General features: G+C 37.8%; 2 protein-coding genes across 2 annotated transcripts; one reads left to right on the top strand and one right to left on the bottom strand.

Moving 5' to 3' along the window:
• Window positions 1-31,023: 31,023 nt before the first annotated feature.
• Window positions 31,024-31,817, top strand: LOC109219574 (F-box/kelch-repeat protein At3g06240-like). The gene is made up of 2 exons (XM_019384038.1): window positions 31,024-31,091; window positions 31,265-31,817. The coding sequence occupies exons 1-2, from the start codon at window positions 31,024-31,026 to the stop codon at window positions 31,815-31,817; spliced, it is 621 nt and encodes a 206-aa protein (XP_019239583.1).
• Window positions 31,818-40,214: 8,397 nt separating this feature from the next.
• Window positions 40,215-47,670, bottom strand: LOC109219575 (potassium transporter 6-like). Its single transcript, XM_019384039.1, has 8 exons — window positions 47,273-47,670; window positions 46,691-47,183; window positions 45,946-45,999; window positions 43,450-43,710; window positions 43,305-43,357; window positions 42,294-42,420; window positions 41,949-42,203; window positions 40,215-41,423 (listed from the first exon to the last, which is right to left on the bottom strand). The coding sequence occupies exons 1-8, from the start codon at window positions 47,309-47,311 to the stop codon at window positions 40,363-40,365; spliced, it is 2,343 nt and encodes a 780-aa protein (XP_019239584.1). The 5' UTR covers window positions 47,312-47,670; the 3' UTR covers window positions 40,215-40,362.
• Window positions 47,671-50,660: the final 2,990 nt, after the last annotated feature.

Below are 50,660 nucleotides of genomic sequence, written 5' to 3'. Positions count from 1 at the left end.
TAGTTCATTGAATCTGGACTCATCATAAGTAGTCGCTGGATGAGCCTCCAGATCGCCTTTGTCCTTTTGGGAGCCATTGACCTGCAAATATCAAACCGAACCATCAAAAAATAAGCCCTAATAGTGCCAATTCAGATGGTTACCAGACTTCACCACCCGATACACCAAATACTTCCCTTAATTCATTCATAACACCTCCACAAAGCTCCCATAATTTTCTTACCACTTCCGATTAATACACCCACATTATCCTTTTCAATGTATACATAGATAAAACACACCATATAGCAACTAACCATACCACATCAACTCACATCTTCAACCATCAATTAAAACACCCCAAACTAGGTTGGGCTTAACACACCCCAAAATACAACACATTACCAAAATCGGCCAACACATGACCCAATACCATACTACCCCCAAAATCTATTACGGCTCCAAGCCACCAAAACAAATTTCACAATTATTATAATGGAGACCCAATCAATTTGGCACAAAAACCTCTAAAACAGTCAAATACAACAATGCAAACAATAAAGAAGCAAAAAATTCAAATTTACACTAATCCTAACTAGGTTTGTTGAACTAATAACTTAAAAATACACTACTAGAAGAATAAGAAATAGAAGAGAGAGAGAATAACTTACTTGAGTTGAAGAGAGGGAGAAGTGGAGGCTGTGTTAAGGAGTGGGGAGGAGGGTGGGGGTGAAGGAGAAGGAGTAGAGTAGCAGAATTGTGTAATGAGTTAAGAGAAGAAAGAAGAATGGAAGATGGTGGCGATAATATGGAGTTATCTTTGTGGAATAGAAGGGGAGTTGGTGATTTTATTTAGTAAAGGTTTTAAAAAAAAATAAAAAATTTAATACTGTTACGCTGTCTGGCATGCCGGTTCGCCGCGTAGACCCGAGCAGTATGGGTTCGAGAGGCATTGACCGCGGTCTTCACTGCGTCGAGGCCTCTCTTGATTCTAACCCATTCTTTTTTTTTTTTTTTTTTTTCGACTAGACTAAAAAGGTTACAATTACAACAATAGTCATTGGTTGCTCCCATGTAGCAATCTCTCTCTTTGAACTGGCGGAGGACGACTTCAACGCCAAGGCTACAAAGACCTTTCTCCATGAGATCCCGATTGATCGGGTAGCCCTCCGAGCCGAAAAGGTGGAGATGTATGAAGAAATACGGAGGCGGGAAATGGAATTCCTATTTAACGACCCTGCACCAGTTAACAAGATGCTGGTTCGAGAATTTTACGCCAACTGCCCATTGCACTTGGGTAGGGAGGTGATTGTTCGGGGTACGGTGGTCAATGCTACAGTTCCAACAATTCGCCAGGTGTTGCGGCTGCCTCCGTTCACCAGTGACGTCGACTATTACCATGACAGACCAGGGGTGACATGGGAGGTCATGACGGATGTACTTTGCACAGGGGGGCAACCCATTTGGATATGTGACCAAATAACCCTCAACTCCAACTCTTTCACCCACTTGGCCAAGTATTGGTTGACTGTTATCTGCAGCAGGTTCCTGCCATCCAGCAATACAACGGACGTGAACTTCAATCGGGCACTGTTGACTTGGTGCTTTGTGACAAGAAAGGATTTTGATGCGGCCCGGATAATTGGTGATGAAATGGTCATACGGGGACCGCTGCTGACAAAGGGATTCTATTTCCCTTCCTTAGTAACCACACTGTGCTTGATGAGAAACACCCCCACCAATCCTGCCAATGGAGATTTGCCACCCAAAGCAGCATTCAAAGCTTCTAGCATCAGAGTGGGCCGGGGAATAAGGACCACAATTGAGATAGATGACGAGGATAATGATCCGGTCCCTCTTGCTCCATCCAGGAGGTCCGCTGACAGTGCCGGACCATCTAGATACACTCATTCTGGGACTGGCATATCCAGATTACAGTCCACCAGGCCTATGCTGCGGTCCATGGAAGAAGAGGTTGCAGATCTCCGCACCTCAGTGGATGGATCACACACAAGGATGGATGCTATGTCCCAGAGGCAATCCAGGACTGAGAGCTGATTCATGGCCTGGTTCCGTGCATTACGGAGAGCCTGCCATGTCGACCCCAGCGCTGTCTCCGACTCTGACTAAGTCTCAGGGAAGTCTTCTAACCCTTCTGCTCTTTACTTTATTTATATGACATGGGGACATGCCATGATTTTAAGTGTGGGGTGGGAGACTTGCTGTGTTTGTATGTTGTATTATGTATTGCTGTAATGTAGTGTAGCGTTAGTGTTAGGTCAAAGTCGGAACTAATTAAAAAAAAAAAACCCCAAAAACAAAGTTAGAGGACTCTTCCTGATGACGGACTATGTGGACAGTACTCTTGAGGGAAGTAGTCCATGTAGAAATTTTTTTTTTATTTTATTTTCTTCTTTTAGGTAGTGTAGTACCTCCCCCTTGGTTTTTCTTTTGACCACGGTTCTTTTCCAAGGATTTTTCTTGAACCGGGTTAGGTAGATTTTTTTCTTTTTGTAGTTTTAGGATTAGATGGGTGAAGGTCAGAATGTAACCCCAAATGTGCACACTTGCAAAAAGAACTTGAGAGTGTGACGTCTAAGCTTGTTTGTGGACTCATAATATATGCCTTAATTTTGCACATCTTGTCTTGCTTGAACACTCGTATGATTATGTTGATGAACTGATTCGGAATGAGTTACATGCTAAGTGTGTGTGAGTTGTTACTTGCATCCTATGCTTGCATATGATACCTAGAACTTGCCCTGTGTGTTTGCAAAGCGAAATAGAAGTCGTTTGGTTTTAGAGATGATTGATGCATTTCTTTGTGCAACCCTCTATACTTGAGAATCCACCTGTACATATTACCATAGTTAACCCCTTTGAGCCTGAAGCCTGTTCTTTGATAACCCTATAATGATCTAAATCGCTGTGTTTGAATAAGCTTAATTGTTTGAACCTTTACCTCCTAGAAGCACTTGAATCACTAAAGAATATACAAAAGTCAAAGTGTGGGGTGGGAGAGAGTTAGTGAAAAAAGGGAATCAAGAATGAAGGTTTTGATTGGTGAACTGGCAGTGTACAATAAATCTCTGGAAAAAAAAAAGAGAAGAAGCCAGTTGTACCTAAAGAAAAGTGGGGGTCACAAGTGAAACAAAATGTGGAATAATGATTGGGTTGAACATAAAGGCGAAATAAAAGGAAGTGTGTATTAAAAGTGCTTAGGGAGGTTAGTCACTTTATCCAAATATATCCTACCCGTCCCTTAGCCTACATTACAACCTATAAAGACCTCTTGATCTTTGACTGAATGGCTCGATTAGTAGAGCATTACACTAGGGGCAAGCTTATGGTGTGTCTGTGTGGAATGTGAATGCTCTTTGCAGAGAGTGAGTGAATTCTTTCTATATATGGTTCCTTGTTATTGAATTTTATGTGTGTGGAACTTCTCTCAGATTTTGTTTATGTGAGGGCATGTAACTCAGGATGAAAAAGTGAGTCTTCACTTCTGTTAGAGTAATTAGAGTGAGCACAAGTGTGTCTTGGCATGAGAGTCTGCATTTGATATGATTGTGCACTGCTTAGGTCGATCATTGATAATAGCAGGTGTGACATAAATTGGGGCAATGCATTGAAACAGTTAGGCCTAGAAGTGTGGTTTAGTTTGCTCGAGGACGAGCAAAGGTTTAAGTGTGGGGTGTTGATAATAGGTGAATTTGGCTATAATCACACCTTAAATTATCGCATTCTTGTGTAGTTTTAATGATAAAAGTGATAACAAAATGCTCTTATTAGTGCTTTTCATGATTTGTAGGTGATATATGTATAAGGAAGGCTAAGGAGAAGTTTTGGAGTCAAAATTGGAGAAAAGAGGCCAAATGTGTAAATTCCCAATGAAGCTACGCCCTGCCAGCCCTTAGGATTCAGAAAAATGGTTTGGTCGCGGTTCTACCGCGACCGCGGCAGAACCGCGGTGGAAGGCAGCTTCAGAACTTTAGAGATTCAGAGAGGGTGATTGGCCGCGGTTCTACCGCGACCGCGGAAGAACCGCGATGGAGGCGCAGAAAAGTTTAGGGGTCAAAGTGTCAAATACGGGATTTTTAGACCTAAACCCTATTTAAAACATTAGACTTCACCCAAGAGAGGCATGTATTGATTTTTAGGGTTTCTAAGCAAGAAAAACCATTGTGAGAGAATACTCCAAACATCTTTCTTCTTTACTTTTGATTTTTATGATGAATTCTATCTTAGTTTATTTTCCCATAGCCATGAGTAGCTAAATTCCTTGTCTAAAGTTTTGATGGAACCTATTGGGTGATGAACTTCTTGTTTATGTGAATACAAATTGCTAGTTTAATCTCTATTTGTTCAACTTCGTGTTTGTTGTAGTTAATTGACAGGATCCTCAATTAGCTATGCCTATTTACTGTGCATAACTTGGAAAAGAGTGCATATTTAGGGTATTGATGAACAACACCACTCCTAGATTATTAGAGGAATCTATAATTGCGGGTTTAAAGGCGGGATTAGGAATAACGAAGCCTTGGGTGTAATCTAAAGTGAATCGTGCTAAATAAAGTAAGCTAGTGTATCTCGGGAGAGTGCAATAGTAAATTACTGTGATTACTCGGGAGAGATTTACGGTAAGATTAGCGTTCATGATTGATAGAGATGTGTTGGTAAATTTGTATGAGCATAATCAGAAGGGATTCCATCAATAGGGGAAATCATTGCCTTAGCTTTTTATCATAATTGTTTACAACCTTATTAGTTTAGTTTACAGCTATTTAGTTACTTGCAAGCGTAGTTGTTAAAGAACATTCAACTGAGATTTGAATATTTGGGAAGCTGGTTCTAAAGAATTAGTGGGTCTGACGATAGTGGTTGATAGGTTAACTCTTTGTGGATTCGACCCTGGGCGTAATACTCGGGTTATATTTGCAACGTCCGCAGAGTCCTTTTTATAAGGCATAGTTGGGCGTGATCACTTCTACTCTCACTGTGCTTTAAATCAGTTTCTTCACTCTATTTGCTTCGAATGTGCTATTATATCTGTTTGTTTTCTCATGAGTCTCTGAAAGAGATCTCTGAGCCCGTTTCAATTACTTGGCTCCTCGTCTCTGTATCTGATTCGACTTAGAAACCCTAAAATTTGGGGGTTTTGATGAGGTTTATTTTGTGTTTGAACTAGGGTTCTACTTTGGAACCCTTGACTCTCAGACTCATTTTGAGTCTATAAACTGAATTTGAGCCTCTTTGTTTGTGACTCTGAACTTTTCTATACTAGATTCTTTCGAATTAGTATGACAGTTCTTATGTCTGTATGCTTTATATATGAGGAATTCTCCCTTCAAAAAAGGTTTTGCCAACTTATGATTGATTCCGAATTCTTTTTAGTAAGTTTTGATTGATTGTTATTGATTTTCCTTAAGTAAAACCTATTTCCTCTCTTTTCCTGACTTGGTTCATTCAAACAAAGCCTGCAATTTTGATTTTACTGGCTGTTTGATTGTTCCCTTTCCTTATTTTCACAAACCATGTTACTATCAAATTCTTTCCTTAAATAGACCCCTGTGTATTTGCCCTTATTGTACTAATTTGGAAAATTTTTGAGCAAACTCTTTCCTTATTTAATTTTGCCCGTTTGAAATCAGAATCCCTTAATTAAAGGGAATCCTTTTGTAATTGATTGCAAAAACTATTCTCTTACCTTTTCTTACTTGCTTGCTGCACTATAAAAGGGGACGACCCTTCTGCACTTTGACAACTTCCAAGGGAATACTCTTTAAGACAACTGTGAGTCCAATACTCTAACATACATACATACTTTCAATTTCAGTACTCTTACACTTCACCCAATACTCTACTCTCTTCTGAGACCTGCTGATTGTTTGCTTTCAATTTGGTTTTCAAGGCTACTGTTTTACTTTCTTGTTTCCCTAAAAGTGGTATGTTCTAATTTAAAGTTTTAGCCTCATCCCAACGTGTTTACTTTGCAGTTTCCACATCCCTGTCTATTTTACTACTTATGTTTAATGTTAATTAGCAAGTCAATTCCCTTGCATATGTTTGTACTATGAATCCCTACACCCCTGACTACTTTGCTGTCTGTGCTTAGTGTTAAATATGTGTGTTGTTCTCTTTGCATCTGTTTTCTGCTGTGAATTCCCATACCCCTATTCCCCTCTATGTGCTTGAGTTAAGGTTCAGGCATGGCAGCATCCAAATTGTTGTTCATGTCTGTGCTTGATCCTTTAAAGGATCCTAACTCCCAAACAATGTGGCTAACAGGTTGGTTGGGGTGTGCCAGCACTCCTAATTGCTGGGTATTGCCACCAGCCTGTCTTGGCTTTCCCCTAAACCCCTTTCTGCACTTACACTCATTCTTAGTTTCTAAGTCCCTCCTATGAGCCTTGCTTTGGGGACCTTAAGTTCCCTCTGAACTTGGACATTTGAGGGCTGGCCCTTCCACACTGCACTATAATTCAGTTCTGTAATGAATTTGGGTGTAAGCACTACTCGGAGTTCATGAGGCTCTTGGGAACTCTGACACACCCAGAAAATGAGAAACGCTTTGGAAATTGGATCTTTGGAGTTGGTTTATTTCATATTTCAGACCTGGAGTCTGAATCAGGCTCTCCTTGGTTGTACTCTAATTTCTGATGTAATTTTATTCTTCTTGATTCGTTCTGGTTTGTAATAATTTTGTAATAACTTATGGGGGTTTTAGTGAAAAGGGAAGGGTCACTCATGTATGCATAAGGGTAGATATCATGCTCTTAGGTATTTACTTCTGCAATCGTATCCTGCTTTCATTTCTGCATTCTCGAAATTCTGCCTATAGGTTTTCTGCACTACTGCATTTTAGAAATCATGTCTATAAGTCCTGTCTTTCATACATAGATATCATATCAATNGAATATAGAACACATCTGGTGCATTCTCTGTGTTGAACCTGAATCTGTCCATAAAATCAGACGCCATTCTTACCCAGCTTGACCACTTCTTCGGATCCTGGCTAATGTACCAAGATAAAGCATCTCCCTTCAGGCTCCTCATGAAAAGCTTCATGCGGATTTTCTCGTCTCTTCCTACTCCGACCAGCTTGTCACAGTATGTTCTCAAGTGGACCCTTGGATCCCCTGTACCATCAAACATCTCGAACTTGGGAGGTTTGTACCCCTCGGGAAATTCGACATCGGGCTGTATGCAAAGATCTTCGTAGTTTAGCCCCTTAATTCCCTTACTACCTTCAACGCCTAGAATTCTGCTAGTTAACTTTTTAAGCTCTTCGGCCAAATTTCTGACGAGCAAGTCCTTTTTATCGGACTCGGGTGTGCTTGAGATGGGCTGGGTGGAGTGTGGCACAGTCTCCACGTAGATGGGGGTATTATGTTGGGTGTGACAGTGGTCATTTGTGGAGTTCTGGAGTTCTGGGATGAGCAGTGGGGTGTTATTTGAGGTATGGCAAGTATTGCAGTGGTGGTGAGGAATGGGATGATTTTGTTGCTTTGGGATGTTTCGCGAAGGTACAGGATTCTGAGTTTTTGGGAAAGTAACCTCTGGAGTGGTGAGGGAAAATGACAGATTTTCCAGATTCCGAACTTGATCCAGTTCTTCCTGAAACTTCAACAGCTTTTGTTCTGTTGGGATGCATTTTCCTTGGGGACCAGAGTACCATAAGTGACCTCTACCCGTTCAGCTGAGTTGTTCGAATCTTCCATTTTTCCTTTGTTTATGTGTCTGACAGGACTGGGAGGAGGAGTAGGTGGAGGGCCCCTGGATCTCGTAAAATATGATGATGTTGCCAGAGTTCACGAACTAACCTTTAGGGAGTGGAATAAACAAAAAGTAAAATAGAAGGTAACAAGTCAGTGAGGATCATTAGAGAAATGTTGCAATATTTAAACACGTAGTGCTAAAATATAAAGCGCGTCCTAATTTTAGGGACCTCGTTGTGCCCGAGGTAGGCCTTAGTGACAAGTTAATTTGGAGAACCTAGAATGCTAAATGCCTCATTTCATTGATAAAAGGTAGACGAATCCCAAAACGACACTAAATAACAAGAAAATAAAAATCACTAATGGCCATTGGCCTTATTACATTTTATGAAGCGGAAATGGAAATTCCTATCTATTTGGTCGCAGAGAGACCTTCCCCAGACTCGGCATCATTGGCTCCATGGAACAGCTTCCCTAGCTCGCGCAGTCCTAGTAGCAAGTAAGCTCTGGCCAGATGTCCTCCTTCATTTCCTTCAGCAGTCCGGTAGTCTTCGACCCTTTTCAGAAACTTCTTTTCCAACTCTACTATGCCTCGCTCCAAATAGACCAATCGTTTGTCGGCGCTGACAGCCATATTCTTCCACTCTTCAATTAGTTTTTGATTGGCTTCTTGTATTTCGCGATGCTCACTTTCACATTCCCGAATCCTCTTGCGTAGTTGGTTGTACTTGACCTGTGCTTCAGCCTTTTCATCGATGATCCTGTGACCTCGAACAAACCCGGGTTAACCCAGACCATTGTGATTGTCCTCCAGCCAGCCTGAATAGTGTAGGGTACAACCAGCATGGTATCTGTCTGGTTCGATGGTGTCCCTTCCCAAGACGATCTTGCAGTGCCACATATGCTGAGCTTGGCACTTGTAAGGACTATTATCAGCCTGGAAGTCAGCCCGGAAATGACTCATCTTGTCGACCCTTGGTATAACCTGCTTCCTACCAGCCTATCTCATAACTCGGAGAGGGACATAAGGGTAGGTTCCCCTCAAACCGATCAGTATCAGAAATGGCGCATCTCTGGATCGAATGATGAATTCTTCAGTAGGGAACCACTCGAACATCCATTATACCCGTTCCTCGGTCAAATTATCAAAGAGTTCGACCCATTCTCTAGCATTATCTGGTTGGGCGAACATGTTGGGCATGTAATTCATTCGCTTTGGGTGATGAAAGGCGATATGATCGTCCCAGTCCCTTCGATGGATTTCCTGTCGGTACTCACCCTTTTGGAGATGTTCCATGAGCCAAAGTTGAAGTAGAAGATTACAACCCTCGAAATGTTTGGCTCCCTGTTGACACCTTTCTAGGGCTCGGTATATCTCTGCAATGATCATTGGCACAAGACTGAATGGTTGTCCGTCAATTCCTTCCATTAGAGTTTTGGTGACCATAGCTAGCCTGGTATGGATTCTTGTTTTCTTCATTGGAAAACTATCATCCCCAAGAAACAAAACATGAAGACAAAGACCCTTCGGTGAATATGCCCCAATGATGCAAGGGCGAACTCGTCAGGATAAGTACGGTAAGATTTGTTGTGACCGTACCTCTCGTACAAGTAGTCAAAGGGAATGTACGACTCTTTCAAACACGTCAAGTCTGGATTCTTCTTTAGACCCATCTTTTTGAGAAAACCTCTACCCTTGCGGTTTTCCGGCATCAACAAACCCGGAGTTTCCCACGGTATACCAGCGATTCCTCCTATTTCCTCGAGCAGGGGTATCATCTCAATGTCTCCGAAGCGGAACACAGACCTATCACAATCCCAGAATAGGGTAGCAGCTTCTATGATTTTGTTGTTGGGTTGAATTTCCAAGAGAGAAGGTAGGTTTCCCAGTATTTCCGGACAAGAGTCTAATCGCTGGAATGAAGATCCTTCCACCAGCTTAGCAGTTTGGGGTGGATATTGGTGACCATGCCGAATCTGGGGACTTCGTATCTCATATTTCTGCAAGCCAAAAAGGTTAGGCTCTTACCCCCACCAGACTCGACTATCTAATATCAACAATTGGCATAAAAGCATTTTAGTTCTCCAAATAAATGCACAAAGCATGGTAGTGTCCGTTTGGGTTTTGGGGAAACCCAATGGACTTTGGTCAAGGCTATCTTAAAGAGTCATTATGCGGACAACATAACTGACTCGGCTAGGTTTGACCATGATGCATGCACAATTAAACAGAGTAAGGTTTCTATGGGGTATTAGACTGGTACCCTTGAGCGGACAACTCAAGAGGGAAAGGCGCAGAACCGTCGACTACACCGTTGATCGACTGGTTTTACCGCAAATATGCCTTTGCCGGATTTAGGGGGTGATAATATCGGAAGGGCGCAACCACTCATTATAAGCGTTGCTATGGTATTTTGTTTGGTACGAGTGGAATATGATGTTGAAAACATGCAGTTGCAGTAATTAAAACAAGTTGTCACGTATTTGCACGTTCATAAAATAATAATTACAAAAATTTAAAACAGTAATAAAGGAATGCAGTAAAGGAAGGTAGTAAAAGAAATAAGAGAAAGAAACAAAAGACAAGTTAGTTTTGTAATAGAAGAAGGAATTAAATGCATAAAGGGATTAAACAAATAAAGGCATATAAGAAATGTAAAGTCACAGTAATAGCTTGAAATGGTAAAAGCCTAAAGAAATCCCTAGCAGAGTCGCCATGCTGTCGCGCCCCCTTTTTCTCGCGAAATCGGGTTTATGACATTTAGGAGGACAACTCGTTCCCTTTTGGGGAATTGGGTTTAATGGAATTGAAGAGTCACCACCTAATGATTTAAGTGCATTAGGACACTTTAGAAGAGCTTGATTTTGGATAACCAGAGATAGGGTAAGGGCTTGAAATTATTCCAAGGGGAAGGTGTTAGGCACCCTTCAGAATTCACTAGTATGGTTCCCGGCCAAGCTATTGTTGTGACTTAAGTACAAATAACACATAGGCAAGTAGGATTTCAAATAGGAGGGTATTTTTTCATATAAAGATTAGAAATAAACAATGTTGGAAAGCATTAAAGAGAGTTGATTTAGAAGAAATGTTTAAAGGATTTAAAAGAAACAAAGAAACAAAAGGAAGGGGGGTCCTAGGTTTATTAATAATATGGATCACCCCACACAACATCCGGTAATCACTCTTACGCGTGATGTTATCGCGTGGTCATCATATCCATATCTACCCTTTCCCACCCATTTAAGGTACTAAAGCACGGAATGGTCTCGTTTACTTATTGCATGCTATTACCCGCCCCAGTCCTATCAGTCCCGGAGGTACTTGGGACTACTAATCCTAAAGGGAGGAGATGTTGGGCTTATTTTGTGGTTTCAAAAGGTAAAAATACTAAGGCGACAAACAAAACATATATAGCAAGTTTGGCATATAAACAAATAAAAGGCTCAGACAGACCTCCTTTAAACCAACAAAAGCACATAGTTTAGCATGTCTTGCAAGTACTGTTTAAGGTCTAATTAAACTTAAAAGGTTTGAGGCAGACTGATTTATTACATAGTTCAGATAAGAAGCCCGAAGCAGGCCTACCTGTTGGTTGTAGCTAGTAAAACCTGACTCAGTTTACAAGTTATCCTATGGCTTGCCTAAGTGATAGACGAAAACCTATGGTCATGATATCTACAGATTTCAGAAACAAGAATATGAACTGACTACATACTGATTTAAGAAAAGTTGCCAGTTAAAAGCGAGTTTTAGAAGTGCACAAGTTCTGCCATTGGTAATACATTATTACTGCTAGATTTAGACTTATAAACGAGTGAGGTGATTCAGATTCGGTTAAAGCTCCTATAGGCATGCTTTCTATGCGTTTGTTCACTTTAGAACACATTTTATAAACATAGTAGACATGCAGGAACCCTATAGGCATGACATCTAAATGCTGGGTTTTATATGAACATGACATCTGATTGCGTTTGGTTATTAAGACCTATAAACACGTTTGCCAAGTGAGAAGTGGATATGTGGTACTTGTGTGTGATAATAGAATCGGAACCCCTTATAATTTGTATGATTCATTGCTTGAAAGCTTACTTGTTTTAAATGAAGAAATTTCCTAGATCTATTAATTGGATGAAAGGATTTTTAGTATTATTCTTGTTTGAGTTTGTTGTTATCTACATACATTGTGAATTAAAATATAGAACTTTATATTATTATATTTTCTGGCCCTAGTAAGTGTCGGAGTCGACTCCTCGTCACTACTTCTTTGAGGTTAGACAAGATACTTCCTGGGTATAAATTTTTATGTACTCACGCTACACTTCTGTACTTGAATGTACATGATTTGAGGCAGGTGCATCTGGCAATCAGTCCGGCGCGTAGATTTGGACTCCCCAGCTTGAGAATTCCCAGTGAGCTGCCCTTCTGAGCCTCAGAAAGGACCTATAGGCATATTCTCTACATGCATATGCATCCTATAGACATGGTATGTATACATGAGAGTGCAGAAATCCTATAGACATGTTATCTACGTATGATAATGCTGAAATTAGAAAATCTTATAGGCATGTTATCTACATGAAAGAATGCAGGATTCTTATAGGCATGGTATCTATGTGAAAGAATGCAGAAATTCCTATAGACGTGGTATCTATGTGAAAGAATGCGGAAATTCCTGTAGACATGGTATCTATATGAGAATGCTGAAATTAGAGATCCTATAGGCAGGTTATCTACATATGGAAGTGCAGAAAATCAGCAACTCCTATAGGCAGGTTATCTACCCTTTGCATACATGGTTACCCTTCCCTTGTTCACTAGCCAACCCCGAAAGTTTTATTAAAAAGTTATTACAACCTAGAAAAGTAAAATAAAGAAAAATACATCATATATTAAAAATTACAACCAAGGAGAGCCTGATTCAGACTTCCTGTCTGAAGTATGAAGTAAACGAACTCCAAAGATCATATTTCAAAGCCTTTCTCTCATTTGGGGTGTGTCAGAGTTTCCTAAAAGTCTCACATGGATTTCGGGCAGTACTTACACCCCAAATATATTACCAGACTAGGACATAGTGTAGTGTGGAAGGGCCAGCCGTCAAGTGTCCAAGTTCAGAGGGAACTCAAGGTCCTAAGGCAAGGCTCACAAGAGGGGGGCAGAACTTAGGAACTAAGAGAGAGTGCAAGTGCAGAAGTGGAATTCTGAAAGGGGAAAAGGAAGAGGGGAGCAATTCACATTAACACACATAGGGGATAGGGAATGGGGGAATTTGCAAGAGCAAAAGAAAAACAGGCTGATGGGCACACCCACCAATGGGATATGCTGGCACACCCTCCAGCCTGTTTATTTAGAGGTAAAGACCCCATTGGGTCGAACTTAATTCATGGACAACAATTCATGTTGCCATGCCATATGCCACAACTCTCAAACACATAGGGGCAATAGGGTAGGGGAGCAAGGATTCATAACAGAAACAGACAGAAAGATATGAGCATACTTAATTTAAACAGAAACAGTAAAGTAGACATGGATAAAAGCTGTAAATGAACACATTATGGTGATGCTGAAACTTAAATTAGGACATACCCGTTTCAAAGAAATAAATAGAGAAAATGTAGTAGTCTTGTAAAAGCCACAGTGCAGACAAGAAAGAGAGTAAGAGTTCAGAAGAGATTGTGAATTGTGGAGTGGAGGATTGTTCAATCGTGTGCTGTGTGTTAAAGAGTCGTGTATTTATAGTGTAAGAATCATGAGGAAATAAGGTAAGAAAATAGTTGAAGAACTAATTGTCAATCAATTACACAAGACTCCCTTTAATTAAGGGATTCAGATTCGAACGGGTAAAAACCAATTAAGGAAAGAAATTGAATAAATACTTTGTTCACAACATGCAATTAAGGGCACATACATAAAAAGGTTATTTAAGGACAAGGTTTTGAAGTACACGGTTTGTGCAAATAAGGTAAGAAGATCAATTAACCACCAGTAAATCAAATGGTCCGAGATTTTGTATGAATGAACCAAGTTAGAAAAAGTGAAGAAGGGTTTTACTTAGGTCGAGTAACAGAGAAAATCAGTAAACAATGGAAAGAAATCAATCAGCCTATATTCAGAAGGAAGCTTGAACTAATTGCAAATTCGAAAACCATTTAGAGGGAAATTCATCATATATAAAGAGCATGTGAGCATGAAAGAAGACTGGCATGTTACTGTAAAATCTATAGAGAAATCCAGTGTAGAAGTAAAAAGGTCAAAATCACATGAAAACAAGGAAGCCCCAAACTCAATTCAGAGTCTTGAAGTTGGTCTGAAAGAATTAGGGGTTTTGAAATAAAACCCTAGTTCAATCAAATCCCACAATCAAACTTGGCGGAATCCCCAAATTCTAGGGTTTCCACCTTGAATTAAGTACAGAGATGAGAAGGCAAGTAGTCGAAACAGGCTCAGAGGTTTCAGAACTGAAACCTATTGCATGTTCCTTTCAGCAGCAGAAACTCATAAGAAAACATGATAACAAAGTAACATGCAAACACGGTAGAAGCATTCAAGAAAAAATAAAGGAAAAATACTGATAGGAATAGTAGAAGAAGCGTGCTTAAAGAGGTTTTCCGGAAGAACTTTAAACAGGGCTCAGTAGAAGGAAAATAGTAAAACACTTAAGAACACAGTAGAAAAAATATAGTAGGCGAGACAAAACAGAACATGGTAGAAAAGCATACACGAACATAGTATAGAAAACATAGTAGAAGAACATACGAGAACATGGTAAAAGAAAAAGCACAAGAGCACAGTAAAAGCATACGAGATCATAATATAGGAAAGCACAGTAAGAGAAGCATATAAGAACATGATACGAGAACACAGTAGAGACAAATACACTCGAATGACAAAGAAAAATCATAAAAACACTTAAACACTTTTCAGAAAACCCTAAATCGGAAAAGAAAGGTTTTGATTGTGATTTTGAAAGAAGAGTTAGGGAAATCGTTTGAAAACTCAGGGAAAGCATAGATGCACCACAGATCTAAAGAAATCGGAGAAAACCTCGAAAGGTTAGGGTTTCAGAAGAACCCTAGAAATGAGAAAAGCTTTGAAAGGTCACCGATCTGCATCGGAGAGGTCAGAACCAGGCTCAAACAACCATGGTATGCCGGAGCAAGGCCAGATATAACCCTGAGACCTCGAATCGACGGTGGTCTGGGTTCAACCCTTCATAGTCAGGCCTCGAATCTTCAGGTATCAGGCACGTAAGAGCACCAGGAGGTAGGTGTAGGAACCTCGTAGTCTTGGAGGCCATAGATTCCGGTGGATTTCAGGGCAGAGGTGGCTAGGGTTAGAGAAGGTTCGAGAGTGTTTGAGAGAGGGGAGGGTTTCAGGGGCGGATAATTGAAAATGATTTAGGGTTGGGGGGTTTGGTAAATTAAAAGGAAAGAATGCATGGGTTAAAAGAAGATGTCCGAGCGGGTTATTTGAGTGGGTCAGGGGTGGGTAATTTATGAATTTGGCCGGGTAACTTGGGATTGGGATTGGGTTTAATTGGGGGTTGTTTCAGGCTAAAATTGAAATGGTTAGGGCTAGTATTTAAATAGCCATTTTTTCCTTTTTATTTTATAAAAATAGCAAAATCAATTCTGGAAACAAATTAAAGGTACAAAATTAATTAATAATGTATAAATATTAAATAAAAGTACTGGAATCCATTTTGTAATTATAAACGCAGTTAACTCTTAAAATAGGCTAATATTGCAATTATATGCAATTTAGCTTTAAAATACTAAATAAATTTGTAAAAAATGCTCAAAAATTACCTTAGCTATATTTTGGTATAAATATGAGAATACAATAAGTTAATCAAAAATGATAATTTGGGGAATAATTATTGGTTTTTTACTGGTAAAATAGGGCAATAAAATTGGTTTAAAAATCTTCAAAAATTAAAGAAAAAATAGAGAAATTCTTGGACATACTTATATATGCATACCTATGCTATTTGAAAGGTATTTTGTATATGAAAAATATACAGGGAAAAATTGGGTATCAACATATGGTCCTGATGAGCACAGCAGAACCTAAGGCTGCTCCATTGCCAAGCAAATATGGGACACACTGCAAGTAGCCCATGAAAGAACAACTCAAGTGCAAAGATCAAGAGGAACTTTGTTGTTTTCACAATATGAGAATTTTGCCATGAAGGATGGAGAAAACATTCAAAATATATACACAAGGTTCACTACCTTGACAAATGAATTAAAGTCTCTTGGAAGGACTATCTCTGAAGAAGAAAGGGTTGAAAAGATTCTAACTAGGGTCTTACCAGTCACTTGGGAAAGCACGATCACTGTCATTTAGGAGTCAAAGAACATTACTACACTTCCTTTAGATGAGTTGATTGAAAATCTCAAAGCTTATGAACTTAGGAGGCAAACCATAATGATGGATGTACCTAAGAAGGAAAGGAGTCTGGAACTTAGAATCACTGAAGGTTCTGATTTAGAAGAGGATAAAATGGAAATGATCACCAAAGACTTCAAGAAGTACCTAAGGAGAGGAAAGGTTCTTCAAGAAGTGGAAGCTACAGCAAGGCCAAAGCTCCAGAAAAGCAGGCGACTGATGGGTGCTATAAATGTAGAAATCCTGATCACATGATCAAGAACTATCCTTTGTGGGAGATTGAATAGAAAAAGGAAAGAGCTGAACGAAGGAATAAGAAGAAGGAACATGTTAATCCCAAGAAAAACAGTAATAAAGGATCAACCGAAGCAATGGTTGCTACTTGGGAAGATAGCTTACATGAGGGTTCTGATGATGATAATGATGATGATGAACGAGCTCTAGTGGCTATTGGAGAATCTGATGAAGAACTTAAGGTAAGTGTCCTTCAATTAAATGACAAGATCAAATTTCTTTCTAAAGAAAGATTATCTGAATTACTGCTCGAGTTAATTGAGCAGTCTGAAGATGTAAATACTGAAAAGGAACAAGTACCAAAGGAGTTTGTCATTTTGAAAGCAAAGTGCAAAAATCTGGAACTGGAACTTAGAACTTGTGAAACTGAAACTGAAAATACTGCTTCCAATAACCAGGTTCATGCACTTGATACAACTATTTTAGAACTTAGTATGAAAATTTAAAATTAAAGTTAGGAACAAGTAAAGAAATAGCTAGTGTCATACAGCTCACACTAGAAGAAGATTTAGGAAAGGTAAAAGATGAGTTATATAAAAGGGATGAATAGGTAAGAGCTTTGAAAGAGGATTTGACTAAGGTTAAGAATGAGCTAGATAGAACATGTAAATATAACATGTCCTCTGATGCACTTTCATGGCTACAAGAATACCATAGTAGCAACACAAGGGGACTTGACATTGGGAATTCTGCACCTAAATGGGATCCCAAAAGCAAGTACGTCACACTTCCTGAGAATATGATTTGCACTCACTGTGGTAACACTGAACACTATAAGAGTGAATGTGTAGCAAAAGAAAAAGCAAGTTTAAGGGACAAAAATTTTGTTCTAGGGAAGAATAGGCTGCCAAATTGGGCAAAGAAGAATCTGATTTATCCTTTTGCCTATAGAATAGGACTCAAACTAGGTTGAGTTCCTAATACTAACCCCCCATTTGCTTTCCAAGTGAAGGAGATCAGCCAAATATGGTACATGGATAGTGGTTACTCAAAGCACATGACAAGGAACAAGAACCAGTTCCTTTCACTTGCGGCCTTTAAAGGAGGTAATCTCTCCATTGGAAGAAAAGAAAGGTGGGACCATTGGAGTTGGAAAGGTAGGTAAATTTGATTGTTGATGATTACTCTATATTTACTTGGACACTTTTTTTAACATCTAAAGATGAAGCATTTGACATGTTCACTTCATGTGTTAGAAAAACTCAAAACAACTAGGTAATCAACTTGCATCAATTAGGTTTGATCATGGTATTGAGTTTGAGAATAATAAGTTTTATAAATTTTGTTATGAGCATGGCATAGATCATAATTTTTCTACTCCCATAACTCCACAAATGGAGTAGTTGAAAGAAAGAATAAGACTTTGGAGGAAATGGCTAGGACCATGTTACTTTCTAGTAAGTTGCCTCATAGCTTCTGGGCAGAAGCTGTGAGCACCGCATGCTATATCATAAATAGGTGTATGACTAGACCTCTTGTTGAGAAAACTCCCTATGAGTTACCTAAAGGAAGAAAGTCAAATATATCCCATCTTAGGGCATTTGGATGCACGTGCTTTGTTAACAATAATTGATAAGACTCCCCAAAAAAGTTTGATCCTAGAAGTGATGAGAGAGTATTTTTGGGATATTCTTCACATAGAAAATCATATAAGATATACAATAAAAGAACTATGTGTGTAGAAGAAAGTGTACATATTATTTTTGATAAAACTAACATTCTTTCTGAGAGGCGGGAACAAGATGATGAAGAGATTGGGCTGATAGGAAATTCAAATGATAAAACCACAGACCAGCCTAAAGTTGCATCACAAGAAGGAACAGGTGATGGACCAGGTCCTTCGCCCAGGGCAACCTGACAAGGGGGAATGGACCGGAGAGGAATTGATCCTCAAACCTCGAAGGAACCTATCTATGAACGTTTTCCTCAACAATAAAACAATGAAGGAGCATCTAAAGAAATTGACACTCCTATAGCAACAACCACAACATTGGATTTGGATGAACCTGGTTCATCTGTCGATCAAAAAATGACTCTGTGCTAGGTTCCAAGCAAATTCAAAGGAGTCTCACTTGAAGGCAGTCAAGAGAATCGTGAGATACTTAAAAGGCACAACTGATCTTCGCCTATGGTATCCAAAAGGTAGTAATTTTGATTTAGTGGGATATAATGATGTTGATTATGTAGGTTTTCTTGTGGATAAAAAAAAGTACTTCAGGTATGGCATATTTTCTTGGCTCATGTCTTGTATCTTAGGCAACTAAAAAGTAAAATACTATGGCTTTATCTATTGCTGAAGTTGAGTATATGGCTATTGCCTCATGTAGTGCTCAATTATTATGGAATAAACAACAATTAATGAACTTTGGAACTGATATAGATTGTATCGCTATCTTTTAGGACAATAATAATGCAATCAGCATGATCAAAAACTCGGTTCATCACAAAAAAACTAAGCACATAGATGTTAGGCATTATTTTCTAAGGGATAATTTATAGAAGGGTTTGATCACTATGGAATTTTTTGCTACTGATAAGCAAATTGATGACATCTTCAAAAAAAACTTTGAGTAGGGATCACTTTGAAAGGAACATGTTAGAACTAGGGATGATTAAGATCATCTAAAAGAAATCGATTCTAACTCATTGATTGGTTGGGTAATTTGTGAACTTTGAAAATAATTAGATTAGATATTGCTCAGTACCATACTTTTGTTAGTATACTCTTGTTCCATGTACTGATATTTAGCACTGATGTCTAATGATATTACTCTTAATTTTTTTGGAAAATTCAGTCTTACACAAGAGAACTTTCAGTGAAGAACCTGGTTCATCGAGTTTATAAGGTATGTATTCTACACTCTGCATAAGTTGAAATAAATGCATATGAATCATGATCTGACAAGAGTCCCACTTTATCCCAAACTCTTTTTGGACCAATCAGCTACAAACGAACCAGTTTCACCACTAAACCCATGCGCCATAATTGCCGAAATTTTTGGGGAAGAGTCCAACGACTTTTCAAACTGACACTCCAAAGGTGAAAAGATTTCTAACCTTCAAAAGTTGCCATTATACACTCAAACTCTTCTCTCTTTAGATTGATTCGACTTTCCCCGCTTCTTCTATCCAAAACGTTAAAAGATCAAAACACCAAAAACCCTAAATCTCTCTCAAATTCTTTCAACCTTACACACTGATCAAATGGAAAATACAACTGAAAACCCTAAGAATTCTGAGAATCCTGCTTCACCATTCAAAGAACCTTCACCCACAACTTCAACCCCTCAAACCCCCAAGAAAACACATGTCAATATGATTGCACGCAAAACAGTAGCAAGTAAAGAACATGCCAAGAAATTGAATGAGATGCTACAAGCCATTCAAGCAGAAGAACCTCAAAAATCTGATGATTCCTTCAATTCTGCGACTGGGGGGAAGAACGTGTTTATCTTAAACTGAACATGTAATTTCTGGATTAAAAACTTTAGTTTTTGCTTCTGAAATTGCAAAAAATATTAAAACTAGGTTTGTGTTGGTTGGTTCGACTGTTGGTGTAAAAACTGTTGGCACTGACAAAATTGATGGTAAACATTGAAAAGAAAAAGAAAAGGAGAGTGAGGGTATTGAATTTGCTGTGAGGGGAAAGGAAGAAGAAATATTGCTGGATCTACTTCACCCACTCATGTTGGTTTGAATAATGAAACATGGGCAATGGTATTATGGAGTGAAGAGAGTGATGATGAGGAAGAAATTGTTGAAGTAGCAGGTAGTGGTTCTGGGGACACTACTCCAGCAGAGGGGCTGGTTAGGTTGAGGAAAAGGTTCCAAGAACTTGTTCCTTCTAGAACGGAACACCTTCATCATCTGCTACAGAAAGTGTTTGATAGTTACAACCCAAAGAAGAAGAAAAGTGAAATAGTAAAAATCCCTAAAAAGGCAATGGGTGGCAAGAAAAGAAAGGCTGCCTCTTTAAAGTTTTCTGAGTTATAACAGCTAAAGTTGGTTATAGTACAAATGTTTACTGAGTTGTGTAGCTTGGCAAACCATCCCACAAGATGAAGAACTACAAAGAGACAGAAGAAGCAGAGTAAGGCCAACTTGAAAAAGGCCTTAGCTGAGAGTGCCAAAAAGGTTGTTGTCAAGGGAAAGAAGAAAATTGGAGAAACAATGAGGCAACTCAGATTGAAGAGATGGACGTGGTCCTTCATGATGAGGATGAGACAGCGGAACTAGAGGTTGTCACTCCCAATTCTATGAAAAGAAATACTTCTAAGAAGAAGTCTCCAGAAATGTCTGTTGAGGCAGAAGACTCTGTTTTGTCCAAAAGAACTAGGTATGCTATAAAATCAAAGAAAGTTTAAGTAGTGGAGGAAGAAAGTGAATAAAAGGAGACTGATGAAGAAAAAGATAGGCTAGTGAAATTCCAAAAAAGAACTATTTTGAAGGGTATGCTTCTTCGAGATATGGAGGAAGAAGGAATGGTATTGCTGCTGGAAAAATTGGAGTTACAAGGATGGAAGGACATGGTCTTCAGTTTGAAGGAAGGTTGGCCAGGGCTAAAATTGTGAGATTTATGATGGAAGGCTCAACAGTGAAGTGAAATGAGTGAAAATCAGCTTTAGCGATAAAGAGCTTGGGAAGATTCTAGGTATACCTGCTGAGCGGTATAATAATTATACCAAGCTAAAATGGCCTAGTCTAGAAAATCTTCCTACTTTATTGGCCATCACAAGGAAGTTTGCTGATAAGGACTTAGAGCAAGAACCAGGGTTGTATACAAGAGTGAGATGAACCCTACTCACAAAGTGCTTTTTGAATTTGTGAATAAAGTAATTCTTCCCAAGTAGGAAAGAAAATTGCAACCTTCATGGACATAGTCCTTATGGAGTCTTGGCAGGGTTCATAATCCAACTCCTTCATAGGGTTGTTTGTCGCACCAAGACTCATTTCATTCCCTATGACTTTATCCTAACTACTGTGCTTGACTACTTTAAGGTTCCCCTCAAGAAATGAGATGTTTGTACTAGTAAAGACTATTTCGGGGCTGGAACTTTGACTAATTGTGACTACCAATTCCAAACTGCACCCAAAGAACTTGGTTCATCTAAGAGGGTACATAAGAACAGCAAGATTAGAGCATTGGAGCAGGAGAGTGGGGCTAAGGATGCTAAAATTGAAAGGATGAAGAAACGGTTGGCTGAAGTAGAAGTTCGGAGAGAGTCTCTCAAGTCTGAGCTTGCAAAGGAGAAAGAGAACAATGAGGATATTCTTCAAGACATGTTGAAGCTGCTTCAAGCTAAGAACCAAGAACCTTGTCCTTCCCAGTCCTATACCCTTCCTATCCCAGTTTGTAACCAGTGACCCTAGTGAGATTTCTCTGTTTTTCTCCTCATGGTTCTATGTTTTTATTTCTTCTTATGCTTTGTGGTAGGATCTTATCAACCAATGAAATTAATTGCTTCTGCTCTAATTGTTTGTTGATATTTCTTAGATGGCTACTATGCTTAGATTGAAAAAGAGAAAATTATTTCCATGATTGAATTTGAAGTAGCCCCAATGGCCATGAGTAATATCTGTTAAAATCTGGTTACTTGACTTAATTATGCAACTTTTCGATGATGCCAAAAGAGGGAAGATAAGATGTGTTTTTTCTTTGGATTGTGATGTTTATAACCTAATGAACCAGGTCCTTGATGATTTGTGACTTTAAATGGAAAGTGTTCAGACATTGTATTGATGTTGAGCAGAGTTGAAACAGGTTCCATACTTTTGAAAAGCACAGAGTTTGTCATCATCAAAAAGGGAGAATTTGTTAACTTGAGGGGTTTTGATTTTGATGATTGATAAAGGAACACATGCATAAACCAGGTCCATATACACTGTATACAGGATATGATCAGAATCAAGCAAAAGGCATGCACGTGCAAGGGATAAGTATAAGTGGTGACGCACACACACTAAAGTTAAGCAAGAATTGAGAGCAAAGTAGTAATGCACTTTGTTAGCAATTCTTGTGAGTTTCAAGAGTGAAAACCTAAAGCTACATAAATCAAATTGAAGAACCAGTTTCATGTGTTTGTCTTTAATTCTAGTTCAATTGTAGCAGGAGATTCTGAGTTGTACCTTTCACCTTTTCTTTAGAAGCATTTGTACTAGGTACTTTAGTTTTATCATTCAAGTTAGAGTTAACTTGAAGTAGTCGTAACAGCCTGTGGCGTGTTGCTACAAGGGTTAGAGTTAATCCTAGGTTTGCAAGAGTTTGTAAACATTGTTGTTTGACTCAGAATTGTACTGAAGTATTGGGGAAAATCCTACCGGGAAGTAGGCCGTGGTTTTTTACCTTGTGTTCTTTACTTTCTACATTAGTTATTCCTCAATTGTAGTTTAAGGAACACATAGAAGAACCGGGTCATTCTATAATCCAGTGCATGCGAAAATTGGACACCACACAAATCACCCTCCTCTTGTGTGGTATTGAAGTACAAAACATCAAAGGATACACTCACAACTTTTCAAATCCTAGATCAACTCAACAAACTAGAGTAGTTGAACGCGAAAATCAAACCCTGCAAGGCATGGCCAGAACAATGATACTAGAACACTCCTTACCAAATCACTTTTGGGCAGAGGCAATCAGCACAACATGTCATATCCTTAAAAGATGCTCATTGGGCATATTCTGAAGAAAACTCCATATGAACTAAGGAAGGGCAAAACGCCAAACATTGGCTACGTACATCCCTTTGGAAGTAAATGCTTCGTTTATAACAATGGTAAGGACAATATTGGTAAGTTCGATCCAAAAAGGGACGAATGTATATTTTTTTGGATATTTAAATAATAGTAGGTCATCTAGCGTTTATAATAAATGTACTTTGTGTGTAAAAGAATCAGTTCATGTTATCTTTGATGAATAACCCTATGGCTGAGAAAGGAGTCATTGCAGGTGACGAAGATATTAACCAAGACCTACCAAAGATCAGTAAATCTCATGAACCAAAGGAATCAACTAATAGCTGCAATGAATCTTCAAAGTCGACTAATGAACATGTGAGTAAACATGCTGAAACTTAAAATGAGTCGACTACTCAGCAAGCTAAAACAATACCAAATGAATGGAGAAGTGAACCTAAGTATCCACAGAATTTTATCATAGGAAATCCAAACGATGGAATGAAAATCAGGGGAACTCTCAAGAAAAAGTCTAACATTGCTCTCATATCTCAACTAGAATAAGAAAGTTGATAAAGCCTTTAAGGACTCTATCTGGGTACAAGCTATGGAAGAACAACTTGATCAGTTTGATAAAAATCAATAACAACATCAACAACATCCCAGAAAAATCCCACAAGTGGGGTCTGGGGAGAGTAGTTTGTACGCAGACCTTACCCCTACTCCGGAGGAATAGGGAGGCTGTTTCTGATAGACGCTCGGCTCAAGAAGACGAAAAGAGACAGTAGGTCAGTAACAATAACAGAAGCCAGAAAGATAATACCAGTAACGTAAGAACCAGAAAATAGAAACAAAAGCAGTAACAATAATAGCAACAATGGCACGATACTACGAACACGAGGAACTGGTATGGACGTAACATGAACCACTAGCAGTATAAGACAAAGAATAGCCTCACCCCATGTACGAAGTAGAAAAATACTACCTCCTAACCTTCAACCCAAATGCTCGACCTCCACACTTTTCTATCAAAGGCCATGTCCTCGGAAATCTGAAGTAGCGCAGTGTCCTGCTTGATCACCTCTCCATAATACTTCTTAGGTCATCCTATACCTTTTCTCACACCCGTCAAAGCCGGCCACTCACACCTCCTTACTGAGGCATTCAGGCTTCTTCTCCATACGTGCCGAACCACCTAAGTCTCGCTTCCTGCATCTTGTCTTCCATGGGAGCCATGCCGACCTTCACCCGAATATCTTCATTCCTAATATTTTCCAGCCTAGTGTGCCCGCACATCCATCTCAACATCCTCATTTCTGCTACTTTCATCTTATGGATATGATAATTCTTGACTGGCCAACACTCTTCCTCATACAACATTATCGGTCTAACCGTCGCTCTATTAAAATTACCTTTAAGTTTCGGCGGCACCTTCTTGTCACACAAGATGCCAGATGTTAGCCTTCATTTCATCCACCCCACCCCTACATGGTGCGTGATATCTTCGTCAATCTCCCCATCCCCCTAGATAACCGACCCAAGGTACTTGAATCTTCCTCTTTTAGGGATGACTTGTGAGGCAAGCCTCACGTCCATGTCCGCTTCCCCCAATACGTTGTTGAACTTGCACTCCACGTATTCTGTCTTAGTCCTGCTCAACTTGAAACGTTTAGACTTAAGGGTCTGTCTCCAAACCTCTAACCTCTCGTTAGCGCCTCCTTGAGTCTCATCAATCAAAACTATATCATCAGTGAATAACATACACCGTGGCACCTTCCCTTGAATATGGCCTATCAGTGCGTCCATCGCTAGGGCAAATAAGAACGATTTAAGCGCAGATCCTTGGTGTAACCCCATAACAATTAACAATGCTCCTAGTCACCTCTCGCTGTCCTAACCCGAGTCTTAGCTCCATCATACATGTCATTAATTGCCCTAATGTAAGATACCGGAACACCTTTTACCTCCAGGCATCTCTAAAGAACCTCCCTAGGGACCTTGTCATACGATTTTTCTAGGTCAATAAACACCATGTGCAAATCCTTCTTCCTATCCTTGTACTGTTCAACCAACCTTAATAAGATGGATAGCTTCTGTAGTTGAACAACCAGGCATGAACCCGAACTGGTTGTCGGATGTAGACACCGACCTCCTTAACCTTACTTCCACTACCCTCTCCCAAACTTTCATGGTATGACTTAGTAACTTGATATTTTGGATATCATCTTTAGTCTTGTACAACGGTATCATCTTACTCCACTTCCTTTCATCTGGCATCCTCTTTATCTTGAAAATAACATTAAACAGCCTAGTCCACCACTCCAAGCCTTCTCTATCCACATACCTCCGAAATCTACCAAAATTCTGTCTGGCTCGATCGCTCTGTCCCTGCTCATCTTACGAATAGCCCCCACGACCACCTCAACCTTAATGTGACTACAGTAGCTAAATTCTCGATGACTCTTGGAGTACCCCAATTCACCTAACACAATGTCTTTGTCCCCCTCTTCATTCAGAAGTTTATGAAAGTAAGTATGCCATCTCCGCTTAATTTGAGCCTCTTCCATCAACACTCTGCTTTCCTCGTCCTTGATGTACCTCACTTGGTCCAGATCACGAGCCTTCCTCTCTCTCGCCTTGGCCAACAGGAATAACTTCTTGTCCCCGCCTTTGTCCCCCAGTTCTTTGTACAGACTACCAAGCACTGTAGTCTTAGCCTCTGTGACCGCTAACTTTACCTCTTTCCTAGCTTTCTTATATATTTATTCTCTCTCCTCTCCTCCTCGTATGTGCTCTCCACTACGCCCAGGTGCACCGCTTTCTTAGCTTCCATGTTTACTTGGACCTTGACAATCCACCACCAGTTGCCTCTGTGACCGCCAAAGTAACCTTTCTAGATCTCTAACACCTATCTCGCAACCTCCCTTATATTGTTCGCCAACATTGTCCACATACCACTTGCGTCCCTACTACTCGAGATAACCTTGCAATTCTTGCACATCCCTTTATCACACCTCTTGAGGAGGAGATAATCAATCTAAGTCTTAGCTACTATACTTTGGAGAGTAACCAAATGCTCCCCCCTCTCCGTAAAACTAGAGTTTACAATCACCAACTTAACAGCCTTAGCGTAATCCAACAGTGAAGTACCTCCTCCGTTCCTATTCCCAAAGTCGAAGTCGTCTGAACCTCGCCATTGCCACCAACAGTCACCCCAATATGCCCATTGAAATCCCCTCCTATAAATAACTTCTCAGTGAACGGAATACCATGCATAACCTCATCCAAACCCTCCCAGAAACGCCTCTTAACCTCCTCATCCAAGCCCTTTGGGGTGCGTAGATGCTTATGACATTCAGAATGAGCTCTTCAACCACTAACTTAATAGCCATCAATGTATTATTGACCCATCTGACCTTTACCATCGTCTCTCTGAGTTCCCTGTCCACCAAAATACCCACTTCGTTCTTACCCTTCATGCCTTCAGAATACCACAATTTAAACTCATGCGCATCCGTCGCCTCCGATCGTACTCACCTAGTCTCCTGGACACATGTTATATTGACTTTTTTCTTCTGGAGATAGTTTGATAAAAATCAAGTATGGAAATTGGTACCTAAGCCAGCAAATGTTGGAATCATTGGAACCAAATGGGTATTCAGAAACAAGTTGGATGAAGATGGCAAAGTGGTTAGAAGCAAGGCTAGATTAGTTGCTCAAGGCTACTCACAATAGGAAGGAGTCGACTATAATGAAACATTTACTCCCGTAGCTTGGTTAGAATCAATTTGTATATTGCTATCTTATGCATCTGCTAAAGGTATTAACTTATTTCTAATGGATGTTAAAGTGCCTTTTTAAACGGTTTCATTGACGAGGTGGTATATGTAAACAAGCTCCTGGATTTAAAAGCTCACAATTTTCTTATCATGTGTAAGTTGACTAAAGCCCTCTATGGACTTAAGCAAGCTCTTCGAGTCTGGTATTCAAGGCTGAGCTTTTTTCTAACTGATCATGTATTCATGAGAGATAAAATAGATACGACATTATTTAATAAGATATCCTCCGCATGTAATGTCATTATTCAAATTTATGTCGATGATATTATGTTTGGAAGTACTAACCTTGCTCTATGCAAGGATTTTTCAAATCTCATGCAAAGTGAGTTAGACATGAGTATGATAGGGGAACTTTCATTCTTCCTTGACTACAAATTCATCAATAAGAAAAGAGCAAAAAGGGCACAATCATTTGTCAAATGAATTACACTAAGGAATTAATAAAAAACTTGGTATGAGCAATGCTAAAGCGCTTGGAACGCATATCAGTCCGTCAAGTACCCTTGACAAAGATGAGAAAGAAAAATCAATGGACAAAACTAAGTACTGAGGAATGATTAGATCGATGTTATACTTAACTACTAGTCGACCAGATATCATTATTCTGGCTTGTGCCTCTTTGATTCTATCTTCCAGTGTAAGTGCTCTGAAATTTCAATGTTATCAAAAATACTTGGCCCGAAGATTTTGAAAGCTCTTTTGATCAAGCAAAGCGTTGTATAGATGATTCACCCACCTATTCCCTTAGACCCGGTGATGTAAGTTTTGAAACTAGAGTTTGTGCACACATTGTGGCAACCACTCTTCATTCCCGTGCTGGATCATTCTCAAACTTTTCCCAACAGGACACCTTTATGGTCTACTATTTCTTGACCAAACATAAAGTCAAATTGTCCTTCTAGGTCATCATTTTATGATTGAGAGTGTTGATGATCCCATAAGTCTTCCCTATAGTATTGTTATCACCCACCTTCTTGAAGCCCATAATATCTCACACTCCAACTATCCATATGTCACTGTAATCAAGTCCTACAACTCTAGAGCCTTTGCTAGTATGAGGTATGTTCTTATGTAAGGCACTTGGGTAAAGAAGCAAGATGGTAAAGCCAAAATTGTCTCGACTGGCTCCAAAGCTAAGTCCTCTGTCTCCCAGCCTAGTGTTTGTGACCCTGATCTTGTGGAAAAGCTGACTACCATCAATGAATAATTGACAATCATCAAAGACCCGCTCGTCTCTACTAAAACAATAGTTGGAGACATTCATGATATCACAAAGGAGACAGGTTCTGATGTGTCCAAGATACGAGTCAAACTTCTCAGGACAACAAAAAATGCAGTGAAAGCCTTCAAGGAAATTTATGACAGAATTGACGGGATATCAGTCCCCGTGAATGCAAGCTTTGACCGCCTCAAGGAGGCTATCTACAACACTCTCACATATTTTATGTATCGTTGATGCAGTTGTTGGTTGTTGGATGTTTAAGATAAATTTTTTTTGCTTCTTTTTGGATTGACTATCCGGTCATAGTGTTATAATGATTATACAATTACTCCTGCTTTTGCATGCTTAACTTAGTGGTTATTACTTGTTTACATGTTTTTACTGGTATAATACTTTTTGTTGATGCCAAAGGAGGAGAAAGTAAGATGTAGGGGATGCAGGTAAAGGTTTTTGTCTGCCCTATTGAGGGGGAGTCAGCTTATAAAAGAACACGCTCACACAAGAGAAGCTTCCAGTTGAGGGAGAGTCGACTATAGCTGAAGTAACATAAACATGGAAGTAAACTAAAGTAACCTTTGTCATTTTGTCATCATCAAAAAGCAGTATATTGTTAGATTCAAGTTTTAATGATGAAAAATAACATTACTCGTAATTGCAGGTACATTCCAAAAGCAAAGGAAGGTGCTAACCCATAATGCTTCAAAGATGGCAGAATCATATCCGTCCGATAGAACACAATTCATGCGCGTCAAGGAAAGAAAGTCCAAAATAAAGGAAGATCACGATCTCTAAGAATCCACTTCAACTATCAATCAAGCCACTAAAGGGACAACCACAATTTCTAAGAATTCTCTTAAACTTTTCGATCAAGCCACTGAAGGAAAGACTATCCTCCTGAGGAATCGGTCATCTAAATGAATCGCGTCATTGAGAGTAAACTTTAGTTTCGAGCTTTGAAGAGAGAACCCTCTTGTAAAATAAGGGGACTGGACTAGGATTCACATTTAATCCGAACCAGTATAAAATATTCGGCGTTATTTGCTTTGTGCACTTTACATTCTGTTATTAATATTTAGCTCACACCAATTTTTAGTCGACTAACTGGTAAACTAGTCGACTAATTAGCCATAACAAAAAGGATCACAATTCAAACCCCCCCCCCCTTGTACTTTCACACAGTGCATCGCATATATAGTTAAATATTGTAACAATCTCATTTAAAAACTTAAATATTAGAAGGTTAATATTTAATATTTATTTTAGGTCTTAAACACATTCTTTTACTTGCGATCCGAATCTTTTTCTTAGAACCTCCGATAACATGATGAATTTATGATCATCTTATCTTAAAGTTTAAATTATTAGAAAAGTTCATTCTATTATTTGTTTTTATCATCAATAACTTTAGCCTCCTTTGATTACCATTTACTCAATCTTATACTCATTTCAATGCACCACTGAAAGGAGAAAAGAAACGGACCATTGTCACACTTAGTGCTTCTCATGCTTGCTTCTCATTTTTGCTTCTATTGTATTATGTTTGACTATAATACCTGAGGTTGTTTTTTTTATCACAACTATTCGAAATTATTTAGAAGAGTCGGTCAGAAATTCAATTTATGCGCTTGTCTTCCTTGCTGGATATGGAACTATAATTCATCCTCAAATGGATAGAAGAACTTCGTCTTTCTTCTTCTTCCTGAAATGAAATGAAGAGACCACAAGAATTTTCGATTTTTCTGATTAAATCTTTTTGTTACTAGATTTTCTATAGGATAAATTATAGGAATAAATTGTTATTCCTTTCCTCTAAGAGACACGTTTCTTCCACTGATTCTTTTCTAAGACGTCAAGAAGTTTCGCAAGAAATCTCTCGAGTCGAAGAGGAGAAGCTCCAATTGGAGCAAAGGCTGGGTCTGTTTACTTTTTCCCATCCCAAGTAATGTTATGAACTTTCACTCCCTATCTATACTATAACCTCGAGCCTCTTTCTTCTTTTTGTGCAATAGTCATTGATTGATGGGATAAAAGAAGCACGCTGTGGAATCGAACCACAATCTTTTCCCTTACATTGCGATTCAAGTTCGAATATATCCCTCTTTCTTATTTCAATGATATTATTAATTCAAATATAAGAATATGAAGTCAAAATTAGATTTTTTTTGAAATAAAAATAAAAATGTGACATTCTCAGGCGAAATTAACATATTAAACATCAAATTTCATTAATAACAAATGATTAATTCGTCAACTTTTACTAGTACAACTGCATTAGAACAATAAGAGATTGTTGTCTTCAAGAAGAGGAAGCTCTTCCATGCATAGGTGAACCCAAGATTTGATGGTGGCAAGTGCACCGCTGTATTTTACATGAATTCATCATTCGACATTGATGTAAGTAGAGTTATGCATCTGATTGGTTTGGCCGATATTGGCATTAATTCAGCATGACTTATTTGGTTACATATGCATGAATTCACCACTGTCTCATTGTGAATTTTGTATTTCTGATCTATTCTTAGTAAAAAAAGAAAAAAGAGTTAGTGTTGTTTAGGCAATAAGAATACGAAGTGGGATAAGTCTATTACTTATTTAGTTCAAGACAAGCTCAATGGAGGAAGCACATATTGAAATTTCAGTTAGAAGCATAAGAAACTACATATATCAGATCGAATTTACTGGAAACAGGTCTTTAACGAAGGAAAATTTATATACTTATAACAAAGTCGTTAAACTTTAAATGATTAATTAAATACTAGCTAGATTTTAAAATTGGCTATTTGTGCACTTTCAGCCATTCTTTACGCAGCACAATGAAATAAAAAAGCGATCAGTGGTTCTATTTTCATAAGTCACAATATATAAATTGAAAAAGCTGGAGGAATTTTGTTTTGAAAAATCTTTCAAATGGACGTTGAAGCCTCTCTTGAACAGAGCAGCCCTAGCTTGCCACAAGATCTCATCATTGAATCCTTGTAAGACTTCCTGTGAAGTCCCTCTTACAGTTCAAGCGTGTTTCGAAAGACTGGCTTTCTTTAATATCTAGCCATGAATTTGTTAATACCCATCTTAGTTTTAATGCTAAGGATTGCACCCGCCATAGGTTGATGTTGCAATTTATGACTTATCTTAAATATTGTTCTGTTAGCCTTTTATTTTTTGGGTTTTCTACTGATGCATTTGACTTGGATATTCCTACGAAAACTCCCGATGATCGTTTTGATATTGTGGGTTCTGTCAATGGGTTGATTTGTCTTTCCATTGGGTTTAAATGCTTGGTTCTGTGGAATCCATCAACTAGAAAATTTAAGCATATGCCTGATATTATGAATATGCCTGCATTGGATTTTGAGTGTCAGTACATATATGGTTTTGGATATGATGAGGTTAATGATGATTATAAGGTAGTGGCTGTTTTCTCTGAACTGACTTGTGCATGTGTCAGTATATATAGTTTAAAGAATGATTCTTGGAGAAGACTTGATGATATTCAAGGGCAGCTGGCATATAATCATTGGCCTAAATTGGAGAGTAGGAAGCTTCACTGGGTCAATCTGGGTGAAGGTAGGATCATCATGTCTATTGATTTGATTGATGAGAAATATGGAAAGGTGGAGCAGCCCCGCTATGAAGAAGGGCGGAAATTTTTTACGCTTGGAGTGTTGGAAATGATTTTTCTGTTCTCTGTAATGATTATGTAATTCGAGCTGATGTGTGAGTTATGAAGGAGTATGGGGTTAAAGAGTCTTGGATAAAACTGTATACCTTCAAATGCCCTAATGTCCCCCCAGAGAGCTAGCTGCTTTTCCCACCCATTTGCATGTCAAGTAAAGGTGAAATATTGCATGTGTTTGATTTCACTTTAGCGATATACAATCCAGAGAATGACTTAATCACATATCCAACGGTTACTAATGTCAGTGACAGTCTTGCGGTGGAAGCAGAACTCTACATTGAAAGCCTGGTTTCTCCTATTTTACAAAATAAATCAACACCAGAAATATTGCAGGGTGCAAAAACCCAGGTGAACGACAGTTGTGTAAGTAACAACTTGTAAGAATTTTATATTTTTTGCGTGTTGTTCAATTCTGCTTCTTTTGTCAAATATCGAACAATATATTCCATATTTAAAGGCCATCTTTACAAAACATCTGCTTAAGTATCTTGGTAATCCTTTTTGTTGTTGCATATTTCCGAGGAACAACAACTTTTGCAAGAACATTTTTGGTTGTAGTGTTTGGTGCTTCTGCATTCTAAGTAAATGACATGGGACATTCTCTCTCTTTTAAGCAGTGTTTTAAGGGTATATGTTGTTCCACTAGACAAAGTAAGACTAAGGCTAACTTGATTGCTAATAATAATTAGCTTATATAGTCCTTGGCAGGGTCGTTGTTTGATCTAGGGCTTTCTTTAATGTTGGTTTTTAGTGACACTTAATGAAGAGGCGGAGGAATCTCTGAAATAGTTAAGTTGTGAAATATCATCAAGTTTGGGTGTCTTTTGTTGCTGTTAATAGCTTGCAGTTATTTCTTTATGCCTATCTAATTATTTTTATTAATTATTTTGTCAATCAAAAGGCTGAATCTTCTTCTCTTTGGTGATACTATTGACTAAAACCATGAAAGTAAAAGCATCCTGCAAAAGGGAAATTAGTCTCTTAGGCAATGTTATATCTCACTCTGGTAGAAATACGCAAGCTCGCTATATGTAAAAAATAAACTGGGTTCAGGTATCCCTTCTATAGCCAAAATGAGAACCTCCAAGCAATGCAGTACCTCAAACTTTTCTAACTGACCATTAGTTCATCTCCAAGTTTGATTCCTTCTCCTTATTAGACATCTCATCAGATTGTAATTACGTCAGCAACAACTGGGAACTTCATTATTAGCTCTTTGACAAGAGTGATTACAATCAGCAGAATATTAACATGGAAAGCAATAGTAGCATCAACCACTGCTCACCAAAATGGCTGCTCAAAGCTTTTCTATTTGGAGTACAAAGCATCGTGTATATTGTCGAATATTGTAAACGTCTCATTTAAAAAACTTAAATATCTGAGAGGGTTAATTTTTTTTATATTTATTTTAGGTCTTAAACACATACTCTTACGTGTTAGTTTCTATAACTTAAGGCATTATGCTTCGTTCTAGGGAAATTCTGATTGTTGTTATAAGTGCAAGAAGTTCAGTGTATATATTTATAGCATGTGGAATGTGCTGACTAAATACTGCAATCCAGTTCCCCCTTGTGTCTCTGATCACTCCCCATATTCCCCATTTTCCTGGATTTCCCATTTTTATTTGTACAAATCAAGCTCCCCCTGGTTCTTTCTAGTAATTCTATCTCTTATCATAGGGAAGCGCAAGTATTTACCAAGTTTTTGAGTAAATTTTATAGTCATACATTTGGAGATCTGTCTCTTAATTGACATTTTGGTATTGTTTGAGAGGACAATTCTGGACTAGTCAAAGTTTGTACTTTGTCCCGATAGAGAGCAGAGTTTAGTAAGTTTTTATGATTTTCTTTGGTTGCTTCAGCAAGTAAGATCAGGTCATCAGCAAAAGGAACCGGACTTAGAATCTTATATCGATTTCCATTTCCTTTGGTTAACTTGTTCCATTTCCATTTATCTTCTGTTATTTTCTTGGATGTACTGGTGTACTAAAAGTAGTACATTATTTATTCAATACAGCCCTAAATCAAAGGTATAATGATATTAATAATAGTAGTATATTATTTGTTAAATATGCACGATAGTACCAAATTCTGAGGCATACTTATGCACTCAATGTAAACCTAATTTAAGAGATCTGAAAATTTGAAAGAAGAAAACGAACGAGAGGAAACTTGATTGTTGGACATCAGTTATCATTACATCAGGTGAAAATACTCTTTAACATAAGTACATAACCAAAGAAAAAATCATTACATTAGGTGAAATACTCTTTAACATAACCAAAGAAAAAAAAACTTACATTTCCAAGGCTTACATCAATTTGAATGATCTCTTTCTTGTACTACGTCTTCAGTGGTTGAGCTGCAGGAGTGAAGTGCACCAAACAGATGAAATTGATTGCTAGATTGTACTGTAAGTCTGTAATTAATGTTAGCCCTTCAAAGATAATGACTGCGCAGCATAACATGTTCCTGGACTAACTTTAAATATCATATTAAAACACATTATGTACAACAAGAAGTCAATCCATGGAGAGGAAACGATTTGGTAACTTTAGTTGTTTGGTTAAAAAAAATAAGGACGATGAAATAATACAAAATAGCTGCATTTTTTTTTTTTGAGCTTTGGACTAACCGTTAAAAAAGTAAAAGCAGGTTAAATAAATTAGCCTACGCACTCAAATGTGTGTGAGCAACAGAACAATTGCCGTGTAAGTGTTTCATGTTTAATAGCACACTTTAGTGGTAGTTCAAGTATCTAATAGGTCACAACCTTAATTGAGGCATCTAAATGAAAAATCTTGACAACTTTAGGGGCTGTCAATGGAACTGGCCTTGTTAAAACAAAAGGCAACAAAATTTTAGTAGTAATATATTAAGAGGACTTAAATTGTGTGCATATTAACGGTAAGGGGTGTATCTGGAGTCAATTAATGCATTTTGCTCCCTCCAAATATAATAAATTAAAACTGATTTCGAATCCCGAAAAACAAAGAGTTTCAATGTTGACAAACCCTAGCTTGCCCCGAGAACTCATCGCTGATATCCTTGTAAGGCTTCCTGTGAAATATCTATTGAAGTTTAAATGTGTTTCAAAAGACTGGTTTGATTTAATATCTAGTCCTGAGTTTGGATTGCACCAGCCATAGATTGATGCTGAAATTAGATAAATTTGATTCACTTAAGCTCAAATGTCTTCAGCAGAATCTTAAACATTGTTCTGTTAGTTCTTTTTTTTATGGGTCAGTTACCTAGACATTTGACTTGGATTATCCCATGAAAAACATCCATAATATTGTGGGTTCTGTCAATGATTTTATTTGTCTTTGCATCGGGAATGATGACTTAGATTCTGTGGAATCCATCAACTAGACAGTTCAAACAACTGCGTATGAAAAGATGTTAAGTTACATGTACATCATTGGTTTTGGATATGATAAGGTTCATAATGATTTTAAGGTTGTGCATATTTCCTCTAGATTCACTCATGGCTATGTGGAAATATATAGTTTAAAGAGTGTTTCTTGGAGAACACTTGATAATTTTCAAGGAGGGTTGTTATTCGATCGTTCAGCTAAGTTGGTGAGTGGGAAATTTCACTGGGCAACTATGGGTGGTGATGGTTGGGGCATTATGTCTATTGATTTGGCTGATGACAATTATTGGAAGATGGAGCAACCCCTCTACGAAGAAAGAGAGTTTCATTTGAAGCTTGGAGTGTTGGGAACTGATTTATCCGTGCTCTGTAATTATGAGCTAACTCAGTGCTGATGTGTGGGTTCTGAAGGAGTATGGGGTTAAAGAATCTCAGACGAAATTGCATACCATCAACTATCTTAATGACCCTAAATATTGCGTGCTTTCTCCACTGTTGCTCCCAAACGCACACGCAAGTATACGTGGTCGACAAGTAATATAATGATAAGTTGAGTGTCGAACCCACAGAGACTTGTATAAACTACTCACTAAATCACTAAACTTGTTATTCAATCTAGCTAAAAGCAAAGTCCAATAATATGATTATACTATACTATGATTCTAAATAATAACTAAATTATCAAGTAACGAGTTGATTGTTGTGTATTCAGTAGAGACAAGTATTCCAGGGTTGTGATCGATTCACCATTCGTATTGTGTTCTAATTAACTCTCCCTTTCATATAATTCACTCATGGTTGCTAATTAATCGATAGATGCTCTCATAGCCTTCTCCCGAAGTACTACTCACCTATTCTAAATAGATTAACGCCTATATTCCTATGAAATCAATCTATTAAGAACGCATTAAGATCACGATATTTAATTAAGCACGGTGACTAGGTATATTCCTATCCTAACCACAAATCCGCTCCCCCTAAGGGTTAAGATCATGCTCTATTCAATTCTTCTCTAATCTAAACATGGCTTTCCCAAGCATAGCATAGATAGTAAATAGAACCTAACTGTTGGCCAGACAATTAAGCAATTAAACACAGAATTGAAGAAACAACCATATAGTGGTGAATTATAATCAAGGTCAAGCTAATATCAAACAACAATATTCATGGATAAATCACAACTCCAGAACAATGGGTGTTTAGCCACTCATACTCATGTTCATCACAATAAGGTTCAATTTCAGCACAATTAGCAAAAATAAAGGGAAGAAAAGAAGAACTTGATGGTTAATTTTCCTCCTTGCCTCTTGCCTCTCTATTTCTCCCACTAGACTATGAAAACCTTGATAAATAATCCTTGGGCGAGCTTGACTTTATATAGGTTAAGTGGGGTTTCCTCCAGATTTCCAATTATACCCCTGACAAACAATTTCCGGAATTCGGACTAGCGCGGTCGCGCATATGGGTGCGCATTTGACCGCGCTAGTTGGCCAATCCTACTGTTTTGAACGCGCTAAATTAGCGCTGGCGCGCACCTGGGCGCGCTAGCCCAGGTCCTCAATTCCTTGATTTTTTTCCTCGTCTTCGTGCGTACTTAGCTCCGAGGGGTCGTTTTTGCTCTAAAGTAGTTCCAATCACCTCTTTAAGGCATCACATAGACTCCTCATCCTGCAATGTGTACAATTCACAATTAGAGCCCATTTTTAATCAATTAACCACATTATGACATCGGAACATAATCAAACGGGAGCATAAATAATCCCTAAATTACCTAAATTCAGCCTCTTATCATCCACCCATTTGCATGTCAAAGAAATCTGAAATTTTGCATGTGTTTGAATCAACTTTAACAATATACAATCCAGAGGATGACTCAATCAGACATCCAGTGGTTACTAACGTTGATAGGCTTGAGGCGAAACTTTACATTGGAAGCCTGGTTTGTCCAACTCTACAACATTGAAAGGCTGAACAACTCAGGTAACTGACTGTTGTGTAGCTAACAACTTGTAAGTGTCCGTACATTTTTCACGTGTTGTTCATTTCTGCTTCTTTTGTCAAATATGGAAAAATGCATTGCATATTCAAAGGACCATCTTTACACCACATCTGCTTAGAGATTTTTGTTGACCTTTTTATTTTTGCGTATTTTTGAGGAACAACCACTTTTTACAAGAACATTTCCCCTTGTAGTGTTTGGTAGCTTCTGCATTCTATGTAAAAGATATTGGGCATTCTTTCACTTTTTAAGCAGTGTTTGAAGGTTACATATTATGAATTTGTGGCTTCAGATCCTATGCTTCTTGTGTTACTGCCGGTGAATTTTGGAGTTTTATAGTGGTTGGGTCCAGAAAAGTCCAGAAATGTGTGTATTGTCTTGGCACGGGTTCATCTTATTGCATGTTGGTGTATCCTCTTCAACATGCTGATTTGCTTTATCCAAAATATTCTGAAATTTACACCACCTTTTTTTCACTTCATATTTTTCCTCTTTACAGATAGGACAACTTCTTTTGATTTTTCAAGCTATACACTCCTGAGTTGTTTTTTTAATTTACTTTGACATACTTTGCTTCCTTTATTCAACTGTTGTGAAACCTTAATCACCTCCAGATGTAGGAAGCAATGGTATCTCTTCATCCTCTCAGTAAAATCTTCCTTTAGGGGTAAGGATATCCATGTATGAACTTACACATCCTCAGGTTAATTCTCTTTGTAATGTAATAAAAGGCACACAACTCGTGAGCAAACTAGAGAATTTACATGAAGATTTCTCTTGGTTAGGTCCACGTAAAAATTGAACGTACGTCAAACTGGTTGATGTATGCTTATTTACAAATTAAACTAACCTTTTGGGGGTACTTGAACTGGTACTTAGCTCTTATATTGCTTTCTCAATAAGAAGAACGACTTATACATTCATATTGTGGTTGATTGCAGGTTGATGTGTTGTATCATGCATGTGTGCAGGGAAAAAAACTAACTAGCTGATGCTTTGGCAAACAACTCCACTACTACTACCACCACTGTAACTACTTCTACTTGTATTAGATGCAGCTGATTACCATTGTTAGGAACAAATGTTCAAATTTTGTTGTTGTAGTGACCAGGAGGGTTTAGTATGTTGTAAAACCCTTCAAATTTTGTTGTTGATCAGGTCACTAAGAGTCACGAGTTGTAAAAGACTATGATGCTACTTAGTTATATGTAATATTGTTTGTTTAAGCAAAGACGAGAAAAGAAAGGAAGAAAAGCTCATAAATTGAAGAACAGAAGATTAATCTTTCTAGGCACAGAGTCATACATATTTATGCATCCACATCGAATCCACCACGCTCTTTTGGTTTTGCATTGACTGACTATTGTTTATGACAAGAATGAGACCTAATAGGTGAGACAAACCATTTTTCCTCTCAGTTTTAGTAGAAATATCCAACTTCTTCGTTTCTAAATTTGAGTACTTAAATTTTCAGCTCCTCTTTAAGCCCTTTCCTGAGAAATTGATACTTAGAGTACTACTTTTATTATATTCACCATGTAGCTCTTCTCTTTTAATTCATTATTTAACGTTATGGTGTCAACTAACTGTTGTTAATGATATGTATCTGATCTAATAATTGGTTACTATATTTGTGACGGTGGCGGAGCTAGGAATTTGAGTAAACAGAGCAACAAAAAAAAAATTAGATTGGTCTTTGACATAAAATAATTTTTGAATCCCTTTGCCACTACTAGGGGTGTCAATGGATATTCGAAAACCGACTAAACCGACCGAATCGTACCGCACCGAACCGATTTTTAGGTTTCGTTTTAAGAAATCGTAGGTTTTTATATAAATCTATAACTGCACCGATAATTAGGGTAGGTTTTTTATTTTATAAAAATAAACCGAAAAAATACCGAACCGTACGGAATAAATTTTACATGTGGAAAATATATTTATTTAGTAAGTTTAAAAATAATAATGCATTAAATTTTCTTTGGGCCTTGGAATTATGAAAACTATTGCAAGCCAACAAGTAATTAAACTCAAAATACCAATTCCTAAAACCTATTATGCTACTTCTACTTAAACTAAGTTATTTCAAGTATCTTTATTAGCAAGATACAAAGTATTCTAGCGATTATGAGTAGCAAACTACAATGTATTGAATATGTTTCCTTTCATATAATTTAGATTTATCTTTTTGAATATTTAATCTTTTATAGACTTTATTCTTGAGTCTCAGCTTGGTATATCTTTCAACTCATGTGATTTATATTTTCTTTGCCTTTGTTTGATTTCTTTTACGTTGTTGTAGAATAGTTGATGGATCTATACTCTAGCCATCTTATTTTTTTTTTTAATTCATCACCCTTTAAACCGTAAAAATGCCTAGAGAGTTTTGCTAAGTCCTATAAAAGAACGTATGTTATAGCATTCTACTTCTACTGGTGAATTTTACATGATATTAAAAAAAATACCGAAAATTAACCGAATCGTACCGATACCGAAGAGAAACCGACATGATTGGGACGGTTTCGAAAAGTCTAATTTTGGTTATACATAATAGAATAACCGAAAAATTAGTATGGTACAAATTTTATAAAATAATCGGCCGAACCGAACCATTGACACCCCTAGCCACTACTCTAGAATCTTTACTAGTGTAATTTTCCGGCCAAGGGGATTCAATTGAAACTCCTTGCCAACACCTAGCTCCGGGATTGGTTTGTGTTACAAAATCCAGTATTTCAAGCCTGTGGGTGGGGAATAGCAATGTGTCTATCGCCTCTTTTTGACAATAGATTTGGACTTAGTATAAATATATAGTATCTGTTTAAACAAATTTCAATTCGCCTGGAGTCAAAAACAGTAGGTGAATCTGCCCACAGTAAATCAGCTCATTGTAGTGTCAAAAGCTCTTTTTTGACACAAATGGACATTTCCCCTCCTACAATTTCCTTAAAACTTTTCCTGCTATTGTAAGACACATAAAGAACCGCATGGAAAAAGTTGTTTCCTTGTTTTCCAAACAAGATAGCAACTGAAAAAGATCAAATAGTATACAAGAATATGGGCTGTCAGTGGTAGATATTTCTCAATCTCAATCAATCATATGGTAAAATGTTACTCAACTTTTCTTCTATTCACAAAAAAAGCTACAAACACATGTACAACATTCATTATTTGTTTTTTTCCTGTATGCTAAGAATCATACATTGTAAACCATTCCTACCTCTAAAGTAGAAGCATGGGGTACACTTAATGTGTATGTAGGTGGTCTACTGTTCCTTCTCAAAAAGTCATATCCAAAATTTATAACTATTTTCTTAAATAAGCTAGATCCTTGTTTGGCTCTTACATAGGAATGTCCCAATATGTAAGCGATGCCAGCTTCCCTTGCTTCCATTAGTTCGCGCAACTCCTCCTGTGCACCTCTATCAATCTTGGGAGATTCTGGTATGACAAACCTCACCCTTTTCTTAGGCTTGGTTACGCGTGGAGAAAGTATTTCTCTACGCTCTGATGGTCCAACTAATTCAGCATTTACATCCTCATCCTCGCAAAATTGAACTCCTGATAAATGAGTAGAAGGCGTTCCAACAACAGTCATGTCCTCGAAATCCTTTCTAAGATCCTCACCGTTAACATTCAACCTTGTCCTTCCTGTTCGTATAAACTCTGCTATGCTACATACAAGATCATTCTCAAATTCTGAATCATCCTTGTGAGCATCGCGATAACCATACCTGACAATGCACCTGTACATGCGGTACTCTCTTGGGCCAATGTGTCCAACCAGGAAACGCTCCTCATGTTTAACATGAGGAACTGGGACAGATTTGACACAAAGGAAAACTAAGACCTGGTGGAATGCCGGAAGATTGGTAACAAAGTGTGAAAAGATTGCTGGGATTCCGGATACAAGCTCAGTGTGTATGAGGCCAATGCCACGAACCCGTACAATGCCTAGACTTGGACCAAGACCGAGTAGCCACTCAACAGAGACCTTATTTTGGACATCAAATTCGTACTTCTTTAAAGAGCCGTAGTGCCAAATGCACATTACTATCATGAAAGTAAAGGCTATGGCAATAGGCACCCATGCTCCTTCCAAAAATTTAATCAGAGAAGCTGAGAAATATAAGGCTTCAATCGTCCCAAAGAATATAACAAAGCAAAGTGCAAGGAGGACACTCTTGCGCCAGCACAAAACAATCACCAACGACATCAAGCAAGTCGTAACTAGCATGACAGTTATGACTGCCAAACCTGATACGAAGCAAAATTAGTGAGGATTAGTTATGAATATCATTTAGCATGGAAAACAGTCTTATCTTCTATGAGATCCTCGTATCCGTTGTGTAAATAAGTGCGAAATGAATTTCAAAAGAGTAAAGTTGTCTCCATAGTCCGTATGACCTATAGGTCATGGGTCGGGCCGTGAAGCAGCACTAACGCTTGCATTAGGGTAGGCTGTCTACATCACACACCCGAACCCTGCGTGAATGCAAGATGTTTTATGCACCTGGCTGCCCTTTACAGAAATTTATGCAGAGGGAAATTGAACATGAAAATTGGTCCCCCTTGACGGGGGGGAACATATTCAAGAAATAACTTTATTGTAGGACTCCAACTGCATGGTTGTGACTGGAATATAAAATTGAGCAGTCAATCAAGATTGAATCTTTGGAACTCAAATAAAGGCATTTCAAGTTTAACACTACATCCAAGAAGGATAAATGATTTCGACTAATCAAAGATTACTTTCCCTTATTCATATCATCACATTCATACCTGAAGCATTGCCCATCCTTTTGGTGTCTCTAAAGCCAATAGTAACAGCCAAGCATAGTAGCATTAAGGTCCAATTAATCTCTGGAATATATATCTGCCCATGTATTTTGGATGACGTATTCACTATTTTGACTCTAGGAAAGCAACCCAGCGAGGAGCATTGTTTAATAATTGAAAAGGTTCCAGTGATAATGGCCTGGCTCCCCACCACGGCGGCAAGTATAGCAATCACCAGAACCGGCAACCTTAGTTTCTCTGGAACAAAAATTTGAGATGTCCTTCATCAGCTCAATTTTCTTCTAGCCTTATTCTTTTCGCCATAAAAGCAACTAGGAAAATACATACCTGGTACAGAAACATAGAAGCCTATTCGATAGCTTTCATTTTCAATAACATGATGCTGTGAAAGATAAGCAGCTTGTCCCATATATGCTAGAATCAGTGATGGATAAACCATGAAGGTAAAAGCAATCTGCAAAAGGGAAATTAGTTTCTTAGACAATGTTATATCTCACAAGCCGGGCTATATGCAAACAATAAGCTGTGTTCAGCTTTCTCTTTTTCTATAGCTAAAAGGAGAACCTCCAAGAGCTGCAGTACCTCAAAACTATTCTAACTAACCTTAGTTCATCTCTATCCCTCTCCTTATTAGACATTCTCATCAGATTGTAATCACATCCATTTAGTCAAAATGAATCTGAAAGTTGGCTAAATTCTTCACTCATAGAAAGCAAAACATAGGGGCCAGTCTTCGTCGTGCAAGGGTAACCCGATTCGGATGCCACGAAAATTTAGAAAGGGTGATACTGATAATAGAATGTCAAAATGCAAAGCAGTAATAAATCCCATGGAAATTGAATGGGCAAACTTAGAATCAACCCCCTGGTCACAAACGCTGCTCAAAGCTTTTCTGTTGGGGGTACTAAGGGCATTGCCTATATTTTAGTTGAATTGTTTAACCGTCTAATCCTAAAGCTTAAACTATTGGAAATGTTCCGTTTTTATTATTTATTTTAGGTCTCCAAGACATCCCTTATGTGCGGCCTGATTCTTTTTCTAAGGCTAGGCACATGAAAATATTTTCTGACGGGTTGTGTTGAGAGTTGAACTTGAAACTACAACCATCTCATCTAAAAGCTTAAGCTATTGGAGATGACCTGCTTTATTATTTATTCTAGCTATAAAATAACTTTAGCGACTTCTGATTATCATGTACTCTACTTATTTCAGCGCACCCAAGAGACTAAGTTCAACCAAAGGAAAAAAGTGTACCGTTGTCACACTTATGGCTTCTCATTTTTGCTTATACTGTATCAAATATGCACCCTGTTATTTAGCAATTAGTTAGATATCTACCTGTATTGACAATTGGGAGAAGTGTCCTAGATCAGCAAACATTGCTTCAGAACCTGAAAGAATATATTTGCGTATTTAGTGATCATGGAACCAAAGGAAGATAAGTAGCAGATTAATCATAAAACAACTGACAACTATATCTTGCCTGTTATGCACAGGAGGATCCCTCCCAAGGACATCCAGCCTCCTCTTTGAGTTTTTTTCAGGAATTTGTACATGTAATATGGAGACAGTGCTCGGTACACATGGCGGTCCCATTGTACAATATTATACACACCAATAGCACTGATACACACAAGCCATGTTATGACAACAGGTGCAAACAAAAATCCAACCCTGTGGGTGCCATAATGCTGAAGGGCAAACAAGGCTATCAGTATGACACAAGTAAGTGGAACTTCTACATCTGCAAATGACATATTTTACAAGGATATCATGTCATTTTGAGCATAGGAATTAAATACTATTTTGAATGATTTAGACGATTTTAAATAAAACAAACAAATCAAATAAAAGGAAAGAAAACAATAGAGTACCAGAACAACAACAAGAAACCAGTGTATTCCCACAAGTGGGTCTGGGAAGGGTAGTGTGTACGCTGACCTTACCCCTACCTTTAAAAGGCAGGAAGGTTATTTCCGGTAGACCCTCGGCTCAGGAAAGATAAAGGGAAGGGGCAATGACAAGCAAACCAATTAGAAAACCAAGCGAAAACACAAAACTAATACTAGGTAGTGCAATTAGAAAACCAAAGTGAAGGCAGCAACAAATAATAACAGAAATCTAGAAATACGAAAATACGCGAAATACACTCACTGGTGTACAAGTGGTGTACGAAAGCTACTATAACAAACAATGACAAAGCTCGGCTACCTAACCTAATTTTTAACCTCCACACCTTCCTATCCATGGTCATGTCCTCAGTAAGCTGGAGCAACGCCATATTTTGCCTAATCACCTCTCTCCAATACTTCTTCGGCCTGCCTCTACCTCTCCGTTGGCACTCCAAGGCCAGCCTCTCACACCTCTTCACTGGTGCATCTGTGTCTCCTCTTCACATGCCCGAACCATCCTAGTCTCGCCTTCTGCATCCTGTCCTCCACAGGGGCCACGCCCACCTTGTCCCGGATAATTTCATTTCTAATTCTGTCTAACCCGGTATTCCCGCACATCCATCTCAATATCCTTATTTCAGTCACCTTCATCTTCTAGACATGGGAGTTCTTGACTGGCCAACACTCCGCCCATACAACATAGTCGGTCTAAAGTAAGCTTAATTTCCTTAATCAAAAGGAGAGTCTCAAGCTTAGCATATATCACTCAAATGGTAGGAAGAGACTTCTAGATGGTCCTTCATGATTAAGTAGGCTGTAAACCTATTGGAATGGACATTTTAAGCTATGAGGATCTTGAAAGTAATGCAAGAACGAATGATTTGGCCTAAGATTATTCATGAACTGGTTAGGTAACCAGCAATCAGCATAGAAGTGATTCGCAGTTGAGCAGATATTTGTTCATATTTATTGTTGTGGGGAGTTGGACGTCTCTGAGTGCGTTTGTGTTTTCTAGTAAATGAGACTGTTGCCAGGTCAAGCAGAGAAAGTTAATCCGCCGATCAGATCAATTGGCCAATGTTTTTTTTTAACACTTTAACCATCTGGTATTCATTACTACTAAAGATTCGTGCAGCATAGAACCAAATAAGGGGGATGCTCTCCCTACAAAGAACTACCCCGTTCTAAGTATTTGAACCCGAGACCTCTGGTCAAGGTTGGAGAGATGTGTTTCTTACCTAAAGAAGATGGTTTAAATGTTAGTTGGTCTTACACCATCAAGAAATTCCATGTGGCCACGAAATTAATGGGACAAGAGATACTCACATGCTCAAGTGGGTTGGCCTAGAAATTATTACCATGAAATAGTGGTAATAAGATTGTGATTGTGCAAAAATATTGGACAGTGGCGATAATATTGCGCATCTGAGGATATTTCTGGTCATACTCTGCCAACATCTATTTATTGCTCCTAACTTATGAAAAGAATCTACTGGTTGCTCCTAAATATACTCGCTCTCCTTTGGAGTCACAGAATAATCTGGATAGACTTATGTTTGGAGAATATACAGGACGCTGAAAGGAATAAACTAAAATCAATATTGATTGGCTGATCATTTTGCATTTACGTCTTTGCTTGCATATTTGAACTTATATTGGTGATATTGGATGCTCCTGCTTAATGGAGAGTCATGCTTTTTGACTGCATTTGCTCCCATCAGATGGAATTGATCTCTGTTTGAGTCCATATATGACTTCAAAACATGCACTATGGAAAAAGTACTACTGCTTTAAAATCTTTAAAATCAAATTATTTTGTTTTGATAAAAGTCAAACACTGAATAAAAGAGAACAACTATCTTACTTATTTCTCTTAGATTAGCTGAAACTGTTCAATTTTTAATTTGAAGGCGCATTAAGTTTCCCCTTGATAACATATACAAGGAAGCGACAGAACATGTTTCATAAGACCTAAAGGTTAAAAAACACAATCACCGTTAGCCATTCAATTTTCTTTCGAGGTTAAGCCATTCAGGAAACAACACATAGCATAACAATCTCACAGAAAAAGATTAGATAAAACTTACATTTGTGATGTTCTTTTCCAATAGCAAGTTCAATGCCAGAAACTGCTGAGAAAACTGCATAAAAGTCCACAAAAAGTGAATGCTGTCAGAAACTAACAAACACCATAAATTCCAAACTCTTAGTCAATCAATCAACCCATGTCACAATCCCAAGTCAGTTGAAGCCAAAGCCAGTTATATAAATCATTTATACCACACTATTCTATTCAGGTCCAATTCATGTCAATATTAACTAAAATTAGGGATTCTCTAAATCTAATACCTTATCCCAATACCGGCTAGCTAGTTTAATCACAAGTGATCGATATCTCCTATACAGATCCCTTGCTTCTATTGAGCTCTTTTCCTAACCAAAAATAACAACAATATGTGTTTGTAGGACCTTTGGCGCTATTTTGCCGAGCTCCTTAGAGAGATACCTCGCGCCCCAAGGTATTCTCTACCTACCCAGCTGCATAGGTAGAGAATATTTACTTCGATAATCTCATCGGTTTTTTACTTGCAATAACTCGGGATTTCATCTTAAATCTTTGTACAGCAAAACTAATCATATCGAAGGTCAAACCAGAATTGGCCATTCAATCTTATGACAACAACAACAACGGCCAAGTAAAATCCACAAGTGGGGTCTGGGGAGGGTAGTGTGTACGCAGACCTTACCCCTACCCGAGGGAGTAGAGAGGCTGATTCCGATAGACCCTCGGCAAATTCAATCTTATGAACTACAAAAAGAACATTGGCATACCTGAAAGAGCAGGTGTGAGGATACCATCTCCAATAACCATACAAGCTCCAAGTAAAGCCAATACAAGCAGAAATCTCTGCAACACTCTATACCTCTCAAGAGTTGACTTAAGTGTGGCACCAAAAGTAGTTGGGGCAGGAGCAGGACTAATTATATCCTTCTTATAACTTGATAACTCCTCATCAGCTAACTGACAACTGGGCAATGAATTAACTTTAGCATGTCTACAAAGGAGTGAATACAAAGCAAAAGTTCCACCTTCACCATTATCATCAGCTCTAAGCACAATGAACACATACTTCAAAAGTGGAACCAAAGTCAATGTCCAAAACACAAATGATAAAACCCCATATATTTCTTCATTACTCTCTGAATGTGTAATATCTTCAGCAAAAGTACTTTTATAAACATATAAAGGTGATGTACTCAAATCCCCATATACAACTCCTAAACTCTGATAAGCCAATGTCAAGATTGTCCTCCAAGATTCTTTCTGCAAACCCAAAAAAATTTATTATAATTCTCATTAAGATTGATCTGAATTTATAAAACCAGCTAAAGAACTAAGCTTTTAACACTTACCTTGTTTCTATTCTGATTAACCCCTGTTTCAAGATCCATAGCAGGTGCTTTTTAAAACCATAAAGATTCCATTTTTACAGCAAATTCAAGAATTTCAACCAAAGAACAGAACTTTCAAGATTATTGGGAAAAGAAGATTCATATAATGGAGAAAATGGCAGTGGTAGTTGTAGGAGTAGAGTTGAGGGTGGTGGGGTGGTGGGGGTAGGGGGAGTTTAACAATTTGGCAAAATGCAGTTGAACAGCTCAAAGAGAAAATATTTAACACGAAAAGCCACAGAGATATTGGTCTAAACAAACGATAGAGAAAGGTAAAAAAACTCGGAATCAGAGCATAAGAGTAAGAGAATATTTTGGTCAGACACACACTAGAACAAATTTTAGGAAGAGTTATTTTAAAAGATACATTATTTATTTATTTATATGATTTCTTCTTTCTTTTTTTCTGAGATAAAAGAAAGGGAAAAATATATAGATATAGTTACTCCTGTGTATTATGTGTACGTTTCCTTTTCAATTGGCCCTGGGGAGTTGAAAGCTGGCGGTTTCTGCGAGGGTGAGCTTCTGATAGTTTGCCTACTTGTTTTTTTCTTTTTAATTTTTTTATTATTATTAGTATTATATTTTCAAGAATTTAACTTATATATACACCATCAATTTATAAAAAATAATTGTTATCTTAAAAATAAAGCAGGTACCTGCTACACAGGAAATCTCAACCGAATACTATTAATTAGTGGTGAGCATGTTAGGTTTCACAGATTTAGGTTGTGATTTCTTGACCATTGAGTTATCTTAGATTACGTATGCTCTTATATATAGTAGTAGAAGACAAATGATAATATTTATTGCTTTTTTCCATTTTTATAAACTTGTATTCATTGTGTTTTTGTTATTTTCTGGAGTGGTAATTTATGCAATTTAACATGAGATCATTTGATGTAAGCTTAGTTGACTTTTTTTTGGCCCCACTCGGAGTCCGGTACCTTCATTAGAGCCGGACTATATTCAGATTCGCGTCGTATAGAGCCTTATTCGGGGGGAAGCGCTTCCTACCAAGGATTTTTTCATACGCAACCCGAAATCTCTGGTTAAGGGAAGAACAGTCACATTCACTGCACTACATGTTTTGGTGATAATTTAGTTGACTTAAGTTCATGAAATTAAAGTGATAGGTTTTTACGGTTTTACCTAATAGTAGTTGTTTCTAGCTATTCCTATATGATTTATGGCAGTGCTTATAATAAATGCACAAATTGAAAGAAAAGTAGATTTGATAATAACTTGCATTTACAATAAATAGGGGTCTAACTATATGGCTATATTCATTGATGTTACTGATTAAGTGGTGAATCACATGCAATGAACTCTCTTTTTCTTTCTTATTATTTAATTTTCTTACCTTTTTCTCCTACTTCTTTTTCATCTTTTCCTTTCTTTCCATTGTTTCCACGTTTCTACTTTTACCATCTTTCCCCCATAAAATTTGTTGGATTTATTCATGAAATTCTTTTCTTATCTTCGCCAGAAAAAGACGTGTAATTCAATATTTATCTTACGTGAAGTATTGGAGATCAAAACTTAAGTAGACCAGGAAATGACGTTTTGGTTTATTTCTTTTGTTATTTTAGTGTCTGTGAACTAAAATCTGCTATATAAATATATACCAGTAACTAATTTTAGCTTAACTACTCCTTCTGTTTACTTTTACTTGTCCACTATGGACTTTGCACTAGGGGCGAAGGTACATGATATAAAGGGTGGTCAACCGACCACCCTTCATCGGAAAATTACATGGCGTATATCGGTAAAATATTAGGATTTAGAGGTATATAACATATATTGAACACTCTTTGTCAAGAACTTTTCTTCACTTCTTTCAAGTTTGAACACCCTTGAGGAAATTCCTGGCTTCGCTACTGCTTTGCACTGCCCATAAGAAATAATAAATGAAGTGCATAATTTACCACGATACCCATATTAATTGATGTATATTATTAATGGATTTGAGAAAATAATTTAAAATGAGTTATTAATACTATGTGTATTAAGGGTGTTCATGGTTCGGTTTTTAAAATTCAAAACCAAAACCAAACCAAACCAAAAAGTATAGGTTTTTTTGGTCGGTTTGGATTGGTTTTCGGTTTGGTTCGATTTTTCGGATTTTTATGAACACCCTGTGTATAACAGGAAAAAAGAAATTGTCTTCTCTTGATATGCTAAAAGTGACAAGTAAAAGTAAAAATCTATTTTTAAAATACTGGACCAGTAAAAGTGAACGGAGGGAATAATTATTTTTAAACAAAACGAATCATACAAGGAAAGACAAATTTAGAATAGCAAAATCAAGTAAAAACAGAAATCTAAACATGCATGCATCATCAGACCATGCCCTTGAAATAGTTGTATTCACAAACTCTAACAATAAAATAAAAGAGTGAATGTGTTTCCTATTTTTTAAATTTATAAACTGTGAATTTTGATCAGTTTGCACGTATCTTAACTTATTTCACGAGATATATGCTACTTTCCATCAGCACAATTAAAATTATAAAGAGCGCTCTCGAATACTTTTTTTCCAGAAGAAAGTTAGACCATAAAAACTTTTAATTTTAAGAAGTTTATTTTCCTTTGTCCTTCGTCGTGCTCAACGAAAAAACATACTTCCAAATTCTAATCTAGAAATTTCCTACTTTTTTTAGACCATGAAATTACATCATCTATATATTTAAAAGTGGACTCTATGCTATATGCTATAAGAAACTAAACCACGACAACCTTTTACTAGTTATTTTTCCATTATTTTTTTTATTTGTTATTTCAATGTTATACATACCTACTAGGGGGCAAAGCAAAAATACAGAAACAAATTAAATAATCTTGTGATTAGTGACGATCTACCGACCATAAATTATGTCAACAACTGTCTTCTTGGGCTTTGTATGATGATCATCAATACTTAGGCATAAAATAATGTATTAATTTTCCATCTCGATCTTAAAACATGGTCGAAGCAACTAATGACCTAAGATTAGATAATCAATAATTAAATTTTATATTTTATTACAGATCCCCCAGATTCATGATCTCGACATTAAGCAACACTAATAAATAATTTGCATCAGATTAATATGCCCCTGCCCACGCTTGAATTTGTTCCTTTTTCTCTTTTCCTTTTTCTCTTTTCTTTTTGTAAAAGTTGCCGGCTAACATTTATTTAGGTCCGTATATTTTTATTCTTATAAATAAAATTCAAATATCAGAAGCATTTTGATTGAAAACAAATAGTTGGTCGTTTAAAGTCGAATAAAATATGTGCCAAAGATAACTAAAAATATGTAATGAGGGGGGGGTGGGGGTGGGGTTCTAGCAACAGAGTTCTTAAATA

The sequence above is a fragment of the Nicotiana attenuata genome, unplaced genomic scaffold, assembly GCF_001879085.1.
Source record: "Nicotiana attenuata strain UT unplaced genomic scaffold, NIATTr2, whole genome shotgun sequence".
Classification (NCBI taxonomy): Eukaryota; Viridiplantae; Streptophyta; class Magnoliopsida; order Solanales; family Solanaceae; genus Nicotiana; species Nicotiana attenuata.
This window is presented reverse-complemented; position numbering and strand designations above follow the sequence as displayed.

Excerpts from the sequence above, each read along its gene's own strand:
- LOC109219574 (XM_019384038.1), top strand. The coding sequence starts at position 31,024 with ATGGACGTTGAAGCCTCTCTTGAACAGAGCAGCCCTAGCTTGCCACAA. Across the intron at positions 31,092-31,264 it reads GATCTCATCATTGAATCCTT|CCTTTTATTTTTTGGGTTTT; the intron begins GTAAGACTTCCT and ends TTGTTCTGTTAG.
- LOC109219575 (XM_019384039.1), bottom strand. The coding sequence starts at position 47,311 with ATGGATCTTGAAACAGGGGTTAATCAGAATAGAAACAAG. Across the intron at positions 47,184-47,272 it reads TTAATCAGAATAGAAACAAG|AAAGAATCTTGGAGGACAAT; the intron begins GTAAGTGTTAAA and ends TTGGGTTTGCAG. Across the intron at positions 42,421-43,304 it reads TCTCCCAATTGTCAATACAG|ATTGCTTTTACCTTCATGGT; the intron begins GTAGATATCTAA and ends TCCCTTTTGCAG.